General features: G+C 44.8%; 5 protein-coding genes and 2 non-coding genes across 10 annotated transcripts; 2 read left to right on the top strand and 5 right to left on the bottom strand.

Moving 5' to 3' along the window:
* Positions 1 to 11,211: 11,211 nt before the first annotated feature.
* LOC123143199 (uncharacterized) lies at positions 11,212 to 13,243 on the top strand. The gene is made up of 2 exons (XM_044562047.1): positions 11,212 to 11,482; positions 12,189 to 13,243. Exon 2 carries the CDS (start codon positions 12,232 to 12,234, stop codon positions 13,015 to 13,017), a length of 786 nt encoding a protein of 261 aa, XP_044417982.1. The 5' UTR covers positions 11,212 to 11,482; positions 12,189 to 12,231; the 3' UTR covers positions 13,018 to 13,243.
* Positions 13,244 to 16,947: 3,704 nt separating this feature from the next.
* On the bottom strand, positions 16,948 to 22,969 carry LOC123143198 (uncharacterized). 3 transcript variants are annotated; one of them, XR_006470729.1, is made up of 4 exons: positions 21,707 to 22,969; positions 18,602 to 21,646; positions 18,180 to 18,329; positions 16,948 to 17,962 (listed from the first exon to the last, which is right to left on the bottom strand). XR_006470729.1 is itself a non-coding variant. In XM_044562046.1 (2 exons), the coding sequence occupies exon 2, from the start codon at positions 17,873 to 17,875 to the stop codon at positions 17,381 to 17,383; it is 495 nt and encodes a 164-aa protein (XP_044417981.1). In that variant the 5' UTR covers positions 17,876 to 17,962; positions 18,180 to 18,576; the 3' UTR covers positions 17,115 to 17,380. The 3 variants fall into 3 exon arrangements, 1 of the variants encoding a protein (XP_044417981.1); XR_006470728.1 differs by having other exon boundaries at positions 17,115 to 17,962; positions 18,602 to 22,965; XM_044562046.1 differs by lacking the exons at positions 18,602 to 21,646; positions 21,707 to 22,969 and having other exon boundaries at positions 17,115 to 17,962; positions 18,180 to 18,576.
* A 17,164-nt stretch (positions 22,970 to 40,133) lies between these two features.
* TRNAV-AAC (transfer RNA valine (anticodon AAC)) lies at positions 40,134 to 40,207 on the bottom strand. Its single transcript has one exon. It is a non-coding gene; the product is annotated as a tRNA-Val (tRNA).
* A 2,244-nt stretch (positions 40,208 to 42,451) lies between these two features.
* On the top strand, positions 42,452 to 44,475 carry LOC123143197 (uncharacterized). Of its 2 annotated transcripts, none has more exons than XM_044562044.1 (2): positions 42,452 to 42,801; positions 43,495 to 44,475. In XM_044562044.1, the coding sequence occupies exon 2, from the start codon at positions 43,496 to 43,498 to the stop codon at positions 44,330 to 44,332; it is 837 nt and encodes a 278-aa protein (XP_044417979.1). In that variant the 5' UTR covers positions 42,452 to 42,801; position 43,495; the 3' UTR covers positions 44,333 to 44,475. The 2 variants fall into 2 exon arrangements, with proteins under 2 accessions (XP_044417979.1, XP_044417980.1); XM_044562045.1 differs by having other exon boundaries at positions 42,452 to 42,822.
* Positions 44,476 to 45,736: 1,261 nt separating this feature from the next.
* LOC123142356 (receptor-like protein EIX2) lies at positions 45,737 to 49,718 on the bottom strand. The gene is made up of 2 exons (XM_044561306.1): positions 49,695 to 49,718; positions 45,737 to 48,748 (listed from the first exon to the last, which is right to left on the bottom strand). The coding sequence occupies exons 1-2, from the start codon at positions 49,716 to 49,718 to the stop codon at positions 45,998 to 46,000; spliced, it is 2,775 nt and encodes a 924-aa protein (XP_044417241.1). The 3' UTR covers positions 45,737 to 45,997.
* Positions 49,616 to 49,689, bottom strand: TRNAV-AAC (transfer RNA valine (anticodon AAC)). Its single transcript has one exon. It is a non-coding gene; the product is annotated as a tRNA-Val (tRNA).
* Positions 49,719 to 54,307: 4,589 nt separating the features above from the next.
* On the bottom strand, positions 54,308 to 55,153 carry LOC123140872 (uncharacterized). The gene has a single exon (XM_044560138.1). It carries the CDS (start codon positions 55,023 to 55,025, stop codon positions 54,549 to 54,551), a length of 477 nt encoding a protein of 158 aa, XP_044416073.1. The 5' UTR covers positions 55,026 to 55,153; the 3' UTR covers positions 54,308 to 54,548.
* Between the last annotated feature and the right edge of the window lie 15,844 nt (positions 55,154 to 70,997).

Below are 70,997 nucleotides of genomic sequence, written 5' to 3'. Positions count from 1 at the left end.
CCTTCGCATCCGCCAAACGGGCTCATTTTTTTCCACGTGCTACACTGACCATGCAGGGCACGCACGCCAAATTTTGTCGCGTTTTGAGGATGTATGAAATTTCTATGATTTTTCGGGCCGAAAACCCCTAAAATACTACCCGGACGTGACGCAACGTGCGTTCGTTGTCGGATTTCGTTCATTTTTGGCGTGGGGTGCCTGGGTGGGGCCCCACACGCGCTGCCAAAAGTTGGGTGCATTCCGTGAAACCTCTCTGGTACTTGGTGTGGAAGGGGATGGTTTCGGTATGGGCGGAGGTGACCCCCGGGCGCACGTCTCTCCTTCGCATCAGCCAAACGGGCTCATTTTTTTCACGTGCTACACTGACCATGTTGGGCACGCACGCCAAATTTTGTTGCGTTTCGAGGCTGTATGGAATTTCTACGATTTTCCGGGTCGAAGACCCCTAAAATACTGCCCGGACGTGACGCAACGTGCGTTCGTTGTCGGATTTCGTTCATTTTTGACGTGGGGTGCCCGGGTGGGGCCCCACACGCGCTGGCAAACTTTAAAATTTTCCCAGCAAACTTTAAAACTTTTATATTGTTTTTATTTTTCTTTCAATTTTCCTGGCAAACTTTAAAATTTTAATTTCTTTTGGCTAAGAATGTATTTTGAAACATAGGAAGTAGGTACCTTGCCGTCCAAGGATTGAAATATGCTCATCAAATTCAGATCGAGCTTGCTAGCAGTAACATGATTTGGGTATCGATTCCTTCTCCTTCCAAAGACAGCAGCTATAGCTAGTTTGTAGCACGACCGATCGTAGCCCAAAAAAGCCTTATCGAAATGACTTGAACTAGCATTAGCTATAGCATAGGCCCTAATGATAATGGTGACGAATCGATCGACACCGATCAAAGGTGTGCGTTGCCATAGTATTTTAATGGCGGCCGGAGGAGCCTTCAATAGAATCGGATATATTTTAATTTCTTTTGGCTAACTTTTATTTTACAAAATGATTTAAAATTCAAAAAATATTTCTAGAATATTTCATAATAATTTTCATCTAAAATTCATTCGAACATATGGATAGTTCATTAAACCTTACGACAAACGGTTCATTTTACATTCGAACATAACGAAACTTAATTAAACATTAGAGGGCCTAATCTAAATTAATTAAACATAAGAGGACCTAATCTAAACCTAATCTACTCGTCATCGGAGGCGGCGAGGTCCACGATCTCGCCCGCACCGCTGTCACCGTCGTCATCGTCGCTGCTCTTGGCGGCATCGTCCTCCACCGGATCCGCCTGCGCCGGCGCCTGCACCGCACCCATAGCCACCGCCGCATCCAACGCCGCCTGCACATTAGCGGCCTCTTGTAACGCCCCGGATTCGATGCGCCACGTGTCTTCCGTTTATTCGCCGTCGTTGCCATGTCTTTTGCTTGTGTGTTGCATTTTGCCATGTCATCATCTGCATTTCATCTGCATGTTTTTCAAAGCTTGCATCCGTTCGGGTTCCGCCGGTTCTCTCCGTTGTCCGTTCTGAGCCCAGACACTCTCGCACGCGCCCGTCACCCCTCTCAGACCTTGTTTCGTGAGCGGGAGAAAAACGTTCTCGAAATGTACCGAGATTTGCCGAGTGGCCTTGGTATAGCACCAGCAGACCGCTCGTCAAATTTCGTTCCATTTGGAGGTCGTTTGATGCCCCAACGGTTAACCGCGTAGCCCGAAACCCCTCTCTCTTTGCAGCCCAACACCCCTCCACCACAGCCCACTAACCCAGCAAACCCCCCTCCATGCTCTCCGCCGTTCGATTACGATCGTGTGGGCGAAAACCGTACCTCATTTGGACTCTCCTAACTCCCTCTACCTATAAATATGTGTGCCTCCCCGTTCAAATCGCAGATAAACCCTAGCCCCGTTACTCCGCGCCGCCGGACACGAGCACCGCCACCTCACCTCGGCCAATCGCGGCCCGCCACCTCATCCCCGCCGCCGCTCCTGGTTAACCCGCCGCCGCCACGTGTCCCCCACGCCTCCTCTCTCTCCTCCCAGCCGCCGCCACGTGTCCCCCACGCCTCCTCTCTCTCCTCCCAGCCGCCGCCATGTGTCCCCCACGCCTCCTCTCTCTCCTCCCAGCCGCCGCGCCCCCGCCGCCAGGCCCGCCGGGGCCCGAGGCCGGCCCGCCCCGGGCCGCATCTGGGCCGCGCCCTGGGCGCCTCGCCCGTTTGCCGCCGGCGCGCCTCCCGCGCCCCGCGGCTCGCCTCCTGCCGGCGTGCCCCGCCGCCTCCAGCCGCCCGAGCCTCGCCGCCTCCGCTGCCCGGTGGCCGCGGATCCCGCGCCCGCCGCCGGATCCCGTGCGCCGCCGCCGGTAGCCGCCCTCCGCGCCGGCGCCCCGTCCCCGCTGCCTTCCGGCCACACCGCCGCCGGATCCGGCCTCCCCGGCCCCGTCCCCGACATCTCCGGCCGCCGGCGCCTCAGATCCGGCGAGATCCGCCGCCGCATCGATTCCCGTGCAAACCCTAGGTTGACCTCTGTTTTTCTCCAAGTCCCCGAATCCATACATTTTTATGCCCCATTCATCGCATCATAGCTTCATGCTCAGTGCTCCGATTTGTGCATATAATATGTCAAAATGTTCATCATGAGATGCTCTTCATTTTCTTACATTGTGCCATGCTTGTTTGAGATCATCTTGATGCTCAAATCATTGTTGCAAGAGTGCTATATGATGTTAACTGCTGTCTGGTTACAGAACTTGATGAATTGTCTTTTTGGTTGCATTTTGTGTGTGCATCCTATGAGCTTGATGTCGACATGTGTTTTGAACTACATCATGTCATCTTTACAGGGGTGCTTGTCTTGTATTGTTTTGACATATGTGGTAACTAGCACAAGCATGCAAAATAGCCTCTGTGATGTTGCTGATTTCTGTGACTTAGTCGTTTTTGCTAAGTCTGAGCCTGTTATATTTCGTTGCTATGTAAACCTACTGCTACCATGAGTTCCATGCATAATCTGGAGATGTTCACTAAGTATGTTGTGTTATACATGTTATGGTCTATCCATCCATGCCCTTGTTTGGATTTATAGCCTGCTGTAGCTTGTTGTTATCATGCTCTCAACTTGCTAAATAATGTTGCTGTCAGCCTGTTATCATGAAGCTCAGTTCTGCCATGTGTTTTGTTAGTGATCCATGCACCCTATGACTATTATCTTGCCATGCTTAGATTCATATTTAGGCCATCTTGCTGTTGGTTGACTTCATATGCCATGAAATGCTCTGTGGTGAGTGGTACAAGCTCACCAACATGCCTACTTATCGTTGTTTCTGCCATGTACTGTTATTTTCACTAAGTCTGAATCTGTCATATCATTTGCCATGTTTGCATGGGTGCTACCATGTTTTCTGTTGATCTTTGGAATTAGTTCAGTAAGGAAGTTTTGTTCTTTGTCTTTAGTATTAGCCCGCCAAGCCTAAGTTTGCCATGATAGCTTGCTGTAACTTGTTGTTTGATAGATCTAAACATTGCAACCTGATATTATTTGCAATCTTGCCATGTCCTTTTGAGCATGTTCTAGTGGTTTCTGGAGATAGCTCAATGTTCACGTTTTGTCATTCTTTACCTGTACATCATGTCCATGCCTTTTGTTTTCTTGTTGGGGTGCTATAGCATGTTGTTTTGAGGCTTGCAAGATGCCTAGTTGTTGTTTCAGACAGATTGTTGTTATATCTTGTTTGGAGTGTATGTGTTGCACCGTTGCTCCGTTCTGAGCATGCTCTATATAAAACTTGCTTAGAATTGCATGTAGTTTCATATTATCATGTTGCATCCTTGTTTTGAGGTTTTTGGTTGATGTTTGAATGTATTTTGCATCAATGCCATGTTTAACTTGTTTTGCTCATATCTTCTAGGCCATACCTCCGAACTAAATGATCTTTATATGTAACTTGACTAGAATTTTGTGTAGATCATCTTGGTGCATCTTAACTTGCTGTTTAACAACTTAAACATAATGCTTTTTCAGATCTGGACCAATTACGAAATTTGCAGATCAGGACTTACCGGAATTGTTATATGCTTTTTCCGGCCTCATTTAAACTTGCTTTGATGTGTTATTCTCGTATGCATCATCTCTTGCCATGAGTAGCTTCATGTAGCTGACGGCGGGAGGGGTGGGGGCCCTGCGAGCGTGGGTACCGGACGGCGGGAGGAGCTTGGGGATGGTGTGGCCGCCGGAGGGCGACGGCGGGGCCCGCGCGGGGCAGACGACGAGCCGCCCGTCACCGACTCCCGACGAGCCTGGCCGACGACCTTCCAGAAGTCTTTCCCTCCCCAAAACCTAGTACGGTCGACGATATTCCAGCGGCCGCCCTCGTGCCGGTGGAGCTCATCCGGCGTCGCGCCGGGCCCCCTCGTCGGGTATCCGTCGGCGGTGATGCGGAAGATGTGCGGCAGACGGCAGCCCGGCAGCACCATCAGCCCGAGCTGGATGAGCTCGTCGGCCACGAGCCGCCACGGCCGTCAGTGCCGCCGCTGCCGCCGGACGCCATGGATGCTGCCGAGATGGCAACGCGTCGTCGGTGGAGTGAGGGCGCGTCTGGTGGATGGCATCGGTGGGTGAGGCGAGTGGGGGTGGGGGAGGCAGACGGGAGAGGGGGTGTTTGAAGGACGGGCGGGGCGGCGGTAGGTGACCGACGCACCGGCTTAACGCCGGCCTTAATGGCACATCGGGGGCGGCGGCCGCCTCAGGAACCATCGCGTGACCGACTCCACGACGCCACGCAACCCTCCCTCGACAGGTCGCGTCGTGTTGACCGACGCCACGACACCACACAACCGTCCCTCGACAGGTCGCGTCGTGTTTTATTTCTTTTTTTTCTTTGACCACGACTGGACGTCATCGTACGTAGACGGCCCGACACGTACGCAGACGGGCCGACACGGCACGTAGACGGGCGGGCGCGTGTATGGGCAGTCGCCGTACAGGACCCGACGCGGGTACAGCCCCGTCGCGCGAGCGGCGGCTTTTTTGTGATGAGACGATCCTACCCTTTTTAACGAAGGGGTATGGAGCGATCTGAGCCGTTGTTGTATTTAGGGGGTTGTACCGAAGAAGAAGTGTTTACATATTTGTATTTTAAGGAAACAATAAGGTACCAAAGTGGAAGGGTAGATGTTTTCACATGCCAACATTTGGTAAGCCAATGTTTGGCAAAATCAAAAGTTGACAGGAAAAACTGCTAACCAACTAATAACTAGTCAATATTTGACAAATGCATATGACTATCAAGAAAATCAAGAAGCTTCATCCTTGACTGGGTCAGTAAACACATATAGTCACGACCTGCAGCAAGTCATGTGCGTGCAACCTCATCCAGTGTCCTGCTACCAAAGGAAATGCAACACGGGTCTTGTTTGATATCTTTGACTAGGAGTGGAATGACATGAGTAGATCAGCAATTCTTTTAAGGTAGGCTGTAACACTTGCCAAGCTACTCCATCTCATACATCTTCATTTTCAAGCTCTGCAACTACACGAGTCATTATTCTGACAACTACATGTGAGAAAAAAAAAGTACATTCAAAAAATGCCGCACGGGAATCCTCATTTGCCAAGAGAAAAAGGTCGTCAATCTCACATGGAGTTGCACTGCTGAAGGTGTGCACGGATGCACATGACAATATAGCAGTCCCAAACTTCCCGGGAGAAAGAACAACACAGCAGTGGGTGATTGGTTCAGAAAGTACTTCCAAGCAAATGGTTGTTAGGAAATTAGAATTACCAAGATCATTTGATTGTAGAGCGCAATATGTAAAGGGAGCCCAGGCACGTCTCAATCTGCTGATCCAATCTGTTCTCTCTCGTTTCACATAATGCAATTTTTTCGTCCTCCTCTCGTGTCGCGCTCCAGCTTTCTTCGCCACATCCAGGGGCCTCTACCAAGGTATAAATTCGACAAAACCTTTCCCAATCAATCTTCATTCTCAGCTACGCAGACCTAATTTTGTCCACCGGCTTAAACTCACGTGTTTCCTGGAAATCCAGTTAATTTTAGATTAACTGCATTACTACCACTACAACGTAAAGGGAAATGTTTCTGCAAGTTTACAGTGATTGGTGCGCTTCTTCTAACACTACTGGAATCACCTTATACGCCGAGTGCCACGGATACTCGACAAAGGGCCAAAAACCGCCGGCAAAGCCTTTGTCGAGAGTTGCACTCGGCAAAAGCCACACGGCGTACACCTCTCAGGCAAACAGGAATTTGTCGAGAGCCAGGACACGGGCACTCGACAAAGAATTTGCTGAGAGCCAAACAGTACAGCTTGGGACGGCGGTTGCCACGTGGCGCAGCTTTGCCGAGAGCCACTCTCGGCAAACAATGCCAATAGAAAAGCGCCACATGTGGGTCCACAATAACAGGTCGAGGGCCATCTTTGCCGAGAGCCACTCTCGGCAAACAAAGCCAATAGAAAAGCGCCACATGTCAGCTCCTGACATGTGGGTCCACAATAACAGGTCGAGGGCCATCTTTGCCGAGAGCCACTCTCGGCAAACAAAGCCAATAGAAAAGCGCCACATGTCAGGTGTGGGTCCACAATAACAGGCCGAGTGCCATCTTTGCCGAGAGCCACTCTCGACAAATAAAGCCAATAGCAAAGCGCCACGTGTCAGCTCCTGACATGTGGGTCCACAATAACAAGCCGAGGGCCATCTTTGCCAAGAGCCACTCTCGGCAAACATAGCCAATAACAAAGCGCCATGTGTCAGCTCCTGACATGTGGATCCACAATAACATGCCGAGGGCCATCTTTGCCGAGAGCCACTCTCGGCAAACAGAGCCAATAGCAAAGCGCCACGTGTCAGCTCCTGAAAGCCGGGTCCTTACTTTGCCGAGAGCCACTATCGGCAAACCTTGTACCTTTGTAACCAAAAAAGTCTTACATTAAGTTACAGAGGTTGTAACAAAAAATGTCCAATTAATGGTTCATATATCAGTTTTCTGCCACATATTTGTCTCTGTTCCTTACGTAATTTCTATATTGTACTCTGTTTAATCTTTGTTCTTAGTGGAAGTTAAATGCAGCGTCTGTTCTTTACTCTATGAACAAAATGTGTAGAGTAGCTACAACGATGTAAAATCTGGCTGTGAGATCCATATATTTGATGACCAAAAACTAGTTTCAGGGACGAAGAGAGAAGGTTTTTGGTCTCGAGAAAATTGTCTCTTTTCCACCAAACCAAAAACTAATGACCAATTTTTTTGAAGCAAATGAAACATGAAAATAACACATAGTTCATTGCATAAATTTAAACTCTAGTACGAATTGTCTTACATTAAATATTAAAAAACATAAATTAAACACTAGTTCTAGCCAAAGTTTTAAATAGCCGGTTATAGCCCCACTATAGCGGTTTGAGTAGGATGCCGTTAAATGGTGATCATATACAATTGTCCTGTAAAGTTATGAAATAGCCGGCTATAGCCTCGTTATAGCTGATTTGAAGGACCATCCCTATTTGGCATAGCCCGCTATGTAATGCTCTAGCACTATATATCCTCTATAACACTAAGCTCCCTAGTTTTGGAGAGCCCACATTCAATTGAGGTCTCTAATTGAAATTTGGTCACCTGATTTTGACCAGATTAACAATTTCTCAAAATTTTCTCATTTAATTCTTTGGGTCTGTCTAGGACATATCTAGATGTGACATAATTATGTCACATCTAAGCTGATTTTCACTCTGTTTGTGGTCTATTTTTTTGTCCTAGTTTTTTTTTTTTTTTGTTGCTGCATTATATATTTGTGGGAGGTTAGATGTGACATCATTAAAAAATATCTAGATGTGAATTAGACAAACTGTAATTCTTTTACACTATACCCTATGCTTCATAATTTTTAAAGCCTCACAATTAATTTAGGTCTTCAATTTAGAATTGAGTCACCCGATTTTGACCAGGTTAACAATTTATCAAAGTTCTCTCATTCAGTTCTTTTATACTACTCCGTCCGTTCCTAAATATAAGTCTTTTTAGACATTTCAAATGGATTACAACATACGGATGTATGTAGACATATTTTAGAGTATATATTCATTTATTTTGCTCCATATATAGTCACTTGTTGAAATCTAAAAAGACTTATATTTTGGAACGGAGGGAGTATACATTATGATTCATAATTTTAAGCTCACAACTAATTTGAGTCTTCAATTTAGAATTGGGGTCACCCGATTTTGACTGGGTCAACAATTTTTTAAGAAGCTCTCCCATCCAATTTTTTAAATCCTGTATATTCTGTAATTTTGAATTTTTTTTATTTAGTCAAGGTATTCAATTTTGGATTTGGTTTACGATTTGATCGGCCGATGATTTTTCAAATCGATCAGCAGCAAACAACATATAAAAACATATTAATACTATGCACCCTCCCATCACCTAGAAAAAAGAAAGCCATCATGTGATAATGTAGAACAATTATAGTACATGCAGCCATCAATGTGGAATTTCCCCACATAAATATATGTTGGTTAGCAGATAACATAGACCACACTACGAAAGTCCCATCAAATCGCTGCATTATAAATAAAAATAAACACACTCCACCATCTCCCCAACCCGTGAAACAAAATATACTAAAGTTGCAAAATATAAGGGGTATTATTTTTTTTGGAAAATAACACTTCTTTAACTTTTACCAAGTTCCAAGCAAAAATATCAACATCCACAATATTAAACAAAAAGTATGGAAACCCATTTCATGATGAATCTATCATACCAACTTGATCGAATTTTAAAAAGATTGACTTATCAAAAAAATTATACACCATATGATTTAAAATAGAGTGAGTTTTTTTTTTGAAGAAGTCTAACAACACCAACGACGCAGCAAAGCGCGCCCAGCCCTTCTAGTTGTGATAAATTAAGAACTAGCTCTAGTCCGAGTAGGGATGCCAGAGGTAGCCGCCGAAGTTCTCATTAGAGGAGATGTCCATCACCCCTGCGTTGGAAGTACCGGGCTCGTGTGGTCATTGCTGCTACACCTACCACAGAATCTCCTCCTCCTCGTTGGAGAGCTTGGCCTCGAGCTCGTCGAACATCTCGTCGATCTTGGCGTCCCCGGGCAGTCTGCTCACGCTCATACTCCTTGCACATGTTCTCCTCCCAGAAAATGAGGTTCTCGCCGAGCAGCCACACATCGTTGTAGACTAACAGGCCCAAAAAGCCGAAACAAGGCTGAAAAGCAACGCCTGCAGAGAGCCAGGCATAACGGGCCAATCCTCGAAGCCACGCCTTCCTGGACCTCCTATATGCCACTCGTTGCAGCAAAGTGCCGACATTTCGCACTGGGCGCCGCTAACCTGGGCCGGCCCATTTCCGACGGCACGATCGCGAGATCAAAAAACGCTAAAAAAAGGGAGCGTCCTTGAGCTGTGAATCGATCCTTCAACTTCATAATCGATGGAGCATTGTGCTAGCCACTGCGGCGATCAACTTCTCGTGTTAGGATAGCAGCGCCATACTTAAAGGGCCTGTTTGGAGTCCCTCCGCTCCCGGAGCCGCAGTGCAGTTCAAAATTATGGAACCGGGAAACAGGTACTCCGCAGATCCTTGGATTTGGCGGAGCCGGTGGTTTCCCGAACAACTCCAAAGAAACATACCACAGTGGCAGCGATTGTACAGATGACCTGCTGCAAGTGAACAACACTAATAGCCGCCTTAATTCCTGGGATTTCGTACATAAAATGGCAGTCCGCCTTATATGAACAAAAGCTGAACAAAATTAAAATTATTTTCAAAATTTGAACGTGATTTTCTTTTCGAAAAAAGGTAATATGTTTTGAAACGCAGACATTTTCATATTTCATAGATAAAAAAGTAAAATTTCAATCATTTTTGGGAATCTAAAAAAATTCAGAAAAAGGAAAAAATTAAAACGAGACATTTTTCGAAACTAAGAAGAATTTCTTGAAAATGCAAAACATTTTCTGAAAAAGAGGAACAAAAAACTGAAAGCGCGAACATTTTTAAAAATTACGAACAAAATTTTCAAGACGTGAACAATTTTTGAATTCCCACGAGCATTTTTGGAATTCGGGGTCAAATTTTGAAAAACATAAAAAAAAATATGATGTGAACAAATTTGGAAAGCGAGAACATTTTTTGGAAATTACCAATTTTTTATTTGGTGAAGAAATGTTAATAAATGTGAACATTTTTTCGGATTCCCCAAACTTTTTTGAATTTCGACCAAAAGTTGAAAACATGAGTATTTCTTGAATTTGTGAACAAACTTGGATAGCTGGAACATTTTCTGGAATTCCCATTTGTTTGAAATTGTGAATAGTTTTGGAAAGCGGAAATATTTTCTTAATTTGTGAATAAAAAAATGTACATTTGTGAAATAACGAACATATTTTAAATAAATAACATATTTTGAATTTTCGAACAAATTTTAAAATAGAGAACAGTTCTGAAAATCAGAAACAAATTTGAAACATGAACATTTTATGAATACGTGAAGAAAAATTTGCAAACAATAACACTTTTTGAATTTGTGAATAAGTTTTGTAAACAGGAACATTTTTTGAAATTCCGGTCATTATTTGAAAATATTATGATTAATTTGAATAAAAATATTCTGAACTATTTTTGAAAAACATTCCTTTTTTTAAAACAGGGACATTTTCCGAAATTACTGATTTTTTTTTATAAAAATGCATATATTTTTTGAATTTATGAACAATTTTTGAAAACACGACCATTTTAAAAAAAATTGAACGTTTTTTTGGAAGCACAAACTTTTTTTAAGTTTCCAGACAATTTTCAAAAACATGAACTCTTAAAAAAAGAAAAGTAAACTTGAAAAATGAAAAAACGTAAAAAGAAAAAAAAAAGAAACAGCAAAAGAAAAGAGGGAAAACCAAAAACCAAAAAGAAAGAGAAAAACCAAAAACCAAAACCAGAAAACCGGCTGGGAAACTCTAGAAGGTTCCCAAAACCGGAAAAGCAGCAACGTTAAATGGGCTGGCCCTGGTGATCGCTCGATCCCCAAGGTCTGTGCGAAGTGTCGACATTTTGACGCGTTGTGCGTCCAATAGGATATTCCACGCCTTCCGGCCGGCACGGCACGGTCCTTTTATAAAAAGGACGGACACAGGCCGTTTAGTGGCAGGCCCTTTTAAAGCCAGGCCGGCCCATGTGGACAGGGTGTCAGACGCTGGCATCCCCCCACTCGACTCCTTTCTCTTGCTTGCGCGTGCTAGGGGTTCCCACATCCCACCAGCTCCGTCACAAGCCGCCGGTCGCCGCCGCCCACTCGCTTCCCCCGTAGTGCGCGCATATTCCGCCGGAAGTTGTCGCCCTCCCTCTGCCGCCGGACGCCGCCCCCTCCCCCGTTGTGCAGAGCATCCAGGCAAGACGCGGACGCCCTCCCTCTTCAACGCCGGCCGCTGCAGACCTGCCTCTGCCTCGTCACCGGAGGGTGAGCTCCCCTTGTACTCTCGCGCGTGTGCTAGCTGCTGCCGTTGTACTACTCTTCTTTTGGATGGGTGGTTGTGCTAATGCTAGAGGCTGCTGTTCTAAAACAGTTTTTCAATTGAAACATGCGTACACAGTGGTCGTTGCTATGCGAATTTTTCAATTGAAGCATGTGTACACAATGGGCATTGCTATGCGAAATTGTCAACTGAAGCATGTGTGCACGGTGGGCATTTCACCTGCCAATTGGTATGCGTGGAGGTAGTGTGCATTGCTATGTTGTCTGTCGATAGTACGCGATGCAACTTTTATCTTTTGATTGACACACTAGTGCTCATGATTTGATATGAAATGAGTGCAATGAGTAAATTGAACACATCACATGAGTGATACAGGTATCATGCCTCAATACAGCAATCTGGCACACAGGTGAAGTACAGATGCAAGAACGGAAATGCATCTGTAGCTTGTTAGTATCCCAAGTGTTTACTAAATGCAAGTAGCAGCACTGATGCGAATGCGATGTGCCGTGCTTCCTAAATCCCGGAGTGCTGGTTGCTATCTCTTATGTTTCGACATGCCTGACTCATCAAAGTATGCATTGTAGCTGTAAAAGTGCTTGGTTTATGGTTACTTCTCACTTGGTTCTTTGGTTTTTCTTGCTTATGATGACTTACTTTATGGATGAAGCTATTTTCTTTCTCCCCCAGGCTGTTTGTGGTTAAATCCAAGGAATTGGTGCAATACCAGGTCATGGAGGGGAGCAAGGACATGCAAGAGTCAGACACTGAACCTGTTGTTCAAGTACCCAGAGAGCCTGCCATCATTATCAATGGTCTCCCAGACTTGCCTCCTGAATTCGCATCTGGTTCGCAACTTGCAGTAAGAGATGCTCCGCGATCTCGAGTCGATCATCGCTTTGGGGAATGGCTAGAAGAGCGGAAAGTGAGAAAGCGGTTTGGAGACATATACTATGTAGGGAAAGTTGTCAAGTATGACAGTCAAAGAAATTGGTACACCGTTGTCTATCAAGATGGAGACCAGGAAGATCTTGAGTGGCACGAACTGGAGGAGATCCTGCTACCGTTGGACATAACCATTCCGCTCAAAACACTTGTGATGGACAAATTCAAACATCAGAATGGTGTTCCCAACTACAGAACTAAGGTGGCTAGACCAAGAAGTAATGTTGCTAGCAATCAGATGGTGGTTAGAGCAGTAAATGGCCAACAGTCAAACAACCTACCACTCCCAGGGTTGGTTCAGGCGTCAACATCAGCAGGAGAAAATGCTCTAGTATGTCTGAAACCTAGTGATCAACCTAAGAAAAGGGGCAGGCCTCGAAAGGATGGAACTGCATCAGGTGAGCTTTCAAAACAAAGAAGTACATCAGGTGATATTCAACCTAAAAAAAGAGGCAGACCTCCAAAAGAACCTGGAGAGAAGAGTATTGATAGGCGCAAGTTAGAGACTGTCAGGGCAGAAAAACTGAAGAGAGAAAGCATGCTTCTGCGAGGGCCACCACCTGGAAGTCAGTAATTCTAATAATCAATATCGCTGTTCCAATATAGTAGTACTGTACTTCCTAGATACATCCGTTTGAGCGTCAATTAATTCCGGACGGAGATAGTAGTAGATATCTCTAAATATTCCAGTCTATTTATGCTTGCGACACTAGCTTTTCAATGTATTTTGTACAAACTACACTTGTAAAGCTAGATTCCAGATTTACTATGTGTGCGCTATCGTATTAATTTCTTTTCGTGTGCATACAAGTATATCTGCAAACTGTCTAAAAAGTTTCTGGTATGGAAGTGTTAGAAGTTACCTTTGGTTGTCTAGCTGAATGAATTATTTTGAAAGATCCTTGAGCTAGTTGTTTCGTGAGTGCTGGAGATCCTCAATGGAAAACACATTAATGTATATACTAACCATTGCACTGCGCAATATAAATCGGTCAAGACAAGATGTTTAGCGAATTTAGTCACCTATACTGAGTGTTCTTGTGAAGTGAGAGAACACTTTTCTCCAGTTAGATCTTGCAAAATGTCTCTGAATCTACAAGACAACCCTTCCATATTTACCTGACAAAGGAAACAGAACACCATGGCATGCAGTTTCTCTATTGTCTGAATGATTCCTTTTTCAACCCTTCCATACGTACCTGACAGGAAAACACTGTTCCTGGTACGAGTTCAGAGAACTAAACTACAGGAAAACAATACTGAAGGAGCTCGGCTGACATGAGTTCAGAGAAGAAGACAAAAAAATATAGGAAAAAACAATGTTTGGTTCAAGCTATTCAAGAGGATGTGCAGCCAAAATGACTTCTCTCTTCATATTATAGATGAGTTATGTACATGCTTGTGAGTGCAATACTGCCCTCCAATTCTGGGTCATGGCATAATTGTACAAATAAAGATGGCAAGACATAATACACAGGTTACATAGCTCCCACCGGCACTGAACAGCAGCTTTGTTGCCCAGAGATTTTGATAACCGATTCTGCAAACCGGGCTCCTAGAGGTAGAGTAAAAATGAAGACCATTTTATAATACCAGAAATTCCCCAGTGTACAAAACAAAAGGTTCAGAGCATGAGTCTCCATTCAATAGGGTAACATACCTATAGTTTACATACAGTCTCTAGGACAATTACGAGAAGGATTACCAAACTAGCAAAATTCAGAAAGAGAAAAGCAGGAGCTTCTCTGAGTAAAACCCCCGCACACGTCAGGTCAGGGCGTCATAAACTAACAGAGCATTCAGAAACACGTGTAGTATGCATATATATCCAGTTTCATCACATCTTCTCCAGGAAGAAAGAAAGCACCATCGATCTACAAAATTCAGTAAATCAGTCAGTATGCTCCTCTTTATTGCCCAACCAATTCTTACTTGCGGAAAGTACTTATTTTTCAAATTCATATTCACCTGGCAAGTCACCTCGTTCCTTAACGAGTAAATAGCATAAAACTACTAGTTTACAGGCTAGGGTTCCAGAAAACTACCACTTTTTAATTTTTCTTAGAAAGCTACCAGTCGAGCGGTCGGCTGTTTCAAAAAACCCAAAACGCCCGTGACTAGCGATTTAACCGTTTTCCTGACGTGCTGGGCCCACCTGTCAGCCCACGTGGCCTCGCGCGCTCACGGCGCGGCTGTTGACGGCCGTTAGGCAGGCCGGTCCGGTCGGAACGAAAGGAGCCGGTCGGGCCGCACTCTCTCTCTGTCTCCCCCTCATCTCCCCCGCAGTGACCTAGGTGGGCGATGGCGGCGACGCAGCCAAATGCCGTCGGCGGCGAGCTATTGAGCCAAGGCGTCACCGGCCAGGAGGGCGGTGGACATCCAGAGGTGGACCCAGGGCTAGGCAGCTCGAGCTTCCCGGCGCAGCGGTTGCGGCAGCCATCACCGCCCGCGGCTGAGGTCGATCCGGCGAGCTCAGATCCGGCAGTCCGCGCGGCTAGGGCAGTGGCGAAGTGCATCCACGCGGATCCAGATGGCGGCCACAATTGGGCGTCGTCCTTTGGTGGAGTGAGGTAAGAAATTTCTGGGCCCTTCATACGTTTAGTTCAAATTACAAATTTCTGGGTCCTTTAGTTCAATTTAGAACTAGGGTTAGTACTTGTTTGTTCTTGGCATGGTACTTTATTTTATTGGTTAAGTCACTGTAGATGAAAGTGCATTTGGTCAGTGCATTTGATTAGTGCATTCACTGTAATTAGAAGAAAGTTCAGTAATGTGCAATGCATTTGGTCATTGTTTTAAGTTTGAGTGACTTAAAAATTAATTGTTTGTCAATTTAATCCTACAGCTTAGATGATGACATTTGGGACATGAGGCTACATTTTCAAGGAACAGATAACATGGAGAGAAAGTATTCAGTTTCTTCAGATATTAGTTATCTGACCATATTAGCATTAGCTGAGTTGGAGGGTTATGGAATGGAGGCTTGTCTGACTTATGTAAAGGAAGAGGAAAGGGCTTGGAGGGGGTGGAGGTCCTGGATAGTGAGGAGGCATTAGAGGAAATGCTTGACTTGTTTGTTGATAAGAAGGTCCTGAACATCACTGTCAGAAAGCCTACTGATCCAAGCCCAGCAGATGTTAACATGGATCACATCATGCTTGAGGAACAGATCCCCATTGATCATGTTGGTGAACCTGTTGTTTATAGTGTTTCCCAACAAGGTGTCCTGTATCCACTCCATGATGCAACTTTGGCACCAGCAATCCCTGAGGAACCCTATCTTAACACACAACATAGTTGTAATTTGAACAAGGGGGAAAATGTTGTGGAAGAAGAAGATGTAGAAGTAGAAGATGAGGAAGATGAAGATGAAGATGAGATGGACAAATCCTCTTCAGATTTTGAGTTTTTTAGGGGTGATTACAAAGGGCAGAAAATATCATACAAGGCTTGGTGTAGGGGTGAAGATGAGGCTGCCACAGGGACAAGCCATAAGCCTAGGGAGAGGAAGAACCTGCAGAGCACTATTGTGGAGCAAACTCAGAACCATCTGAGTTTTGGGAGGAAGACCAAATCCTTTCTGAACATGAAGAACCCTCAGTTGTACCAGAGAAAGGAGCAAAGAAGCTTAATCCTGTCAGAAAACCAGGCCCAACTAGTAAGTCACACAGTGAGCCTGAACACATCAAGTTTGAAGATTTTGTGCCTGGACCTGATGAATACTGCTTTCCAGGTGATTTTGGCCTTAGTGATGAAGAAGAAGTTCCAAGGTTGCCTTCTGGTAGGAAGAGAAGGTTGAAGAAGAGGAAGGAGAGTAGGTGGTATGATCCATCAGTCCCTGATGCACATGAGCAGTTTGCATTGCATTTGTGCTTCCTAAATGTTGTGGAGTTCAGAGAAGCTCCAAGAAATTTCCATGTCAGGACACTTAGGAATTCTGAGTATCACAAAAATGAACCAACTAGGGTTATTGCTTGGTGCTCTGATAGAAAGCAAGGTTGTCAGTTTTACATAGTGGCCTCTAGAATAGCTAATGAGTCAACTTTCAGCATCAAGAAGATGAATTTGGATCACACTTGTGGAGCAAGTGGAGAGAGCACCAAAGTTACAGTTAATTGGGTTGCCAAGGTTTGTGAGGATACCATTAGATCAAACCCTAGAGCTGGTGTTGAGACAATTATGTCATACACAAACCTTCCCCTGCCCAGCTAATGATCTTCATGAATGTCCTTCCCCTGCCACCAGTGAAAACCAGCTCCAATTCTTCATCATTACACTTCTCCAGTACCTTGTCGGAGAGTCGGCGGTTGAACTCCTGTTGCTGCTCATCCTGGGCCGCCTCTAGTGCCCTCTGCCTGCGCCGCTGCTGCCCTAACCTCCACAGCCTCCCCCTCCTCCTCCGTGACATCTCCCATGTCAGGATCCATCTGTAGGTTTTCTTTTGGGTGGCGACTGGTGGAGTCACTGGGAAAGGGTGGGGGTGGGGAGGGGTTTATATTGACAGATGGATGGGGTTGGGTTTAGTAGGCCTAGTGTTGCATTTGGTCAGAGACTAGTGGGCCACTAAGCCCAATTACCCATAGAAATAATATATGTAGGCTAACAAATAACATATAAAAGATAGAAGATAAATTTGAACACTTAATAGCATACAAGATCCATTTCCACTACTTAGTAGCATAAGAGATCCATTTCCACTACTTAATAGCATAGGAGATCCATTACAACTTACTTAACAACATAGGTGATCCATTACAACTTACTTAACAACATAGGAAATAAGGTTCTTACGTAAGAAACTAAAGTTCAAATGCATGACCAAACACTAGGTTAAACTTCACATTCCCCCAAAATGTACACCCCACTTCAGACTGTTAGGCCACATCCTTATATAAAGGCCTTGGATGTACTTACTTCACCAACATATCACAGCAACTTCAAGACTCAAGGATGGCCTTGATTTGCTCTAACTTCTCCTTGCTGCCATACCCATCTTTCAGCAGCTCAGCAACAACAAGCTCAAGCTTTTCCTTCTCCTTCTTAAGAACATCTCTGTCAACTTCAACATCCTTCATAGCCTTCCTGGTGTTCTTGATGATATCAGCTTGGCTCTGCAAAATGCACCTCTGCTCTTTTGCAAGTTTGAGCTTTTCCATCTGCACCTCCAACATAGCTTTCTCCTCTAGCTCCATCTTCTTCTTCTCAAGTTCTTCCTCCTCCACTTGTTTCTGGTACACCTTGTCCACCCTACCATCCTGCCAATCAAACATCTTGGATACATCATCAACAAGCTTGGTGTACTCAATGCAAAGCTTGTCATTTTTCATCTTAAGCTTGACCAACTCCCTTTCATGTTCACACTTCAGCTTGGCCAACTCCTTCTCAAACTTCTCCTTGTCAAGTACCCTTCCACAGTTCTGCTCATGGAACATTTCTCATAGCTTGGAAAGACATCTCTGAAGAACAGGAGGCCAAGGCCCATCAACCCACTCTACAACACCACAATTCACACCATTTTCCTGCATTTGTAATTGTGATAAGTTATTAGAAGTGGACTAGTAGCTTATTTCAATTCCATGATTAACTTGATAAACTTGAAATTTCTAACAATGAATAAAATAAATGAGATATGATAAGTTATTACAATGCCATGATTGAGTTTCCAAAGTAACAAACTGCTGCATCATATCAAACATCAGTGAACATCCATAGCAGAAAACTTAATTGGCATCTAACCTGGACTGGGCCACCATAGAAACGCCTTCCTGTCACAATGCCTTCAAAAGCAACACGCTTAATAGGCCTCATTTGGTGCAGAATGCACTTGGGTTGAGCAAGCTCAAGTTGGCCACAGAAAAGGGGCTCCACAATGGTGTTTGGTTCCTCCTGCAACCAAAATGACCAACAGAACACTGCACTCAATACCACAATCAACTTGCACTGTTCATTAACCCTGAACACTGTAAAATCCCCAAATTAGCATGAACCCTAACACTGTACAGAGATGAACCCTAGGTGTTACCTCAATCCTACAATCAAACCCCACCCTCAGCAAGATCAATATCACAGAGACAACAACACTACACTCAGCAACATCCATGGCTGCTCTACTAGCACCTAACCCTAACCCTAACCCTAGGTGGCAAAGAAAAACTTACCATAAGTCCCATGTCCATGCTGACGACCTCGCACTCCTCCTCGGAGCTCGTTTCCTCGTCGTTCCAGGAAGGCATTGCGGCAAGGAGGTCGACGGCGACCGGCGGCGAGCTCGTACTGGAGCAGGGGAGTGGGAGTAGGGGAGTGAGAGCGAGCAGGAGAGAGTGAGCGAGCAGGGTGCGCCCGACCGACCGAGGGGGTATTTACCCAGTTCCGACTGAACCGGCCTGCCTGACGGCCGTCAACGGCCGCGTCGTGAGCACGCGTGGCCACGTGGGCTAACAGGTGGGTCCAGGCGGTCAGGAAAACGGTTAAATCGCTAGTCACCGCGGGTTTGGGTTTTTTAAAACAGCAGACCGCGCGACTAGTAGCTTTTTGAGAAAAATTAAAAAGTGGTAGTTTTTTGGAACCCTAGCCTGTAAAGTAGTAGTTTTATGCTATTTACTCTTCCTTAACAGACCCCTTTCCCTCGCCTTCATTGCATTAATCTTATTTCTATAATTCCCACAAGCTAAACTAGGCATGAGAGAAGAGACACACAACTGATCTTCATTTCAGATCAGAGCTCTCCGTTTTGTTAATGGATGCACACAGCTGAGATCTCATTTCTTCCGATTTCTACAACCTAACACCAGGAATAAACAAATGTGTACCACCATCCTCGCCTCATACAACTTGATTCTTAATTTCAGGACCACCAGCAAGTCTACAATTTCTGTGTTTGAAATTCTGTAAGATTTTATAACTACACTATATCTGACAAATAGTACTTGCATGCCTAGACTGAGATTTAATTGAGAAGTGTATACGAAAGAGATGACATTCGTATAACTGAGAAAAAAAATATTGCATTACCTTAAATGTTAAGACCAAGCTTTGGTTAAGATATCATCTCTGGGACCATCTCTTGGGTAAGGTAATATAGTCTTCAACATTTTCATTCTCTTTTCTCTAATTCCAGTCTACATGTCTTCAGAGGAGTTTGTAAACAATACAACTAAAGCAAATTTAAAAGAGCATCTAAAATGGCAAAGTATAAAACAGAGGATGGTACATAAGATTCACCTTACTATGGTAAATGCATGAATGTGATGGACTAAAAAATCTGCGGTTCCTAATGGTTCCGAAAAATATTCCAAGAGAAAAAGATGTCCCGAGAATCTATACAAATAGTGCTAATATTGAATAAAATTAGCTAACAGTATGGCAGAGATTAACATGGTAGTGCCATAACCCTTTTTAAGATTACCTTAACATAAGTTGCTTCATATTGTATGAAATGCCCTCTGTTTTTCAGCACCGTATCATAGAAGCATCAAGTTGTGTCTCCGGTACAAATACAAGGGCCTTTGAAATATCTGTTACGTAGTGCTACATGGGTAGGCTGTCAACAAAATGCTACTGGCCAACTACTGAAGTATTCAGTTTTTACGTCAGATGCTCCTAGAAAAAGTATCAGCCAGTAGCCCATCCAAGAATATAAGAGAAAAATAAAAAAAAAACGTGATATAAACTACTAGTAAACAATGACCTGCTTTCACAACAGTTAATGTCTTACAAACAAAGCTACTGCAGGAAGAATGAAGAGTTTCAGCTTAGAAGAACTAGAGGAAGCAACCAACAGACTAGTTCAAAACTGCAACCTGAGCAGTGACCAAGGATTACGAGTCGACGAGTCGTTCCGAGGTTGAGACTCATAGACTAATCGGACTAGTCTTAGACTAGTGCTAGACTAGTCGACATAGTACTGTAGTACTCAACTACTAATACCTAGTAGTAGTACGTAGTAGTATGTAGTAAACTGTACAGCACATTACAGTATATACATAATAAAACCAGCAGTGCTAGTCAACACTTGTCAGGCCCAGCCCAGCTCAGCACCGTGCAGCACGCCCCCCACCCACCAGCTGGCCCATTTGGCCCAAGTGGCCAGCCTACTTAGTCCCCCAACCACTGGAACCCTAGCTCTCGATCTACCCAATCGCCGCCGCCAGCGCCATCACGCACAGAGCACGCGCGCACGCGACCCGCGCCTCCTGCCGCCTTCCGCCGGCCTCAGCCGCTCCCGCCGGCGAGCCCGCCGACCACCGCCATGCCTCCTCCTTTCCTCTCCCCTCTCTCTCTCTTCCTCCTCTCTCGTCTCAAGGCCGCGCGCGCCTACGGGTCACGGCCATGGCCGCCGCCTGAGCACGAGCTCCGCCCGGCTGCCGCACTTGGCTGCGCCATCCGCCGTCCCAGCGGTGGGTGGCGGCGGCAGTGGCAGGCCAGTGGGTGCTGGCGGCGCCTCGTCCCAGCTGAGGCTGCTCTCTCTGGAGCAAGCCTGGATTTTTTTTTAGTCGAACGACTCAAGATGCACGACTAGTCCAGACTAGTCGTCGATTAGTCCTTCGACGGCTCGACTCGTATTTGTAGTCTACACGAGAAAAGGAGTCGACAGCTGGAGTGCGACTCGTAGACTAGTCGAGCGACTAGTCTAGACTAGTCGTTCGACTCGTAATCCATGGCAGTGACTAACACGTTAATTCCAGATTTGTTCTCACGAAAAAAGATGTTCAACCAATTTTGGGACTTCACATCATCTTTCATGGCAAAAAATGATAACCTTTTTTCATTGAAAGATAGTTTGACTCAGGATTGCATTGAAAGCTGCAACGGCAATTGAGAACATAAACATATAGGTCCTGCAGATATACTCTTAATTAATATATTTGAAAGCATTTGCAGAATGCCCTGATGTCACACTCTTAGTTCTCAGTATGCATGACAATATGATATCAGGATGGACAGGTTAATTGCAGTGTATCTTTCTTCTCTACTGAATGATGTAATGGACATACAATACGAGAAGGATTACCAAACTAGCAAAATTCAGATAGAGAAAAGTAGGAGCTTCTCTGAGTAAAACCCCCGCACACATCAGGTCATAAAAGTAGGAGTACTTGTTACTGAAGGAAGCTTCAGAGCGTCATCAACTAACAGAGCCTTGAGAATCACGTGTGGTATAGCAAGGCCCCAGCCACCAAGATTGGTTGATCGACATACAAGGACTAACAATAAAATTATCAGTTTTATTCAGGACTAGCGATGCCAAATTAGCATGTACGTACCTGACATACTATAGCAGACAACCAACATCCACTCAGGCAATGAACACAGACAGAGATTACCAGCTCACTACACATAGTGTAAACATTTTTGCGCCATATGCAGTTCTCATCGCCCATTCTTGGTCATGTAATTCTGAAATTAGAAGGCACTTCCCTACAAGTGGCAGCATAGTCTTCGGCGAGGTGGGGGCAGCTTCCTTGTGAGGACATACGAACTTTCCCATGAAAATTTTCTGCCACCAAGGCTGCTGAATAGTAGTTCCACTCGCGCTCTAGCAATCCATTTTCCTGCTTCCTGGTTCATGTAAATCTGAATGTAGCAGGCACCTGTCCTGTGCAAGCAGCTGCATAGTCTTCAGCAAGGTGTGGTGCAGCTTGCTTGTGAGGGCATATGAACTTCTCCACAAATACCTTCTCGCTGACCACCACCATAGTATAGTAGTCTCTGTCATGATTTATCAATCCATTTTCCTTAAGAAACCTCATAACATGGTACCGGGGCCTGAGCCGGCCCTCGAGGCTACGAGTGAGCATAGCGGGGCGATGAGCAATGTACGCCGGTTCCAACCCCACCTCACAGATCAGGAACTCTGACATACGCTGCAGCACGTCATTTGACCTCCTCAGCAAGAACGGACCCTTGGACACAGCAATGCCAACCTCGGTATCTGACCACCTAAACGCCTTCTTCAAGTAGTCCACTTTGGCAGCGATCTTGTCATCGCTGATGTATGAGGCCGGTGAGCCCGACGGCGACAGGGGCCAGAGTTTTGTCCACTTTGGCGCAGAGGAACTGCGGATCCTTGGCGACGACGGCCGCGACATCGGCGCCGGAGAGGCGAGGCCGGCGAGGAATGACGGCGACGGGCTTGGCGGGGGACTTGAGGTGGGAGAGCTTGGTGGAGGCCTTGAGTGCCTGGGCACGGGTGAGGCCGCAGGTGCCGACGAGGTAGTCCTCGACGACGAATCTAGGGTTCGGGGAAATGGCGGCCGCGGCCGCGGAGAGTAGGCGGTGGAGAGAGAGGAGAGGGGATGTGGAAGGAGCTGGTGCGGCGGAGAGGAGATGGGAGAGGGCGCGCTGCCGGAGGTGGAGCATGGCGCCGCGACGGCGGAGCAGCGGCGGCGGCCGCGGCCGCGGGCGATGGGGAATTCGAGTGGCGTTGGGTGCGGCGTGTCTGTCTCCGGTGGTGTGGTGGACGGACAGGGATTGTCAAATGAACTCAACTTGGCTGGTGCGCTGGTCTAGTTACCATCCAATCCCTGCATGGATCCATCCGGTGTAAGGCCAACTCCACCGCACGACTCCAAACGAACGTCCGTTTTTGTCTGGATTCTGTTTGTTTGGGGTGGCAATTAGTGGCAAAACGAGCATGCATGTCCGAGTTAAGTTGGAGGCGCCCAGCACACCGATCGACCCCAAAATGTCCGCCTCAACCGCACGCGAGCTTGCACTCTAGCTCCGTCCTGCACCTATTCGTGCCCCCGTCGTGCCCCGCCGCGGCTTGCCAACCGCCGCGCGCCGCGCCCGCTCGCGGCCGCCCGCACCCGCTGCTCCGCGCCCCGCACCAGCCCGTGCCCGTGCCCTCGCCGCGGCCTACAGGCCGGCGCGCGCCACGCCGCGTTGCTCTGCGCCCGCCCCGCGCCAAGCGCCACGCCCTCCCGCCGGCGCCCCGCGCTGACCCGCGCCCACGCCCCCGCCGCGCCCACGCCCCCGCCGTGCCCGCCCGCCACGCGCCACGCCCCTCCCCCGCGCCCCGTGCGGCCCCGCTCCTCGCCCGCCTGCGCCACGCCCGCGCCTTGCCGCCCCGCGCCACGCCCGCCCGCGCCGCGCGCCCGCCCGCCTGCGCCGCGCGCCCGCCCGCGCCGCGCGCCCGCCCGCGCCCTGCTGCCCCGCGCCGCGCCCTGTTCCCCGCGCTGCGCCCCGCTCCGCCGGCAGGACCACCTCGGGGAAGAGAAAAGGAGGAGAGAGAGAGAAAAGAAGGAGAGAGAGGGGATGGGTGGGTGGGTGGGCCCTTTGTTTCAATGACTAGCGGGCCAGGTCTCACATGCAAAGGGACAGGGGCGGACGAGGACCACGCAAAAAAGTCCGGGCGTGTTCGTCTTAGACCCCAAACCAGACCAAGTTTGCGCCCGGGATGGGGCGAGCCGGACCAGAAACAGGCGTTTTTTGCAGATGGGGTGGCGCGTTGGGACGTCTTGTATGTCCGTTTAACCCCAAACGGACAGCCCCGGACAATTTGGGGTCATGGTGGAGTTGGCCTAACCGATGCTTCCGCTCGGGACACCGTGCACGGGATGGGTGCAAGCCTGCATCCCCGCCACATGCTCCATGTTCTGCTCGGCCCCACTGGCTCATTCTTCACTAGTGCAGAATCGGGCTTTAGCGCCGGTTCGTAAGGGCCTTTAGTGCCGGTTCTGCAACGGGCACTAAAGAGTGGAGACTAAAGCCCCCCCCCTTACTACCGGTTCGGCACGAACCGGCGCTAAAGTGCCACCACGTGGCACGAGCCAGGCCCGGGTGCTGGTAGACCATTAGTACCGGTTGGTAGCACCAACTGGTACTAAATGTTTGGGGGGGGTGGTTTTAATTTTTATTTTTCCATTAATTTTGTGTTTTCCATTAATTTTGTGTTTTCCATTTGATTCTTTTTTGTTTGCTGGTATTTTACGATACTACATATTGTACACGTTATGCATATATATAAATATATTTTCTCGTAGAACCGATCATATATATATATATATATATTTATTATTCACACATACACATGTATATATATACAATTTCTCCTACATGTTGCCTTGGTGCCTTCGGAGCATGATGACAAGTGGTTCATGGGGGTGGTAGCGGGTAATAGTATTCTCCTTTGGGATCTATGACCTGGTCGAGCAAAAATCCCGCTATTTCCTCTTGAAGTGCTCGTATGCGCTCCTCTGGTAGGAGCTGGTCCCGCACCTCTTTGAACTGTTAAGAAGGAGATCAATATGCATGTGTATTAGTTGTGTGACTAGATATCGACAATCATGTAAGATTTGTGAATAGTGTTCTGGCAAATGTACCCAGTCCTGTCTATCAGATCTGCTCTTTTCGGACGCCATCATGCGAATGTTCTCGCAAACGTAGTATGCACATACTTCAGTCCCCGGCGCCTGCTTCAGGGCCTTTACGACAATAGAATTTAATCAGATAATAATTAATCAAGCATGTTAATTAATTAATGGTATTGAAACAAGAATTAAAGAGATGGTAGCTAGCTAGTACTACTTAATTACTTACCTTGGGTCGATACCAACATAGCTTTTGTTCCATTTTCCTGGAGTCACCTTGATGTACTTTGCCCAAGCCCTGCCCGCCGGCAAAGAAAATTAATAAAGGGGTTATTAAAAATAGTTTATATCAGGAAATGACGAACTAAATAGGCCGAGATATAGTTAATAATGATTGAAATAACCTGTCGACTATCCCCTTCACGATGCTGTAGTCACTATCTTTTTTAAGTAGTGAGTCCAGTACTTCAACTTTTCCTTTGTCAACTTTAATCTCTAATAAGATCCAGTGGAAGCTGCATGCGCATACGTTTGCATGTATAAATTAAGCGGGCATGTGCATAACACTAATCAACTATAATCCTAAACCCTATACACTTATTAACATCTAGCTAGTAAGCAAAAACAGAATTTGTAGTACAAGACAGTGTGACTCACTCGAAGTTGTAAGGAAGTAGTATATCTTCATTGCTATTGAGGCGCTTCAAGAACTCTACCATGTTTTTCTCTACATCTTGGCTACACCATTCCAATTTCCATGTGTATTCATTAACGGTATTTGGGTCAATGAACCCAATGCCATAGCGTCCAGCTTTTTTCATTTCATACATCTTCATCCTGCATAATACCACAGAAAAGAATATATAGTGAGGATATATAATTATAGGTAATTAATGATCAATCAATGAGCACTAGAGCTAGCTTGAGACCTAAATTACAGAAAGAAATCACATACAGACAATAGCAACTGACGATAGATTTGTCGAGTGCATCTTGATTGAATAACTCAAATAGTTCTGAATATTCAACGGATAGAGCTTTCTTATTGAAGTAATGATCTTCCTCGACTTGCACCATGAGGGACTCTCGATTGGAAATCTTGGTAATTTTCATGTACCAATCATGCAATTCATACATTCTCGTTGGGAGGTTCTTGACCTCCTCGAGCTCGACCAAAGGTTGGCCCCGGACATATTTCCGTTTTATTTCCTTCTCTCTAAGCGGAGACATGGGCTCGATATCGAGGAGTTGTCCAACAGTGATCTTGAGCATTTCAGCCTGCATTATATGCTCCTCGGTTATTACCACATCGCCCAGCTCGGGAACGTAAACGGTTTGCCCACAATAATATTGGGGGCGCGTACTCTCATGTGTTGTTGGCACAACAAGCGGGGGGGTCGATTGCGCCGCCTGTTCTCCCAGCTGGGGAACGGTTTTCCCGCATTTTTTGACAGCTGCTTGTTGGCTCGAGCTCGAGCTCGCTTCTTTCTGTAGTCGTGCTCGATGTGCCTTCCTAATTTGGCGCTCATAGTCTGAGTCAACAGGCTTGGGAGCTGGTGGTCTAGCCATACGAATGAAGTGGCCAATCTTTTCCTCAGGCACTTCCTCTCTCGGCGGCGTTGCCGGTTTCGGTCCAAAATGAGCGTCCACTTCGGCCCGCACTATTGCATCGTTTTGCTCCTCGGTCATGTCGTAAGGCCTCTGAGGAAGAGGAGCGAGGCTGCTTGGACCATATTTATATCGCTTGTCTCCGCCTGTACTTCCTGTACTACCTCGACTCGTACCGCTACCCACCATAGTTGCGGCGTGTCTCTTCTGCGATTGCTTAGGCGGCGGAGACGGCTGACATGGCTTAGTTGGAGCAGGAGGAGTGGCCTGACGCTGTGTCGGACTTGAAGCAGGAGGTGTGGCCTGACACGGTGTCGGACTTGAAGCAGGAGGTGTGGCCTGACGCTGTGCCGGACTTGAAGCAGGAGGTGTGGCCTGACACAGTGTCGGACTTTAAACAGGAGGAGTGGCCTGACGCTGTGCCGGACTTGAAGCAGGAGTCTGCTCACGCGTTCGTGGACTTGGAGGAGCGGGAGTCTGCTGACATGGTGGCGGATTTCGAGGAGGAGTCGGCAGACGCGGTGTCGGTGGACTTCGAAAGATGATGCGATCCTTTCTCCATAGGATGATACGATGTATGGCCTCTCCTAGTGTGTGCTCGTCGTCACCTCCAGGAATGTCAAGCTCTAGCCCCGAATATGGGTCCACCACCTCATCAACCAAGACACGAGCATAGCCCGCTGGAATCGGGGCGCAATGGAAGGTTGCTTCGGGGGTAATTGTAAAAGCAACGACGTCCACCACCTTCATGGATATGTTCTTCATTTTGAAGTGTAGCTCACAGTTAGTGTTCTCTATGATGTCATCCACAGGGTATGTATCTAGCAGTGCGTCGCCCGTGACGGAACCAACGCTGCTTCTCGGCATGGATGGGACGGTGCTATCCAATGCTGGATGATCATCCGCTTGCTGCTGCCGCTGCTGAGACCCCCTTTCCTGGCTAAGTGAGTCAATCTGATGCTGCTGCTGCTGGAATTTGAGTGCCAAGTCCGCGTGCCTTGCTTCTAGGCCTTGAAGGCGTTCCGTGTCCTGCTTCCTTTGCTCCTCCTCCAGCTTCCTCTTCTTCTCCTCCTCCATCTTCTTTCTTGCACGGGTCCTGTAGTCGTCGTTCCATTCCGAAAAGCCCTCATACCAGGGAATAACGCCCTTGCCTCGTGTTCTTCCTGGGTGTTCAGGATTTCCCAGGGCGCGCGTAAGCTCGTCGTTCTCTCTGTTGGGCGTGAACACCCCCTTTCGAGCATCTTCTATTGCGTCAAGTAACTTCTGTTCTGCTCCTTTTAGACTTGCCTTCTCCGAAACCAGGCCTGTCTTCGGGTCCAACGCCCCCCATGCGCATAGAACCAAGTTCTGCACCTGGGGGGCCAGCTCCTTGTAACCGGAGTGACCCCTGCATCCTCCATCTCTTGCTCAGACTTATCCCACTTAGGCATTGCCACCGCGTAGCCACCTGGACCCAGCCGATGGAACTGCATCTTTTTTGCGGCATTGGCCTTGTTTTTTCTCGACCGTTCCTTAGATAATTCTGATTCCTTGAATTTCATGAAAGCGGGCCAGTGTTCTCTTTGCTTCTCCAGTGTTCCCTTAAGTTCTGGAGTCTTCCTTTCTGCAGCGAGGTAGTTGGCCCATACAGTTTTCTTGTGGGTGTTGAATGCAATTGCCATCTTCTTAAGAGCAGCGTCCTTGACTTTCTGCACATCTGCATCAGTGAAATAATCTGGTAGGGTGAAATGTTCCATTAGAGATTCCCAAAGCTTTTGTTTTGCTCTGTTGTCGACCCAAGTAACATCTGGGCGTTTAGTTTTTGGCTCTTTCCATTCTTGAATGGAGCTCGGGAGTTGGTTCTTCACAAGAACTCCGCACTGACGAACGAACTTGTTCGCAATGTTCTTAGGCGTGAGGGGTTCGCCACTAGCTTTGATGGAATCGATGTTGTACTTTACACCCTCCTTCAACTTTTTGCCCGGGCCGCGCTTTGTCCTGCTGTCTGTAGAAGCAAATTTGCTCGATCCGGAGGGCTGAAAGAAGAAAGATCGATTCGTTAATATATCTTCAAATAAAAAAAACATGTGATGATCACTAGATGCCTGCTTATATAAATATACCTCGCCGGTAGTCTTTGTTATTTCAAGATCAACATTGTATTCGTCATCATAATCGTTGTCTGCATCATCATAATCATAATCATAGTTCATGACTTCATCAGCTCGGTCGTCGAGATCAAATATCTTATCATCACCCTCCCCGGTATTGTTCAGTATTGGGAGCCGTCATTTGCTTCATTCAGATCATCTGGCCTGTTAGGGCTGCGTATGATCTCGAACAGGGCCTCTTCTCCCTCTCTGCCGGTATTGTCCGCCATAGCTTTTATTTAACTAATACAGAAGAAATATAAAACAATTTAGTATTCAAATTACATTGCATGGATGCAATCAATAAGGAAAAACTGAATCATATAGTACATAATTCTATAACTAATGCCCGCAAAAATACTATATGCCCGCAAAAAGTAACATTTTTTAAATGATTGGATTGTGATAACTAAAATTCTATATGCAAATTCTAACAATTTGACATTAATCTAATTCATCTAACTAAAACTAGTTCTAAAATTTCTAACATTTCTATATATATAACTAACATTTCTAATATTTCTATAACTAAAAAACAAAAAAATTGCTAACATTTCTATAACTTAAAAACAGAAAAATTTATAACATTTCTATAACATTTCTAATATTTCTATAACTAAAAAACAGAAAAATTTCTATAACTAAAAAACTAAAAAACAATGTGTGTGTGTGTGTGGACATGGCGGCCGGGGTAGGAGCTCACCGGCGAGGCGAGGCGACGGGGGGCGGCGACGGGCGGCGACGACGGGGATGGGGACGGCGACGACGGGGATGGGGACGGGGCGGTGACAACGGGGACGGGGACGGGCCGGGCGGGGGCGACGGGACGACGGGGCGGGGCGCGGCGACGACGGGGACGGGGACGGGGCGGCGACGACGGGGACGGGGCGGCGACGGGGGCATCAATGAGGGGTGGCGACGGGGGGCAGCGGGCGACCGGGCAGACGAGAAGAAGCAGATGAGAAACTGAATTTTTTAAAGTGTTTTCTTATATAGGATGGGCCTTTAGTACCGGTTGGAGCGACCAACCGGTACTAAAGGACAATTTTGGTCAGGCCAAGTGGCGAGAAGCGCCCACCTTTAGTACCGGGTGGTGGCTCCAACCGGTACTAAAGACCCTCCCTTTAATACCGGTTTGAGCCATCACCCGGTACTAAAGGTGGTGCGCTGGCGCAGGTGCGGTGCGTCATGTTTAGTCCCACCTCGCTAGCCGAGGGGCGTCCGCACTGGTTTATAAGCCCCAGTGCGGTAGCTCTCTCGAGCTCCTCTCGAAAGCAGGCCTACTGGGCCTAAATGTTCTGTGCTGCCCTGTGGGCCTACTGGGCCTTTGCGGGCCTGCACCCTGGCCCAACAACAGGTTGGGTTTCTAGTCGTATGCAGGCCGCTGTGGCGCAGTAGGCGGTCTTTTTTATTTTCTTTATTTATTTTTGTTTATTTATTTTTGAGTTGTTTTTTTGCTGTATTTAGAGTTTCTTTGTGAATATTTTTGCTTTAGGTACAAAAAATTACAAACTTTCTATTAGTGTCGATAGTTTACAAATTTGAATAGTTTACATTTTGAATTATTTGAAATTTGTGTGAATCACTAGTTTGTGAATAACTTAACTTTGAAAATAGATTTTTCAGTGATTCTTTTTTTTATGTTTAATATTAGTGTGTTTTATCATTATATTCAATTTGGTAATGCTTAGGTTATTTAAAAAATGAAATGCCTTTGTAACGGATGAGTTTTCGTCCGAAACCCTGATACTTCGAAAGAGATTGTCCATTTTGTACACGAAGTGCATCCAGTTTTCGCGGCAACCCTCTCTACTTTTTTGCACATGCTATGTGGGTGAAATTATGATACCATGCCAACTTTCAACCTTTTCTGAGTTCATTTGAAATGCTTTTCAATTTCAGGGTCATTTAGCTGAAAAAATCAGTAAATGCATGAAAGAATTTGTTTGCACATAAAATTTCTTCGCGTTTCAAATGCCAAAATACATAACTCCCCTAACTATTACAGAGATTCCCTCCTGGGTGTGAAACACAGAAGAAAGTGATGATAGTGAAGCCGATCACATCCCAGATCTTTGGGTGTGAAACTTTTTCTTCGCGTGTGTCCCTTTGCGCCGTAGCCATGGAAAATCTTCATCATTTAACTGGATGCTCGGGTCAATATTCACTGTGAATGGAGCAATTTCATCAAACTTTTCATAATCTTCTGACATGTCTGTCTTGTCATCCACTCCCACGATGTTTCTCTTTCCAAAAAGAACTATGTGTCGCTTTGGCTCATCGTATGATGCATTCGCTTCCTTATCTTTTCTTTTTCTCGGCTTGGTAGACATATCCTTCACATAGAAAACATGTGCCACATCATTAGCTAGGACAAATGGTTCGTCTGCATACGCAAGATTGTTGAGATCCACTGTTGTCATTTCATACTGCGGGTCTTCCGTTACCCCGCCTCGTGTCATATTGACCCATTTGCACCGAAACAAAGGGACCTTCAAACCACGTCCATAGTCAAGTTCCCATATCTCCTCTATGTAACCATAATATGTTTCCTTTCCCGTCTTGGTTGTTGCATCAAAGCGGACACCACTGTTTTGGTTGGTGCTCTTCTTATCTTGGGCGATCGTGTAAAATGTATTACCATTTATCTCGTACCCTTTGAAAGTCATTATATTCGAAGATGGTAACTGGGATAGCGAGTACATGTCATCTTCAATAGAGGCGTCATGCATGGTACGTGTCTACAACCAGCCGGCGAAACTCCTGGTTTGTTCACGTGTAATCCAGTCATCAGACTGCTCCGGGTGTTTGGAGCGTAGAAAATTCTTGTATTCGTCCATATACGGAGCCACCAAGGCAGAATTCTGTAGAACTATGTAGTGTGCTTCAGTGAGAGAATGTCCGTCCATACAAATTTTTGGATTCCCTCCTAGCGTGCCTTTTCCATCCAGTCTGCCCTTATGCCGCGATTCAGGAACACCAATCAGCTTAAGGTCGGGAATAAAGTCAATACAAAACTCAATGACCTCCTCATTTTCATGGCCCTTGGAGATGCTTCCTTCTGGCCTAGCACGGTTATGAACATATTTCTTTAAGACTCCCATGAACCTCTCAAAGGGGAACATATTGTGTAGAAATACAGGACCCAAAATGTTAATCTCTTCGCATAGGTGAACTAGGACGTGCGTCATGATGTTGAAGAAGGATGGTGGGAACACCAACTCGAAACTGACAAGACATTGCACCAAATCATTCTCTAACCTTGGTATGATTTCTGGATCGATTACCTTCTGAGATATTGCATTGAGGAATGCACATAGCTTCACAATGGCTAATCGAACGTTATCCGGTAGAAGCCCCCTCAATGCAACCGGAAGCAGTTGCGTCATAATCACGTGGCAGTCATGAGACTTTAGGTTCTGGAACTTTTTCTCTGCCATGTTTATTATTCCCTTTATATTCGACGAGAAGCCAGACGGTACCTTAATACTGAGCAGGCATTCAAAGAAGATTTCCTTCTCTTATTTGGTAAGAGCGTAGCTGGCATGACCCTGATGTATGCCGTCTTTTCCATGCATACGTTGCTGGTCCTCCCGTTCCTCGGGTGTATCTTTTGTCTTCCCATACACGCCCAAGAAGCCAAGCAGGGTCACGCAAAGATTCTTCGTCACGTGCATCACGTCGATTGCAGAGCGGACCTCTAGGTCTTTCCAATAGGGCAGGTCCCAAAATATAGATTTCTTCTTCCACATGGGTGCGCGTCCGTCAGCGTCATTCGGAACAGGTTGTCCGCCAGGACCCTTTCCAAAGACTACCTTCAAATCCTTGACCATATCATGTACATCAGCACCAGTACGGTGGCGAGGCTTCGTCCGATGATCCGCCTCACCTTTGAAATGCTTGTCTTTCTTTCTTACGGGATGCCTGCTCGGAAGAAATCGACGATGTCCCAGGTACACATTCTTCCTACAATTGTCCAAATACATACTGTCGGTATCATCCAAACAGTGCGTGCATGCGCGGTATCCCTTGTTTGTCTGTCCTGAAAGGTTACTGAGAGCAGGCCAATCATTGATGGTCACGAACAGCAAGGCCTTTAGGTCAAAATCTTCCCCCATGTGCTCATCCCACGCACGTACACCTGTTCCATTCCGCAGCTGTAAGAGTTCTTCAACTAATGGCCTTAGGTACACATCAATGTCTTTGCCGGGTTGCTTAGGGCCTTGGATGAGCACTGGCATCATAATGAACTTCCGCTTCATGCACAACCAAGGAGGAAGGTTATACAAACATAGAGTCACAGGCCAGGTGCTATGGTTGCTGCTCTGCTCCCCAAAAGGATTAATGCCATCTGTGCTTGGACCAAACCATACGTTCCTTGCGTCATCTGCAAACTCCTTCCCGTACTTTCTCTCGATTTTTCTCCACTGCGACCCGTCAGCGGGTACTCTCAACTTTCCGTCTTTCTTACGGTCTTCTCTGTGCCATCGCATCGCCTTGGCATGCTCTTTGTTTTGGAACAAACGTTTCAACTATGGTATTATAGGAGCATACCACATCACCTTGGCAGGAATCCTAGGGCGCTCGCCCTCGACATCACCAGGGTCATCGCGCCTGATCTTATAGCGCAATGCACCGCATACCGGGCAAGCGTTCAAATCCTCGTACTCACCGCGGTAGAGGATGCAGTCATTAGGGCATGCATGTATCTTCTGCACCTTAACCCTAGACGGAAGACAACCTTCTTTGCTTCATACGTACTCTAGGGCAATTCGTTGTCCTTTGGAAGCATATTCTTTATCATTACCAGCAACCTTCCAAATCCCTTGTCAGATACACCATTCTCTGCCTTCCATTTCAGCAATTCCAGTGTGGTGCCCAACTTTTTCTTGTCAGCTTCGCAATTCGGGTACAACAATTTCTTGTGATCCTCTAACATGCGTTGCAACTTCTTCTTCTCCAAATCACTTGCGCAGTTTCTCTTTGCATCGGCAATGGCCCGACCTAGATCATCAGCGGGCTCATCTGATGCCTCTTCTTCAGCTTCTTCCCGCATTGCCGGCTCAACTTCTTCCCCCATTGTTGTATCATCGTATTCAGGGAACCCATGGCCAAGATAGTTGTCGTCGTCCTCTTCTTCTTCATTGTCTTTCATCATAGCCCCTCTTTCTCCGTGCTTGGTCCAAACATTATAGTGGGGCATGAAACCGGACTTATACAGGTGGACGTGAATGGTTCTTGACGTAGAGTAATTGTGATCATCCTTACAGACTAAACATGGACAAGGCATAAAACCATCCGCCCGCTTGTTTGCCTCAGCCGCAAGCAGAAAAGTTTGCATGCCATTAATGAACTCGGGAGAGCATCGGTCATCGTACATCCATTGTCGGCTCATCTTCATTACACAACACCGAAAAGACCAAATTAATACAAGTTCATACATAAAGTTCATACAAGACTTAAATGCAACAAACAAATAACTCTCCAACTAAAGAATTTAAATGCAACAACAAATGCGATCAAGATCGCAACTAAGGTAAGCATAATGATACCAAGCCTCACTATCAATGGCATATTTTCTAATCTTTCTAATCTTCAAGCGCATTTTCTCCATCTTGATCTTGTGATCATCAACGACATCGGCAACATGCAACTCCAATTCCATCTTCTCCCCCTCAATTATTTTCAATTTTTCTTTCAAATACTCGTTTTCTCTTTCAACTAAATTTAACCTCTCGACAATAGGGTCGGTTGGAATTTCTGGTTCACAAACCTCCTAGACAAAAATATCTATGTCAACTTGATGGGCATAATTTGTCATAAACACGAAATGCAACAACTAGTTTTAAAAGAGAATATACCACATCCGAATCATAACAAGGACGAGGGCCGACGGGGATGTATATCAAAACCATGGCACTATGTATAACAAACAACGTAAGGGTAAGATAATTATACGAGTAACTATATATCCAAATCACACAAACATCAATTTGGTAATGTAAAACATTCATGAACAAGAGGCTCACCACAAGGTGGTGCCGGCGACGGAACGGTGCGGGCGATCGACTGTGGTTACGACGGAGATTTAGAAGGCACCAAGTAAACCACACCTACATATGCAAACTAAGTGTTATTTTTTGACCTCAAATTGCATATAAATCAAATACTAGCACATATATTTCCTCCCAAATTACTAAACTCATAAATTAATCACTATACAAAGCATTGCAAGAGCTAATCTAGCAATGAGAGATGAAAGGACAAAGTTGCTAACCTTTGTGATCATTTGAATGGATGGGGGCCTTCAAATCTTGACAAATTTTGGGCAAAATGTGTAATGAGCTCGAGAGAAAGAGGGGAAGAACAGAGAGGAGAGGGGAAAGGGGAAGAACAGAGCGAGCTCGGGTGGACGAAGGGTTTATGTAGGATGACCTTTAGCACCGGTTCATGCCACGAACCGGTACTAAAGGTGCTGGAGGGGCCCCGGACTGACAACATCCTGCCACCACTCACTTTAGTACCGGTCCGTGGCACGAACCGGTGCTAAAGGTCGGCCACGAACCAGTACTAATGAAAGCGGCCGGCTAGCCGTTGTAACCGGCACTAATGCACACATTAGTGCCGGCTCAAAAGCAAACCGGCACTAATGTGCTTGACATTTGACCCTTTTTCTACTAGTGCTTAGGCTTCGATTGTTGTGCCACCATCAACATCTGAGATCCGTGAGGCACTGTCCAACATAAAGACTCTTCTTCAGGATTCATTGCCTTCCTTGTTGATTGCTTTGGCTACCATCCTGAAGGATGTGATGCTCCAGTCCGCTCTTGCAGTGCGTGTGGAGTTGCTGGGCTCTGATCTTTGCTGCACGACTTCCTCCCAAATGGGTCGCGCTGGAGCGATGGATACTAGTCATTAAGAAATAACCGGAACAACCGCTAGGCCACCTCCCGAGCACCGCTGCCAAAATCGAGGGAGAATCACCCCTCGAGCGGTAGTTGGACCGGTACTTGGTCCCGTAGTACCGCTCAATGAGGGAACTGGAGAACTGCCAAAGTACAATGTACAATCGCCTGGCCAGGTAAACGGGTAGGACCAAAACAGCCGTTACTTTTGCAAACGAACTCTGATTTCGACGAACTGAAGCTTGATAGAAAGCTAACGACATGAGCTATCAAGGCCGATGCTAGAGTCATGCTTGTGTCGTATGGACAATCCACCGTATGTCTATGGGTCCTCATCCCCACAGGCCCTTCACCGATTCTGTCTTCCACCTGGCCGCTCATCTTTAGGAGGAGAAGGCCAAGTTCACGCAACTGCTGGTACCGACTGGCCATGTCAAACTATCTCCAAGTGGATGCTTATGTGGGTCGCAAAGCCCTATCCCCCTAACTGGCGCGCCAGATACTGGAGCGTGTACTCAAGACACCAGGGATCAAGGATACCCCGTATTTGTGAGTTCGACCAGGGGCTAAAACACTTCCTCAAATCACGAGCGAGAGAACATACAAAGACACATGGATTTTATATAGGTTTAGGTCGCCATGTCGGCATAAAATCCTACTTCTTGTATTGATATGGAATGGAGGAGTACAAGTGCTTGTGGTGTTATAATATGGTGGTCGGGGTGCGATGAGTGATGGTCGGGGTCCTTGCTAGAGTGCCCGAGCACTCTTAATTCTACTCTTCTTGCCTTCCTCGGGGGAATGCTACTACTGTGTGTTTTCCTTGGGATTGGTAGTGTATGCTGATGAGCTTGGCACTGGTTGGGATATGTGTTTTTCCTTGTCCTCTAGGCGACCTTGGTCCTCCCCTTTATATAGGCCCGGGGGTACCACAGTGGTCATCTAACCATGTGTGAACGAGTATCCAGAGTTGTAGGCGTTGTGTGCAACTTGTCATCATCGTTAGTGGATGACCTGACACTGTTGAGAGTGTTAGGTGCTCGAATACTTATGCTTGATGTGATGTGTCGCACCGGCCTCCTTTGGTTCAAAGTATGAGCCAAGGTCGGGTCACATCAATCTGACCGGTGAAACACTACCCTTAATGGCTCAGGATGCTTGCCTTGGTCTTTGTCATGATGGCCTATCTTCATAGGCCTGTGGTGGGCTACGGGGGATAGCTTGGGCAGACATTTAATGCCCGTCAGTGGAGTGTTTCACAAGGTCCCCCAGCCATTGGGATACATGCCCTGGATGCTCGGGGCTCTAGCCCCCGATTCCTTCACTGCTGGTGTCATCAGCTACCCCACGATCCTTTCTGGCAACTATGGCCGTAATACTCATGTACCTGTGTATGTCTTCGGGTGATCGGCATATGCATCACACTTACCTGACCTACTGCTCTTCGAGTTTGCACAACCCTTGAATTTCTTTTGGGCTCATTCTTTTGGGCATAAAGTCACCATCGTTGCCCTTCACTTGCTTAGAGCTAGCGTCACCTTCGCAAATGCAACATGACACTTGGACCTGTTTTGAGCTCGTTTGGTCGGCATAAAGTCATCAATGTTCTTGTTCATGTTATTTGAGCTCGCGCCACCCCTCACTGATGCAAAACTTTGCCATGGTATTGTCCCCTTAGGTATAGGGCCCCAAATGACCTTCATCCACCCAAAGTTGAAGATCTCCTTGTTAAAAAATTCCGTGTCTTTAGGGTATCTCTACAAATTATAAATAACAATAATACAAAATTAGAACGAGGAACATATGGTCTAACTGGGTGCATTATGAAATGGCAATTACCTTAATGTGGTCCTCATATTGCTTCTGCCGAAAAGTTATTTTTTGATGGCCGGGAAGAAAAGGTAACCCAGTAATACGCGCATGCATATATTTGAGTTCAACAATTCTGTCCCACCTTCCAGGCAACTGCAAAAGTTCTTGTCGAGTTTCCTCTGGGTTCCTTTCCGGAGCTTCTCCGGGAGACTAGTCTTGGAAAAACACTTACCCAACCACGTCAGGTGGCTATCACTACTAACTAATCCTATATACATAAGAAGTTCATCCCCACTATCTTGTTTATCTTAACGAGCAGCCTATACACCTAATCACATATACCATCTTCCATTTAAATATACATGCAAGTCATCCACATCATCAAGCACATGCAACCAATAAAGCTTTAACTTTCCACTTGCTACAACACACACACCCTTCACATCATCAAGCACCATGCAACCATTCAACTTACCATTTCTCACTTTCCACCACATGCAAACCCTCCACATCATCAAGCACATGAAAATGATCCACATTATTGATTTGTTATTTTTGTTTCTCAATAATAAATAATTAAATTTGAATGCATGTATCTGCCCTTGATTTACCTCTAGGATCGATGAACGTGGTATGGTAATACTTTCATATATTCTAATATTTAGCAACACGCGAGGTGTTATCCAGTCCTCCAAAACGCACACTTCCCCTACTAGCACGCTGCATTCTTTCCGCACCTGGCAAAAGCAAATGAGACATAGTTGGAGCAAAACGATATGAAGGGTCACCAGACATGAATGGAGAAATGGCTAAGGAAGGTTGCTCGATGGAGGACGAAGAGAGGTTCGATGGCTTATTTTATAGGCTCGGATAATGAGTGCTATGGCGAAAAAATAAGCGGGAATGATGAAGAGAGATTCGATGTGCGTGGGAATCAACATCGCTTGGGAACCAATCCCTGTCGTCGGCTGGAGCACATTCGGCACAAAAGGCGATGCCAACCATGCCAACAACCGACAGGAGTGTAGCGCGTTGTCTAGTCCTGAGCAGCAGCAACAATATTGCCGCCATGGTGCATGGCGGCAGGATCCACGTCATAGGGTGCCACCACAGCTTGTGGTGGTGGGGCCTACCTCTTCCGTTTTCTGTTCCCATCAGACTTGGGAGTCGTTCTGCTCAACATGCTGTCACGGGCTACGGCGGAAGGCCCTGCCACCTCCAGCTATGGCGGCAGGTGCTATGTGTCGGCTGTAGGGCCTAATGCCTTGGTAGTTTTGTCAATTATGTTCAGGGGTGGTCTTTTTTGTTAATATGGTCGCACATGTGGTCCAATATGCCAAAAGTTCTTAATAAGACAAGTAGATGAGAATTTTATGCCTACAATATGATTAGCTATTTTTTATTGGCTAATGTCCCAAAAATTAGAACGTACCCAACTAATGTTTGAATAAATTTGTACTAGTCTTTTTTTAGCAAGGAGATAAGCATATGATCCTTTATTTGATCACCTATCTACCTATGATGACATATACATGTGCCATACATTGCTTTCCATCCGAGTGCTAGTTGGCGCATGAACTATGGAAGCATCACCATATAGTTGCCCCATGAGAAAAAGTAGGTTCAGACACCTTCATTTGTTTTCCCTCTACAATGAAAACATCAGCCGGTGGGCCTCATCAAGCAAATGAAAAAAAAATAGGGTACAGATGCATCTACTCTAGTTTTTATACCTTTTATCTTAGGACCACTCTCTTTTCCTCCCAAGCACGTGCCTCCTCCTGAAAATCCCATAGTACCATCCGAACCAAATCTTTCTGACATCCGAGCCTACATGGTCTGCGGGGCATCAGTTTGAGGCTATGCATTGGCCATGCCCTTAGTTCTTCTTTGGGAATAGTGCTAGTTATTTAATTTATTACAGTATGGACATGAAAAATAATGAGTTGAGCTGGCTCACCAAATTTTAAAATGACCGTTAAAGGACTGCGCAAAAGCATCGCATATGAATGAGAAGGCCTCTATGTGGACAATCATTTATCTGTGAATATCTTCTAGAAAATAATATGTCCTAGAACGGTTTCAATGTAGATAAAGGCTCTCGACCAACCACAATGTATAGGACACGCTAATCAATTTTTGGATCTTTGCGATTGATGGAGAAAGCTCGCTCTTTGCTTCAAGTGTTTCACTAGTCTTCTCTCCTATAAAACCGTGTGCCTTGTTAGCAGAAACAAGCTAGAGAAATGGAAGGTAGTGCAGGTTAGCTAGGAAGTAGCAACATACATGCATATGCATGCATATGTAGAAATGTAGTGAACTTGAGAATAGGAGACATCAGGATGCCAAAGCGTAGCTCAAAAGGAATATCCAGTAAGGCGCGGTGTGCTGCTCTGGCGTGTCACCGCTAACTAACGGCCATGATAGGCATTTGGTATTTTGTGTTCTAGCCGCCATCAACGTGTTTGACTAATGGATCTACGAAGACGTGCAGTGATCCTGTATTTGGGAACAAAATTTCTACCGCTGACGACAGTCACCGCTGACCCGTCGTCGGCTTCTTCATTCATACATGCTGCAAGGTAGGCCGTGTCGGAGCGAGCAGAGGCGGCTAATTGCCACGAGGAAAGGGAGGAGGAGCAAAGCAATCTGCGTGGTACAGGTGGAGATGGAGATCTACTTGCTCCAGCGCGCTGGCTGTACCCGGTCGGCGTCTCTCTTCTCTGAACGATTCCTTCTCAACCCTTCCATATTTACCTGACAAGGAAAACAGAACACCATGACACACAGTTTTGGTTGAAAAAGAAGATGAAAGAAGGGGAGCGAAAAGAACAGACCGGCCGGTGATCCTTCTAGTGCGACTTCAGAGAATAATTAAACTAGAAGAAAACACTACTGAAGGAGCTGTTGGCTGACATAAAAAGATGGCTTCGCCCGGGTTCGAACCGGAGACCTTCAGTGTGTTAGACTGACGTGATAACCAACTACACCACGAAACCTTTTCTGATCTAATATCGATTTATAATCCTTTTGTTCGGAGCATTCACGCTGGAGCTTCCCCACCACAAGTAATCAGGCACTTGATCAGTTTATTTACAGTATCAGTATTCTCCAGGTCAGACAGTGGCTGATGGTCACAAGTGTCACAATCTTTCTTGAAACCGTCTGTTATGGAGGTGTGCTCATCCTTCTCCCTACGGCCTTGTCTCCCGAGGTAAACCTCAAACTCTTGGGTCGGGTGATGGAGGCGTCTTCGTGTCTTTCTCCTCCTTTGAGGGCATCGTTTCGGAGCTGACTACGACTGGGAAACCGGTGGTTGGGGGAGTTGTACTAGGGGCGCCGACATCTGTTTGGCACAAATGATGGCGTCAAGATGAGTTTAGGCCGCGGCTCGAACTCTGGTAGCCGACTCTTTTCGATGGGTCCGGTGAGTTCTTTTGTGGTTCACTGGGTTGTTGTGGAGTCGAAGCCGCTGTGGAATGAGTCCAACTGGTGATGATGGTGGGCACTTGATGGCCGCTTGCGGTGGGCCCAGTTGGTGAAAGTCATGCATATTTCCCTTGCGATGGTTGTAGACAAAGTTGAAGCTGTCGGTCGCTAGCGCGTGTGGCCTGTTGTTGGCATGGGCCATCATGGGTTGTGTACAACTATTTGCGGGTTGGGTTCGTTGGTGGGGCTCTACTATGAAGTCTGGGTTCGTTTGTTCGCGGGCAAACAATGACGATGATGTGCTTGCGGCCTCTTCGATGGTTGCCTTTTTTTGCTACTCTACACGTCAAGTGACGTGTTGGTCGATGTTGGGCACTGTGTGTGGGTTGAATTGTGTTGGTTTTAGCCCAATTTTCTGCTAATTAACCTAATAATTTCTTATTTATTTATTGATTATTAATGAAAATGGCAAAATAAATACCCTGCCCGCCCTTGACCCCCGCATCGCCGAGTCGGGCGACTCAGGGGAACCCTAGACGCCGGCGGCCGGCACCCATCCTCCACCTACCCCGCGTCGCTGCTGGTGGAGGGCTGGCCGACGAAACCACGGCGGGCCTTGGGATGGTGCGGTGGGGCTATCTTTCCTTCTTCCCCCGCCAGATCTGGTTTGGCAGCGGCGAAGGCTGCCTCCCCCGGCTTCCCCTGCTTGCTGGCGGAGTGGGTGGCCTGCCTCGGCCGAACTTCCCCTGTGGTGGCTCACTGTCCGCCCCGGATGCGATTTGGACGCCCTTTCCAGCTGATTGCAATGCTCCGTCCGGCCAGCCATGGCGGCCGGTTGAGCCCTGCTAGCTGCGGCTCCACCCCCTCCCGACCCCCACCCACCCCTCTGCTCGAGCTTCAGGGTCGCCTCTTCGCGAGGCGGCCATGGAGGCTGTTGGATGCGGTTGTTCCCGTCGGTGGTTGCCTTTTGGACCGGTTGGGAGTTTGGCTGCGTGCGAGACCACTTCGACGACCACCACCACCACCACCATCCCCTCCAGAGGCGTCTTCAGCCCGGTGGGCATGGACCTGCGTCCATTTCCTGCGTTCACGGCCGGCCGGTGCGGCTTCGGACTGGACGAGCCTCGGGAGATGCGCTCTTTTCGGCCCGTTGGCTCATTTGGCTCTTTGGCTCCTCGGCGTCTCTGCACCACCACCACCCAGCGGGTGCCTTGGTTGGCCGTTCATCCCGGCGCATCTCTACGTCTCTGGCACGTTCCGGAGCTGCGTCCCCTTCCATCTCCTTTAGCCCATCGGCACTCATGCTCCGGCCTATGCCCGACGACCTCCTCTTCGACAGTGTTGCGATGGCTTGGAATTGGCCAGGGCTAAACCCTACATCTTATGCTGGCAGCGGCGACACCCGTGGGTGTCGTCCCCTTCTTGAAGACGCTGCCATGGCCGTTTTATGTGCCCTCTTCGAGCATTGGGGGAAACTCTAGGTCCGGGTTTTCGGATTAGATGACGATGGTGTCTAGGTGTCACTATTCTCCTTTATGAAGGCGTTATCTTGGTTGCTCGCGGCATCCTCGGTGCTGGCTTCGGAGTTTTGGTCGGCTAGTTGTTGGTTGGATTGCTTCTCCAGTTGGTGAGTTTAGCCGTGTTCTTCGTTGTTTGGGTCGAGCATGTTATGTCTCTCCGCTTCGAGCATCATGTTCACGCTTCTTATTTCCATGTCATGTGTTTTACAAGCTCATATACTCATTCTAACTTCTTCTATCAAATGCGATGATTGTGTATTGGCGAAAAATAAATAAACGCATCCCCAGTTCCCCACCCGACTCCTTTCTTCTTCAAGAAAAAAGAACTCATTTCCCTCTTGCTTGCGCGTGCTAGCGGTTCCCAAATCCCACCAGCGCCGCCACAAGCCGCCGGTCGCCGCTCCCCCAGATCCCGCCGTCGCTGCCCCCTCGCTTACTCCGTAGTGCACGCATCTTCCGCCGGAGGCCGCCCCACCTCCCCCGTGGTGCAGAGCATCCAGGCGGGACGCCGACGCCCTCCCTCTTCCTCGCCACCGCCCTCCTCGCCACCGCCCTCCTAGACATCCCCTCCTCGGCAACGACCCGAATCTGCCTCCTCTCCAACGCCGGCCGCCGCGGATCTGCATCTGCCTCGTCGCCGGACAGTGAGCTCCTCTTCCACTCTCGTGCGTGCGCTAGCTGCTGCCGCTTGAGCTACTGATGTTGTGCTGCTGCTTGTGCTACTGCTCTGTTGTGCCATGGATGGGTGGTTCTGCACTTGTGCTGCTGCTAGTGGCTGCTGTTCTCGGAAATTTGTCAATTTTTCAATTGAAGCATGTGTACACAGTGGGGGCATTTTTCCCCCTAATACACAGCGGGCATTTTACTTGGCAACTGATATTTGTGGAGATTGTGTGCATTGCTCTGTTGTTTGTAGATAGTGCTTAATGGATTTTTATTTTTATTTTTGATACACTAGTACATTTTACACATCGCACTAATACAGCACTCTGGCGCATAGGTGAAGTACAGATGCAAAAACAGAAATGCATCTGTAGCTGGTTAATATCCCAAGTGTTCCCTAGATGAAAGTAGAGATGCAGGTATCAGTACTGATGCGAATGTGATGTGCAGTGCTTCCTAAATACTCCCTCTGTCTCAAAATATAAGACGTTTTTTGACACTGAGACAGAGGGAGTACAAGTGTTGCTTGCTATCTCTTATTTTTCGACATGCCTGACTCGTCAAAATACTGCATTGTAGCTGTGAAAGTGTTTGACTTATGCTTGCTTGTTCTTTGAGTTTTCTTGCTTACGATGACCCATTTTGTGGATGAAACTATTTTCTTTCTCCTCCAGGATGTTTCTAGCCAAATCCAAGGAATCGATGCAGTATCAGGTCATGGAGGGGAGGAAGGACATGCAAGAGTCAGACACTGCACCTGTTGTTCAAGTACCCAGAGAGCCTGCCATCGTTATCAATGGTGTCCCAGACTTTCCTCCTGATTTCGCATCTGGTTCACAACTTGCAGTAAGAGATGCCCCGCGATCTCGAGCTGATCATCGCTTTGGTGAATGGCTAGTAGAGCGGAAAGTGAGGAAGTGGTTTGGAGACAAGTACTATGCAGGGATAGTTGTCAGGTACGACAGTGGAAACAATTGGTACACCGTTGTCTATGAAGATGGTGACCAGGAAGATCTTGAGTGGCACGAACTGGAGGAGATCCTGCTACCGTTGGACATAACCATTCCGCTCAACACACTTGTGATGGACAAATTCAAACATCAGAATGTTGTTCCTGACTACAGAACTAATGTTGCTAGCAATCAGATGGTGGTCAGAGCGGTAAATGGCCAACAGTCAAACAACCTACCACTACCAGGGTGGCTTCAGGCGTCAGCATCAGCAGGAGAAAATGCTCTAGTATGTCTGAAACCTAGTGATCAACCTAAGAAAAGGGGCAGGCCTCGAAAGGATAGAAGTGCATCAGGTGATATTCAACCTAAAAAGAGGGGCAGGCCTCGAAAGGATATAAGCACATCAGGTGATATTCAACCTAAAAAAAGAGGCAGACCTCCAAAAGAACCTGGAGAGAAGAGTATTGATAGGAGCAAATTAGAGACAGTCAGGGCAGAAAAACTGAAGAGAGAAAGCATGCTTCTGCGAGGGCCACCACCTGGAAGCCAGTCATTCTAATAATCAATATCACCGTTCCAATATCTAGTAGATATCTCTAAATATTCCAGTCTATGTATGCTTGCGACGCTAGCTTTCAATGTACGTTGTACAACCCAACCCAGCGTACTTTTAAATCTATATTTACTATGCGACTGCTGTCATATCAAATTCTTCTCCTAGACAAGTATATCTGCATGCTGTTTAAAATTCTTCTGGTACAGTCTTTAGGAGTTCTCCTTGTGGAAAGGGAACCTAGTTGTGGTTAATTTCTTTTCCTGTGCAAGTGCATCTGCAAGCTGTTTAAAATTTCTTCTGGAACAGTCTTACAACTTCTCCTTGTGGAAATGGAACCTAGCTGTGTTCGTCTGGCTGAATTCTTTTGAAAGATCCTTGAGTTGTTTCACGAGTGCTGGAGATCCACAATAGATGGAAAACACCTGTAGATTCATGTACATGTTAACTATTGCTTGCACTACAGAGTGTTCTTGTGAGTTCTGATGTTTGAATTTGTCCATCAGCGAATTTATCTCACCTATGCGGGAGTTCTTGTGAGTTCAGAGAACAATTCGCTCCAGTTAGGTCTTAAAAGTGTGTACGAATCTACAAGAGATGTATCAGCAGATACCTTGCTTCCTGAGACGGCATCAACACCATTTTTTGGCATTTGGAGTGACTGAACCATGGCAATCAGCGCGGTGAATCGCCTGCGTGCGTGCTACTGGTGGAGACGGAGATCTACTCTGTTCGCGCACCTCTTCTCTGAATGATGATTCCTTCTCAGCTCTTCCATGCTTACCTGACAGACAGGAAAACAGAACACCATGACAGACAGTTTATCTGCAGCTATCTATGCAGTTCCAAACTGCCTTGAGTTGCTCTTAAGAAGATGATACGATACAACGGTGACGAACTGATAGAATTAAACTTCAGGAAAAAAAAAAAACTACTTAAGGAGCTTGGCTGACATGTGTTCAGAGAAGAACACACACACAAAAAAAATGATTAAATGGCTTCGCCCGGGGTTCGAACCGGAGATTCCTAGTGGGGTTAGCGATCAGGCAATCAGTTTATTCTTCAGGTGAGATAGTGGCTGGTGGTCAATTTGTACTATGAGATACCCACGGTAGATTCTGAACAGTCTTCTAATTTCAGATCATGATTTGGATTATATCAATTAGTACTTTCTATGTCCAGAGCATATCAAATTATATGCCCAGAGCAACCAAGAACCACCAGTGCTGGTTCTAGCACAATATGAAAAACATCATTATATACCAATCTCTGTAATATAACATGCTTGTCGCAGCAACAACTTCGCAACAGGTTAAACATACAAAACACATCATATCATATATACCAACCTCAGTCGATGGCGTCACCATGAATACATACATATCTGTGACTAGTTCCGGCACAACACAATTGAACATTCATGATAAATCTCCAGGGTATTAAATTACATGTCCACAGCAAACCAAGAACCGACATATGCTGGTTCTAATACAGTACAAAAAACAGCATACCAATCTCGGACGATGGCATGCACCTTGAATGCATACATATCCTGACTAGTTCTAGCACAATACACTTGAACATCGATTGATGCATGATAAATCTCCAGAGTATTTATCAAATTACATGAGAGCAAAGAAAGAACCGGTGCTGTTGATCTCTTCCCAGCTTCTACCCATTAAGTTTACCTCGCAAGGAAGCCCAGGTAACAACCACTTGCACATAGACCCGATTGTACAGGTTGTCGCAGAGCGAGTACCATGAGACTCTCCATCTTCTCTTGAACAAGAAGGTGCAGAAGACCACCCACAGACCCATCACATATCCGGAACCAGTGGCGACGAAAAACGAAACCACGTCACCATCACTTGCATCTCGACGGCTTTCTCCTGGAATTGGCTCCGGCTGTGAACATTTCCGCGAGAGAGGGGGGCCACAAAGGCCCGCGTTGCCAATATAAATAGATGCCTGGTCTTCAAGTGTTTGCAGTTGATTTCCAGTCGGTATCTTTCCTCCCAGATTGTTGAAGGACAGGTTCAGGCGACTCAATGATGTGAGAGCCGACAAGCTTGAAGGGATCTCACCAGACAACTCATTTTGTGATAGGTCAAGTGACTCCACTTGCATTAAAGCGCCAATATTCTCAGGAATTTTGCCGTTGAAGTTGTTCGATGATAGGTTCAGGTTCTTCAGTTGTACAAGAGTGCTGATCTCTGCAGGGATCTCTCCGGTAATACTATTACAGGATAAATCAAGATTCACCATGTATATGATTTCTCCTGTATATAATCTCTCTTGACCTTTTGTGAGTACCGTGAAATTCACAGTGTAGTCAACTAGTTGATTTTGACCAACACCAAATTCAGAACTAGAGGCATACTGAAGATAATCAGTTTTGTCTCTTGTTTGTGCCATGCCCGTGGGACTAAAAATGGATCTCGGTATGCTCCCCGATATATTGTTGTAGGCAAGGTCCAAATATTGAAGATTGACAAGTTTTGAAAGCTCGACTGGAATGGGACCATAAAACATATTGGATCTCAGTCTTAAGAATGATAGAGACAATAGCTTCTCCCCAATCCATGCTGGTAAAGTCCCAGAGAAGTGATTATGTCCGAGATCAAGAAAGATGAGTCTTGGGCATTTCTGGAGTAGTGAAGGAAATTCACCCGAGAGGTTGTTGTTTCTTAAGCTTAGATTGGCAATACCCAGGCCTGTCATGTTTGTGCTGGATTCGTTGACTAGGCAATCGGTAATTGACCCATTGAGACCATTTCTTGATAGATCTAACAACCTCAATGCTCGCAAACTGCACAAAGAAGATGGAATGGCGCCAGAGATCATGTTGTTATATAGAAGAAGTGTCCTAAGCCCCGGCGCTCCAAAGTCTAATGGAAGTGGCCCGATTACTCTGTTCCCACTGAGATCAAAGCTAGTTAGATTGATGGGAAGCTTCGGTATTGGACCACCAAGCTGGTTAGAACTGAAATCCATTTTGACTGCTCTCATAAATTCCATTGTTGATGGGAGGACCCCTGAAATCTGATTATTTCGGATATTGAGAAACTCTGCTGAGGAAGCTGCCATCCAAAACCAACTTGGTACCATGTCATTTATGCTTGTGTTTGATATATCAAGATTGGATAAGTGTGTTTGCCATCTAAGCCACATTGGAAATTTAGGCCCTAGCCGGCAAGACCGAAGGTGAAGCATTCTTAGACTAAAAGGAGGAACCCATGTTGGACTCACTGTGATGGTTATGGAGTTGTGTGACAAGATCAAACTGTCCAACATATCTAGACGCGATAAATGGCCTTCATGTATGACCCCATCTAGGTTATTGGAGTTAAGGTCCAATATTGTCAGCGTCGTGAGCTCTCCTATCCACAGTGGCAGAGGACCAGTGAGTTTGTTATCATCGAGAGCCAGCCAGCTCAGGTTGCTTAATGCTTGTACTGGTGCAGTTGGCAGGCTTCCAGTCAGATTGTTGCCCGATAGATATAACTGCTGTAGTTTATTCCTTGAACAATTGGGTAATCGATGGAGTAATTCTGTTATACTCCCACTGATATTGCTCTTATAAGAATATAATGCCTCCAGATTACATAGATTCTTCATAGTGGATGGTATCATGCCCACAAGGTTGTTTTCTGATAAATGAAGTTCCACCATGGAGGTCATATTACCTATCTCGTCTGGAAACGGGCCATAGAAACCACAGCCCGTGATATATAGATACTTGAGGCTAGTTAAATCCCAAAACCAGTTGGGTGTGCTACGCTGACTGAACTGGTTGCTCGCAAGCAAGAGTGTTTCAAGAGATGTCAGATTTGAGAGCTGAAGAGAATCAGGGCTAGTTCTAAGCTGGCAAGAGTTAAGACGAAGAAATTTCAGAGTTGGAAGCATGTTGACCACCGGAAGCCAGTGGACAATTGTACTGAGGTTCACCCAGGTCATGTCCAGGTGCTCAACGGAAGTTAACCGTGACAACCAGGTGATATCAGTGGAGTATATGCCATCTGAGTTGTACGCAAGATTTAAGTAGTGTAAGTTGGAGAGATTACCCAGTTGCGGCGGTACCCTTCCGGTGAACATTGACATTGATAGGTCAAGATATCTCAACTTATGGAGAGAACCAATGAACTCCGGTATTTGCATCTTGTCGAATTCATTGGAGCTGAGGTCGAGATACCGCAGATGCTGTAAACCAAGCAACGAGGAGCTTATGTTGCCTGCTAGCACCTTCCTACTGTCACTGTCGATTGTGTAACCGCTGCCTTGGAGATCGAGCTTGACAACATGGCTGGTTCTGTTGCTGCAATAGACGCCCTTCCACCGGCAGCAGTCGTCGCCCTTCCATGACGAAAGGAGGTTGGCCGGGTCTGAGAGACCTGCCCTGAAGGCGAGAAGGGCAGACCTCACCTATGGTGGTTATTCAATGATATGCATGCTCATGAAGTTTCCTGCCGTGTTCATTTTGGCATCTTAGGTAGCACACCAAGGAGGACTCTCGGTCTTGGAATTGAATACAAGCAACTGGAGAGTGTAGTTGCATATTATGTTTAATTAAAGCAAATGAAATATGTAATCCAAACTCTTGGTGAACCTATGTATGGTGGTTACTCAATCTCATGCATGCTCCTAAAGTTTACTGCCTTGTCCTTGTCGATCTCATTGCCATTCAATCAATCATATAACCTATGGTGGTGGTTATTCAATCATATACACCGACTGATTGCTATTCAATCGTCATATATATATAACCTGTGGGCTGTCAGGCTTGGGATTTGATTAAAGCAACTGGAGAGTGGAGTTGCATATAATCAATCAGAGCAGTTGTTGGCAACAGGGAAAAGGACATGTATGATCTGGTATTCTGGTTACGAGTGATCCTGAATGTAAATATTCTAGGAATTCTCTGTAAACAGAAGTATTGCTGTGTTAAGCCGTAATGAACGAAGCTCACCGGCTGTCTTCTCTTTATATACTGAACATCCAGGTTGAGTTACAGCAGCAGTTACACGCACTTGATCATGGATAATCAAGAGAGAAGTCTAGACCTTCTATGTTCTAGCACTAAGCTCTAATTGCTCAACGCTACAATAACTCATAGTTATTCTAACATTCTCCACTGCTGTATATGTAGGATGTTGATGTGTGTTCTTATAGAGTAGCACATGAATTCCATGCTTAATTACCTGACAGGAAAACAGAACAACATCGGTTGACATGAAAGAGTTCAGAGAAGAACACAAAAAAGAAAATAGCAACATAAAAATACAGCTATTTTGGCTTCGCCCGGGTTCGAACCGGAGACCTTCAGTGTGTTAGACTGACGTGATAACCAACTACACCACGAAACCTTTACTGTTCGCTTTTCAATATCAGACATATTCGTTGCTTTTGTTCTGACAGAAAAGGTGATGTGGCACCGTAGTTCAGTTTTTACCGCTCGGCAACCATAACGAAAACATCAAAGCTACTGGAGATCCATCCCATCAAACGTGAGTCATTAGCAATAGAACTATGGGTTTTCATTTAACTAACATTGTGCAATTCAAGGCGATTGAGATCGACTTCAATCCTAGATATCGCGAATAACTTCTAAATCGAGGACAGCCCAAGAATGCTTAGTTCTGCAAGCAACCAGGCACTTCAACCAAGCACTATACACCACAGATGCTCTCGAGAAGGATCATACCACTTTTCTGCCAGAAAACTATACATTGCATGTTTTTTTTCAACTTGGAGGCAATACATGGAACCCCACATAGAGGCAATGCTGCCCATATACATCCAAAGGTTATTTTTATTTGTAAATGTAGAGAGAGAGAGAGAGTTGCTAATTATGGCATACTGACATTGCTTGTATAATTCCTGTAGGTATGAATTTTTAATGTTTATCTAGACGTCCAATGCACTTTCAGTACCTGTGCATTGTGGACTTTAAAACTAGATCCTTAACTGTAACTGCTTTGCACTTTGTTCAGTTTATTTTCAAAAGGGATTTGAGATGGTGCCCTACATTTATAGTAAGTTAAAGACCTTTAGTAACTCAGCTTCTTATTATCTACTCCCTCCATAAGATACATCCATTTCGGACACTTCTGCTTCGGTAGACCCCCCTAAACACAAGGATGGCTCAAATTATCCCATACCTCTTCATAATAAAGGACATGATGGTCATATTTTGTTGTGTATGTTTTTCTTTTTAGAATATCGATTCGATGTATACTTATAGGCCGTACACTTGCGCGCTGGGCCGTCCCAACAATCTCTTTAAATCGCAAAAAAAATATGAGTCTACCAAGATTCGAGACAGGAACTTCCGGTTCAAAATGCGACGCCATGACCAACTTGCCAGCATCACTTAACGTGGTTGTAGTTGTCTTTCTTACTCTTTTTTTCTATCCGCTTTTCTTTTTCCAATTTTCTTCTATACTTCTTTCCTTCTTTCTTTTTTCTTGCTCTTTTTTTTCTCATTTTTAACGGTTTTGTCACAGATTTATTTTCCTTCTCTATTTCTTATTTTTTCGTTTTCCTTTCTTTTTGTTCATTTTTTATTTTCCCTTTTCTCTTGCAATGTGCAAACTTTTTCCAATTTCATTTTTATGAAAGAATGGACTTTAAAAAAAAATTCCGAACAGTTTTTCAAACTTGGTGAACGTTTTCCTAAATCTATAACTTTTTTAAAAATTCATAAAAAATATTGATGAACGTTTTTTCAAAATAGATGATTTTTTTTCAAAATTGATGGAGTTTTTTTCAAAATGAATGCATATTTCAAAGTAGATGAATTTGTTTTGCCAAAATTGATGGACTTTTTTCAAAATTGATGAACTTTCTCAAATCCTTAAAAAAAATCTACAAACATGAAATTTTTCTCAATTCATGTTCCAAAAAATGCAAAACTTGTTGAAACCCCAAAGCACTTGACATGGTGCCTTAAATTGATCCTACAAGGACATGAAAAAAAACTGAGACCATTTAAGAGATATTGAGAAATGGGCTACTCCCAAACGGACTCTTCTGGCCTAACCGAATAGTCTCCGTCGAACATGGTATTTTTGGAAATCTCAAGACTGACCCAAACTTTCGTAAGCAGGTAGGCGTGCCCATGGTAGTCATTTACGCTAGGTTTGAATGATTTCCTACACCATATGCAAGTTGCGACACGTCCCGCCATTTATCGACCATTTTTTACCGAGAAAACTCCAGAAAATACAAAATTTGTCGAAAAGCAAAGCAACTTGGCATGGTGCCATAACTTGGTCATACAAGCCACTGGAAAAAATAGGGTCATTTCAAGGATGTTGAAAAACAACATGCTATGAGATGAAGCCTTGTATTTTATGAATATTTGTATTTCAATGTTTGTACTTTTTTTTTACAATTGTGTCTGTTCAATGTTTGTACAATTTTTTAGAATGCGAATGTTATAATTTATGAACAAAATTTGAAAAGGCAAACTTTTTTGAAATTTTGGAAAAAATAAAATGGAAAAGAAACAAAAACTATCAGCAAAAAAGAGAAAGAAATAGTGGAAAAAGTCTGTTTTGCTACAGTAAGCTGGTTGGTAAAGGATAGTTCTAGTAGTTTGCGTTTTTGTAGTTAGACATTTGAGTTTATCAGTTTGTGTACCTAGCGGCGAGCGGTCGGCAGTGAGAGTTACAGGGTTTGATCCGCACATTGCCATTTCCTTTTTAATGTATTTTCCCTGTTTTCACGTGCGATAATGAACGCGGCTAGTCGAGGCAGCATATTGTGTGTGGCACCTTCTATTTGACTCTACTTCCCGAAGGCGAACCCTATTTGCTGCCCGAGGGTGTCAAACCGTCATGGCTTTGCTGAAGCGAAGCGACCGACACAATATGCGTCGGCCCACTTTGAACGAGATACCGGTAATGGGAACCTTCTAGAAGGTTCCCTGAGCTCATCGTATTGAAGAAAAGTATTCACCGTATATTAGGAGAAATTTCACTGTGTATAAAAAGTGTTCATCGTGTCTACTAATTTTATTCAACGCGCATTTCAAAAATATTCAGCATATTTTTTAAAGAAAGTTTAGTTTGTATTTGAAAAAAAACACCATATACTAGGAAAATGTTAAGTGCGTATTTTAAATTCACTTTTTAGAAAACTGTTCATATTTAAGAAAAGAATATCTATTTTTTATGATTTTGAAACATTGTTGGCATTTTCAAGAAATTTTGTTGGCATTGTTTTGCAAAAGTATTGAAAAAGAAAAAACAAGTCGGATCTGCAGCTCTAAATAGTACTTTAAACATTAGCGCTGCCTTTAAACCGTACTTAGTTACTAGGCCCTCTGGTTAGCACCGTTTCCATTCATGGCCAGGTTGTGAGTTCGATACCCGGTGCAAGTGCTTTTATTACGGATACGTGTCTCAAATTTTTTTTATTAATACGTGTGCGACAGACTACCGTATACTTTGTGAAATGTCTATATTGCCCTTTTATACGCTTTGTGAGGGGGTCTACCGAAGCATTGCTCTTCTCCGAAAAGTATTTCCGGACGGAGGGAGTAGATAATAAGAAGCTAAGTTTATGGCATTAGAGCATTTACCTAGGGGAATGATTTGCCTGCTCCCGTGGAAGAATAAAGAATCAAATTTCAGAATCTCTGATTTATGTGTTAAAAAAAGTTTTCAACAAGAAAGTCTTAAATGAACTAGTTGGATGATGTTCTGCTTGCTCGAACTTGAGAGGTGCATCACAAGGGTCTTGGGTTCGGGTACATCTATGTCGATCGGCTGGACATATCCCATGGCTACTCGTTCTGTCATTTCTGACCGGTTCTGCTACTTTTTTTTTTTTGAGAATAGGTTGTGCTCCATTTTCACCCTACTTGTTTCATGGCATGCCTACTTGTTTCATGTTTAATTAAATTTTTGCTTACATCCTGATGAGTTAGCTTTTCGACTCTTTTTTCCACGGGTGTGGCGTTGTATTGACTCTCTGAAGTGCTTTTATTTCACTATTTCTGAATGTCGACGACCAGCACGTTTACAGAGCCAAAACTGATAAGAGTAATCCTAGCTTGTTGTAGTATAAACAGTTGAGTGTGCAAATGTGTTCTGCACAGTGGGGTGGGTTGATGGTGGGCTGCGCCTGTTGCAGCCATCAGTTCATGCAGTGTGTGTACTGAAGATGAAAAGAGAGGAGCCGGCGTGTGTTGCTGGTTCAGTTTTGAGTGAAAAAAAAGGACAGCATCTGTTGCCTGGATCACAACTGAGTCACATTGCCCTGTTTTATCCTCTGTTCTTGTTGGCCTGTGTGTATGAGTGCATTTCATCGAGCTCGTGTTGAATCCACCCAAACCGGTGAAGACAACAAAAGAGGTGGCCAACAGAAACAAATTACTTCACTAAATCCAACAAAAATTAGTGGCAGCATGGCAGTGCTAATAGTAGTTCACCGAGGGAAAATGATTTTGTTGACATGAGAATATAAATACTGAAGAACTTTTTTCCCTCTCAAATTTGACAGCAGGGCTACTTGGCGACTGCCACTACTCTGCCTGATGACTGGCTATGGTCGATCGGCGGCACAGGTGAGGGGACCCTAGCAAGGTTACTTCCCTGTAAAAAAACTGATGTTGTGGGAGCGTTGCTTCGGCGGAGGCTGTCCTCCAAGGAGATCACACAAGAGCCTTTATGCACTTAAGTCTGGCAATGCATATTACTTGATAAATCTTAGGAAAGAATTCGGTGATCAAGAATTCGCGATTTCCTTCAAGTAGGTCCAGAATTCATTGACCGAATCTTCTGCTTGCTTAATTATGGCAGGCAGAGATGTCTTGCAGAGTCATTTTTCATCTTTGAAGCCAAGCCAGAGCCAAAATCGTATAGTATCTTGAGCAGCGGAGTCATTTGATCCAATTAATATCTGGTGTGTTACTATGGTGTAGTTGAGAGCTTGTGAAATAATGAAAAAAAAGTAAGCTTAGTAACAACGAGTATATGCCATCAATAATTAGGTTTATATTGTCCCGTTTGATTTCCAGGACTATCTTTAACTTGTCTTACATGGTATGCACCCACCAAACAAGACAACCTGAAGATAACCCCTATCTCAAAACTACTAGCAGATCTACCCAACTATGATCTCTATTTTCTACGTATGTGAATATAAATACATACATATACACATGCATATTTTCTTATGCTTAGTATCCATATATGTATTTTCTTCCAGCTAATTTCTATGCTAACATGGAATATAGATCACCGCTGCCTTCAGGTATGCTATGCAAGGCAGGCCGCCACCCTCGGTAGCAACCGACGTCCTCCTGCTTCTGATGCTCCGGCCCTCCTCGCAGGAGAGCCACCATGTCGTCCAGGGAGACGGCCTCGTCGTCCTTGCCCAGCATCCTCCTGAGCTCCTGCTTGCTGATGACCAGCTTCACCCTCACGACGGCGCCCTCCGGGTCAGCCGCCGCGGCAGAAGGCGCGTTAGCATCGGAGGGGAACAGGAGGTGCAGCTGCCCCATGCCGCCCGCCCGGCCGTCGAGGCCTTGCTTCTGCGGCCGGAGCGCGTCTTCGGCGTCGGAGGAGTCGGAGACGGGTGCGAGGGCGCCCTTGGAGGGGGATGGCACCGGGAGCGCCTTGAGGATTTCGCCGTCGACGACGCTCATCACCTTGATCTCCCTTCTGTCCTGGATCACCAGGCAGTTCCCCATGGCCGGCGGTGAGCTGAGCTGCGGGCAGATTGGTGGTGAGCTAGGAGGGAAGCACGCGCAATGGAAAGATTACAATTCGCAAGTGCTCGTTGTGCCCGTGTCTGTGTCTGTGTGAGTGGGGGGTTGGACGGACGGACCAGTGGGGTGGTCTATTTAAAGAACTGAGGGTAGGGAATGTCCAGATATTTAAGGGCCTATTTCACTACTGCCATTGCCCTATTTACTTTCATTTTTGTGACACAAATTATCTTTTTTCCCTTCTTGAAAGCGACATTGGATCTTGGCCTACCTAAGTGAAGTGAAGTTGTTTTTTGTTCCTTACTGTCTTTGATCGTGGTTGACGATCCGGATGTCCTTTGGGTTAGTAATTAGGAACCATCACTCTTATTTATAAATAAAGTCTGGGTTGATGTACCAAACTCTTTAGTAGTTGTTCTCTCGCCTTGCATCTTATATATGTTCTACATGAAACTGATTAACAAATAAATAGGCAGCCAAACACTATTTTTCATAAAACGGTTAAACTTTCTTTGTGATACATAGTCAATCGCAATTTTGAATCCAGTTCAAACCTTTATGCTCGCTAATTTTATGCGCCGCCCCCTTTCCCTTCCCCTCATGGATAGATAGAGGGATTGCACACTGGACATGATGGGGCATTAGTGACAATACTAGTACCGTTCACACGTTTTAGTTAATTTTATCGAAGTCTGAATTTAATACCATATAATCATAGAATCTCAACTTGATTGATCGGTATCATCATGAAGGCCGACTATCGACTGTTAACACCAAACTTTCGCAAAATCACAGAACAAGTTATTGGGAAAACCATATTTTTTGGACAAATGGAGTTAAATTGGTTGTTGGAAGGGAACTGGAGTTGGAAATGGCAACAGCCTACCATATGTGCATGTAAGTATGAGGTCAGGAAACATTAGCATGTATGTGGGGCCCAACATCTTGGGGCAGGCCTAATCCATGTTGTGCTTTTGCTAGCTTTTATAGAATATAGTGGAGCTATGAATCATTTGCATGTTGCCAACGTTGTAGTTGAAACATGAAACAACCAAAAATAATGTGCGCGTGTAGTGGTGATAAGTATGGGGAATTGGTTGAAAACAACCCCCGCACCTTCCATTAGCACTAACAAGTAATAACAACCCACCCATGAAATCAGCCATTGCACCATATCATTTTATATTTAATAGATCATTAATTGTTCTATAGGCCCCAAACATACACATTTCTTGTGTTATGCGTGTTGGTTTACATGGCCTTTATGCACGATATGGAAACTATTGAATTGCAGCATGATTATCTCAACATGAGTACAAAACACGGTTTGGTTAATCTTTTGAATGTATTTGACCTCTAACTCATCTTAAGACGATTATAATTATCATGAAATCAAGCTTTATGTTTAGTGTGATTAGTTGGCCAAATTTTAGCCCATTTTTTGGTGGATATAGTTTGTTCGTGTGGGAACTTAATTTTGTTTTTTCTAGCAACATGATATGGTAAACGGTTTTTCTAGCAACATGATTTTTATATGCACACAAGCAAAAGTACGAATTTTGTTTGCACAAAGTCATGTTTATTTTCATAAAATAGTAAGTCTTTTCATTTATTGTTTTTCCATTTGATTGTATGGTTAGAATATAAACCCAGATGAGCGAGACTAGTAATAATGTGCCATAGCCTTTGGTTTGTCCATCATTTTTTATGTGAAACTTTTGACATACGCATTTCTCAAAATTGGCATACAATTTAGCATTGAAAATATGTTTCTAAATATTTCTATGATATATCATCCTACTCATACTTTATTTGGTTGGTTTTCTGTATATATTCTGTTTGTAAATACACGATGTACTAAATGCAAAACTCACTCCTTGCCAAATTTGGTGCATATAAAAGCACAGAAAAATTATCAATATTTACAATGACAAATCAACACCTTTCAATTCAACAAAAATATTTTCGTAAGGTGTGTATTTGATATTGTAGATGTTCATATTTTTTCCCTATAAACTTAGTCTAAGTTTACAAAGTTTGACTTTGACAAAACTTATATGCACTATAATTTGTCAAGGAGAGAGTACTTGCAATCGTTCTTTCCCAACTTTGCCTCATGTTGTGGAAGTTAATTTATAATTTCCTCATGCAAACCAACATTATTAGATTTACCATGAAAACTATCATAGTGTCAAAACGTGTCTTATATTTTGATAGAGGGAGTATTTTCTTAATGCGACAAGTGTAAATTTGCAAGATGAAATGCATCCACAGCACATTATCACAGGGCCGGCTAGAGTGTTTGAGCCGGCATGAGCCTTTTTTTCTCGTTTGCACGGCGTCAGCAGGAGACCGAATCTAGCGTAATAAGACAACAAAAGCGCGTGTCATGGTCGATCTCTCCATCACATCAAGTAGCCATCAGCACATTCCCGAGTCCCACTACGATCCTACTTTCTGTCATCTTTTCCCTGCACTTTTCTTTGTCTGCACATTTTATCTCTCTAGTGCGGCACTATGAGGATTTTGTTATCATCACGTACGGGCGACACAATAAAGTGATGTGCACTAACTTGCTCAGTCAAAACCTCTAGAGAGTGGGTACTTTCTTTTATGTTTTTTAGCTGAGAGAGTGGGTAATTAAGCACGTCCACTATGACCCCTTAATTTATGCAACATGCATGGCACATTTCATTCAACCACCACGAATATCATTTTCGGAATTGTGGTCGCAACATTTTCTGTCCCTTTTTGTTTTGTTTTTGCAACATATGTGTTGCTGATAGCGAGATATTTTTGGTACAATGGAAATTCGGGAAACCAACGGAACCAAAGCAATTACTGTAGGAGTACTGCAAATGCATATCATTTTCCTTTTGCTAGGAGAGACTAGTTTTTTTTTTTTGCGGTACTAGCGGTACCTATTTAACCCATGCCTTATTTTTGTTTATATTTTTGAACACGGTACAGACGCAAGTGCTCATATATACGCGCATACACTTACCCTTTACAAAGTCATCATAGGCGCCTCGTAGTCGACGGGAACGTCTCGTCCCACTGAACGTGTGTCGCAGGAAATCCTGAAATAAACCCAGGATAAATGGGAGCACCAGGATTTGAACCCTGTTGTGTTGGGGACACCACTGTCCACCTAACCATCCAACCACAGGGGTTTACAAAACCCTACATACTCATATGCCTGTATACTCCCTCCGTTTCTTTTACTCACATATAAGTGTTATATAAAGTCAAATTTCATAAACTGTGATGAAGTTTATAAAAATATATTAACATATACAATACCAAATTAGTATCATAGATTCATCATTGAATATATATTTTGACACCATATAGATTTGTTATTGTAAATGTTTATTGTTTTCTATAAACTTCATAAAACTTTACAAAAAATGACTCAAGTCAAAGCTAATATGCATAGCAAATAAAAACGGAGAGGTACTATAATCTAGTGAGAATGGTGTTTTGGCTCCTGGGAGTGCGCGCTCCCGCGTGGATAGTAAACAAAAAATATAGTAAATGTTTTCAAAAAAATCTGAAACTTTTAGTAGAAGTTCGTGTTAGTGTCGTAAGCATCCTTGAAAATTTTCATGCGAAACGGAGCAGCGATGCTTCACTGGTGAAAATAAATAAATTTAGGGTGACATTTTGGGTAACATTTGGAGTGTTTTTTTTTTGCACAGGCCAAAATGGTTAATTGTTTTGCCTACAAATTTGTATGTGGCATTTGGATGTGACAAAGAACAAATAGAATTTTGTGTTGGATTTTTTTGACATTTCAAAAATATTTTCACATGCAGGAGGGCGTGCTCCCCGGAGCACCAACGGATTTCCGGTAATCTGGGGCATTATATTGTCTGGCGAATGGATCATGTGTAGAGTTTTCATTATATTATCTGACTCCTGCTCCACGTCGATCTTATTAAGTCGAGATTTGGCACTCATGTGTGCGTCAAAAGGAATTACAGGTCATGTGCTGCCATCGAAAACTCGGCGTTCTCCATATCTAGGATTCACTAACTATAAATCTTGTTGGAGAAAAATAAGCCTAGCATATGCTTAGCTCCTACTACTAGCTTGCTAGTACTCACACTGTAAACTAATATAAGATCTTTTAGATCACTTATTAATACTCCCTCCGTTTTTATTTAGTCCACGTATTAGCTTTAGTCAAAGTCAAGCTTTATAAATTTTGACAAAATTTATAAACAAAACGTTAACATATACAATAACAAATCAATATCATTAGATTTATTATTGAATGCTTTCACATTATATACATTTGTTAAATGTTTGTACTTTTTTTATATATTTGGTCAAACTTTATGAAGTTTGACTTCAGTCAATCTAATATGAAGAGTAAATAAAAACGAATGGAGTACTTGTGGACTGGTAGCAGATTGGTTAACGAGCAGGCTTAATTTCGTAGTAAAAATGACTCCTACTTTAGTGGTAGTAGTAGACGACCGGTGGCCATAGCCTGTGGCCGGTGCATGCATCCGGCCGTCCTTTTGGCCTGCCCGTTGAAGGTTGAACGCTTTTAGCCGCGCGCGGATGCGGACCTGACCTTTATTCCTTGCCGGGAAAGAGACAGCCGGCCGGCGGGCCGTGACGCAGCGGCTCACGAATGCACTGTGCATAGCCAAGCCGCCGATCTGGTGGGGCGGCACCGCCGCAAAGACTACATAGATCGATGCACCACCACCACTCGCACACGCACACGTCGCCGTCGTCGAGAGCGACGGCGGAGGGCGGACCACGACGACGACGACGTCCGCGCACGCTCGATGGATCCAGACGGGTGGAAGGAACGACGTATGCGTGCATATACTCGCCCGCGTGCTTGGAACGAGAAACCAGCGGAAACTTGAACGGCAAGGCGTATGCTAGCTTGGGGACAAGGGCACGGACAGGAAGGACCAGTCCATGAACATTGATGGCGGAGGCCGCCATCCAACTCTACATCATACATTTCAACCATATTTTAAATCATGCAAATACGATGGATTTCATATAAACCAGACTATATTCATTACACTTGAATATTTTTTGAACTAAAAACTATAGTGGACTAAGGTAAAACTAGTCTACGACCGGCGCCGGCAGATATCTATTCCCATGACACGAACACCATTGACTGATCTATGGCCGCCCATGGCGGATATTCATTGTCTTCCTTATGTCTCTCCTAACCCGCTCATCGAACCATCATGAGCCCCGGAGGTATATGCTTCAGCGCAAAGGGCAACTCGCTTCTCCATCTCTGGCTGCGCAACTCATCAGAGTGGAACCACCTAGATGTGCTTTAGCCGGAGGGGAAGGGGACGACGATGGCCTTCATGGGACCCAAGCGACGGCAGTCTCTCATGTTCTACTTCTCCTCGATGATGATGGTTGGCGTGGACGTGCTGGCCACCGTTTCGTTGATCTTCGTGAAGCCGGCTTCTTTCTCCACCGGCAGGGCGCGGTTACGCGTTCATTGATGGCGGATGGCGCAGTCGCAGGCATGGGAGGAGCGTATGATGTGGTGTCGTCCACGGCAGCCACAATGCTCGTGCCGCCGTGCTCCCCTACGTGCCGTCCTAGAGCAACTCGCCGCTCCTCGGCGAGCTGGCTTGGAGCACGAGTTGCTGAACGAGGGGCCGACTTGGAGCTTCGGCCTCCGCGAGCTGGCCTCCGAGGACAGTGAGGTTCATGGCTTGTATTCGGCAGGCTCGATAGGCCACCCAACCGGCTTTTATGCCGGAGAATCCTCATCCTGCTCGTCGGATGCCATGTAGATTGTGGAGAAAATGGTGCAAGGAGGAGATGCGAGCGGGAAGTGGTATGCTTTTTGCCCGGCACCTGACACCCTTTAAATAGCGTGCAGACGACCGGAGCCAGCCGACGTTGGGTTTAATGACGGACGGCTCACGAGCGGACGTGTGGTCGGGGTAGATTTCTTGACACACGCGCAACTTTAGTGGAGGAAGGCGTGCAGTCTGCGATAATTTGAATGCGGTGAGGAGGCGTGTTCAACCAGGCGTGCAGCATGCGGCGCCCTCTCGGTCATCGTGCCGCTTCAATGCCAATAGTGAGAGGTCGCGTCCGTCCTGCGCCGGCGTCAATGCGGAGTTGCCGCGACATGAATGCGGGTAGCTAACGCCGGGCGACAACACGCTCGGGCGTGGGTGGGTGTTTCGGGTGGGCCAGGACAGTCAAGAGCGGGGTGGCAGCGATCCGGACGCCTGCAAAGCGCCCTCACTTTTTCTCCGGTTTGCGGGAAAAAGCATGTACGAACCGTTCGACGGACCGATACAGACCCGCGTTGGATGGCACAACACATCCGGACCGCGGGATCTATATGCGAGAGGTTTGACGGTCCATGTTGGAGATGCCCTAAGAGCAACTCGCCGCTCCTCGGCGAGCTGGCTTGGAGCGCGAGTTGCTGAACGAGGGGCCGACTTGGAGCTTCGACCTCCGCGAGCTAGCCTCAGAGGACAGTGAGGTTCATGGCTTGTATTCGGCAGGCTCGATAGGCCACCCAGCCGGCTTTTATGCCAGAGAATCCTCATCCTGCTCGTCGGATGCCATGGAGATTGTGGAGAAAATGGTGCAAAGAGGAGATGGGAGCCGGACATGGTATGATTTTTGCCCGGCACCTGACACCCTTTAAATAGCATGCAGACGACCGGAGCCAACTGACGTTGGGTTTAATGACAGGCGGCTCACGAGCGGACGTGTGGTCGAGGTAGTTTTCTTGACACACGCGCAGCTTTAGTGGAGGAAGGTGTGCAGTCTGTGACAATTTGAATGCGGTGAGGAGGCGTGTTCAGCCAGACGTGCAGCGTGTGGCGCCCTCTCGGTCATCGTGCCGCTTCAATGCTAACAGTGAGAGGTCGCGTCCGTCCTGCGCCGGCGTCAATGCGGAGTGGCCGCTCTGCAGCGGCATGAATGCGGGTAGCTAGCGCCGGGCGAGAACACGCTCGGGCGCGGGTGGGTGTTTCAGGTGGGCCTGGGCAGTCAAGAGCGGGTGTGGTAGCGATCCGGACGCCTGCAAAGCCCCCTCACTCTGTCTCCGGTTTATGGGAAAAATCATGTTCGAACCGTCCGACGGACCGATACAGACCCGCGTTGGATGGCACAACACATCCGAACCGCGGGAGCTATATGCGGGAGGTTTGATGGTCCGGGTTGGAGATGCCCTAAGAGCATTTACAACAGCATTTGCCTAAGTTGATCCTCTATATATGTCCACGGATGCGTCCGTCGACAACATCAGCTCACCCTTCATATGTCCTGCCAGCAGCCGCCCCCCTCATTTTCTACTCACAAATTTATACAAGTCAATCATGTATAACCAAATCCATACAAAACATACATATAAAGTTCAATATATTGCACCGGACAACCAAAAGGTACAACAGTTCATCACAAAATACATCATCGGAACCTACTAAACTATCCTACAAATTTAACTTGGAAAGGAGAGGATTCACTGCTTGGCTTTGCCCTTCCTCTGTCATCACCCGGGCGGCGGTAGTACATGGCGAAGATAATGCAAGGGTTGTTGTCCGAGGGGCGAATGAGTCGGAGCAGGTGTTAGAGGAGGAGGACGAGAAGCAGGGGAGCCCGGTGAGGCATCTAGCAGTGAGGGCCCTACTCCGCACTGTGGCGCCATGCTTTGACCCGCGGCAGCATTCACCCTAGCCAGCCGCCAAGGACGGTGGAGCTCGAAGAGCTGCCTTTGTCCACCCACGAGCGGCGGAGGGCGACGCAACTGCTCGCCGGACGACGCAGAGGTCGAATCCTCAACGGCTGATGCATCCCAGCCGATTGGGTCGGATACGTTGACGCGTTGCTGCTGCTGGAGCCGGCCATTGTGGAGTGGAGGAGAGGGAAGAGGTTAGGAGGGGAGTGGATGGGACTGGAGTGTGAGCGGAGCGGAACGGTCGAGAGTGATGAGGGCAAGGGTTTGGTCTAGGTGGGGAGGCTATCTTTTTTTTTTCACCGGTGTTCTGTCGACTTAACCTGTCCCGTTTTTCATATCCATGCATGTACTCCGGTCATTTTTACTCTCCATATAAGATTTCTATGCTGAACATCATAATGTTTGACCAATTTTATATGAAGAAATATCAACATCTACAATATGAAAGTAATATAAGATGAAAACTAAATTCATGACCTGTCTGATGATATTTAGTTTGTATTGTAAATATTAATTTTTTCTCTCTATAAAATTGGTCAAACGTTACAAGCCTTGACTTCAGACAAATCTTACGTGCGGAGTAAAATGAACCGGAGAAAGTACATACGCATGCGCTGTGTGTTGATCGTCCAGCTCTCGCAGCTCACTCCGGATATATCCACAGTGTAGAAAGCCCTGGTCTTGTACAAAAAGGTGATGCACATTTGGTCCGCGAACGCACGCGATGCTCAACGCGTGAAGATCAACCTCAACGTACCTCTCCGGCTGGCTTTCTTCTTTCAGCACGCGTGGGACCTCGTTTTTCCTCTTTCGGAGACTGTTGACCATAGAGAGAGCAAGGCTCCTTCTGTTTGGATTTTGTGTCCATCTGAGTTCGCGTGTTTGCTTGCTAGGTAGGGTTTGGTAGACGTGATAGCACGAGTGGCCGAGTGGACTGGCACTGGATAGCAACGACCACCAAAAAATTACGTCGAAACACGGGAAAGGTGTGCTTTTTATGGGCATGCCAAAAAAGTTACGTCCTGTTGCAACCTGCAACCCAGAAAACAAATGGTATATCCAACGTTCATCTCTTCCCACTCCAAAGAGAAAACATTATGGATCTCTTTGTATTCATAAACATTGCACATTTTTGTATAAACCTAAAACAGTTTTATACACGTTAAACCTTTTGCAAATACATGATTAGCATTTTTTGAATGGTATGAACATTTTTCAAATACACGATTTACATTATTCAAAAATACATGTTTTGAACACATTTTCCCATAAAATGTTCAAAAGATTCCAAATACATCTTGAACATTTTCTTGAACGACAATAACCAGGCTTTTAAACTACAAAACATTATTTTTGAAATTGTATAAACATTTTTCAAAAATATCATGCACATTGATTAGAAACACGTGAATATTTCTTTAAAATCTGACTTACATCTGATGAATGACAATACACCTTTTTCTAACCTACATGAACTTTTTTTTTACATTGTGTAAACCTGTTTTAAAATGTCACAATTTTTTTTGTAATGGTATGAAATATTTTTTATATTATGCATAATTTTTTTACACTGTATAACAATTTTTGAAAAAACGCAGGAACATTTTTTCAGTGTCACTGACATTTTCTTTTAAAGCTATCAACATTTCCTTAAACTGCACTCTACATTTTAAAAATTGTAGTTTTAAAATTGCAAGTAAATTTATTATTTAAAATATATGTATTTACAACGTTCTAAAAAATATGAACGAAAAAGGAATGAAAAAACTACCGAGTCGCAATTTACTTATGTATCATCTGGTATCATCACTGGAGGGCGAGCCATGAGTTACCGAGGAATGGACGTATTTAGGGCCCAACGTATGTACTGTGCGCTTGAATCGAACGCTTCTTCTAATGCTGAATCGTAACGTGCATTTCGTTAAGGCGACTGCTAGGCGCCGGCGTGCCGGCCGAAATTTTTGGCCGGTTAGCGCCCTAGCATTCGATACATGCACATTTAATAGTCAGATCCAAAGAGAGAAAAAAAATCCCCTCCTCTCTGGTGTACACCTCCATGACTCTTTCAACGCTTCCCGCTAGCAGCTCGTCGGCGCGCTCGCCGGAGCCGCTTGCCGGTTGTAGCACCGGTGCTCACTGGTCCACCCCGACACATCAATATGTAGTGTCGATTCCAGCAAAAAGTTGGCCTTCGATTTGCAGCTTTTTCGCTAGAAGTCATTGCTGTAGCCGTTTGCACACGAGGCGGTAGCAACAAAATCGCTGGTTCCAGCAAAAAAAAAGGGGATGGTAGCAAAAATTAAATACGCTAAAAAAAGACGGTGGTAGCATATTTGGAGTGGTTCCGAGCAAAAAAAATGGATCCAGCAAAAAATCAAAGACGGAGTGGTAGCAAAAATCGAAGACGGTGGTAACAAAAAAATTGAAGTGGTTCGAGATGCATGCAGCAAAAGAAAATCAAAAGACGGGGTGGTAGCAAAAATTGAAGACGGTGATAGCACAAATAAGAGACGGTGGTAACAGAAAATTTGAAGTGGTCCAGATGCATCCAGCAAAAAAAAAAAGACATGGTGGTAGCAGAAAATGAAGACGGTGGTAGCACAAATCGAAGAAGGTGCTAAAGAAAATAGTGAAGTGGTTCGAGATGCATCCAGCAAAAATAATCAAAATACAGGGTGGTAGCAAAAATAGAACACGATGGTAGCACAAATCAAAGACGGTGGTAACAAAATTTTGGACCAGTTGCAGCAAAAACAGTCACTCCCAAAAGATGGCAGCCATCCGACGCAACACCGGTGTACGCCGTCTTGCTGGTTGCAGCTTTCCCCCCACTAGATGCAGCGCCGAGAGTCACCGTTGCCAACACTTGCGGCAGCAGGTTCCAGCATCTGCGGCGTCTGATTGCAACTCGACAACTCTTTTTCGGATGGGATGTAGGGGCTGATGCTGCGGCCGGGACAACTTGTGGCGGTAACGCGTGGGCATGAGTAGGCGGTGGCAGAAGGAGTTGTGGCTCGCTGCGCTCAGAGAAGAAAAAGGAGAAAAGGATAAGGATAAGGTCGGGGGAACGAGTGGAGGAGAGCCACCCGTGTGAACAGATAAGGGAGTCGCGTGGGCCCAGCAGGCCGCGTGGCGCACAGGTTTGAAGACGCGCGCGGGATTCGAAGGGCAGGCATCGCTGGATCGGTGCGCCCGGCGGAAAGACTCGCCCGGCATGTAGTAGGCAAACATTTCCCTTTCGTTAACCGGCGCCAGAAAGCTTTCTGAATTGGACGGCCCATCTAAAGGTGCAGTGGGAGAGAGCTTCCCAACCTATAGTTTTTTTGATAAGGTTTTGCTTGTTTTTATTTATTTTTATGCTTCTTTCCTTATTTCCTTTTCCCTTATTGCTTTTATCAAATGAGTGAACCTTTTTTCAATTTGAATTTTTATTATAATTCTCAAACTTTTTTCCAATTTGGTTTTCAAATTCTTGAAATTTCTTTTCTCAAATCTTTTTCCATATATTCAAATTTTCCGGTTTTTGGGTACTTTTTTGAATGCATGATTTCTTTTCAAATTGTATGAACTTTTGTTTCAAAATCTGTGAACATTTTCTTCAAAGTTGATGAACTTTAAAAAATATGTGAATTGTTTTGCTAAAACAATGAACTTGTTTTTCAAACATCATGAAGTAATAGTAATTTGGTTGTTGAAAAGCCGAATCAAATCTATGAGCCATTTTATTAGTCATATTTTTTTATGAACTTTTTTCGAATTTGTGATCTTTTGTCAAATCAAAATTTTGAGATTTCATGAAATATTTTAATTTTTTTGAAATAGGTTCCGATTCATAAACCTTTTTTTAATGCGCACTTTTTTGAGTTGCAATTTGTTTCTTCAGATTCTCATTTTTTTGTGAACTTTAAAAAATTATTATTTTTAAATCCATAGTCAATGGTCCACCGGACAAACAAATCAACCAGTCAAATTGGTCCGCCGATGGAGAAAGAGGGGGGTAGGCGACCAAAATCGCATTGCTGGGCCTCGGCATGCTTGGGCGCGTGTGAGTGTCATCTCTCCTTTCTGGCGCTGAAGGCGCGGAATAGGAGCTGCCTCTTCCAAGTCACGTCGAGCGAAGCATACCATTGCTCGGAGGGCACCCCTATGTCTTGCTTATAGCTAGATGTAGGGAAGCCTCGCGGGCGAGATAGGCCAGCCCAGGCGCGCACGAGGCCATATGCCACACGTAGTTTTTTCACTTTCCTTCCATGTTTTTGTTCTTGTATTTTTCGTTTTTTTGCTTTTGTTTATACTTGCAAATATTCTAAAGATGTATGTTACAAAAAACCTTACATAAAACATTTGAAAAATGTTAAATATATATGTATAAACTGTTTCTCTTGTATATGAAAAAATTTGATCATATATTTGAAAAATATAAATCAAGCATTGGAAAAATCATAATGGAGTTCTTGAAAAAGTTAATCAAGCATATGAAAAATGTTAACCACCGTGTATAGAAAATAAAATGTCATGTATATGGAAAATATATTAAAAAATACACAATGTGTGAGAAAAAATGTTGATCATGTATTTTAAAAAATATTCCTAGTGTATACAACATATATTAAATAAAAGTAGACATCAAAAACCATGTACTTTAAAAAAGTTCATTTTGTATTGAAAAATGTTGAACAGATATAAAAAAAATGTTCCTGATGTATCAAACAAATGTAAATATGTGTGAAAAATGTTAATTTCCATCAAAAAATGTTTGCCATGTATTAAAAAATGTTGATTATCTGTTCAAAATTGCTAATATTTTATTGTTAAAATGTTAATCATGTATTGAACAAATGTATTAGATATATACAAAGAATATTACAATATGTATGGAACAAATTAGACATTAACATATATGAATATTCAAAAAAATTATCATGTATTTCAAAGTGTTAGACATGTATATAAAGTATATATCCGATGTATACGAAAAATGTTGAATGTGTACCAAAATAGTTGACATGTGTTGAACAAAAAGATAGCCGATGATAATTGAGAACTAAACAGACAAAATCACGAAACCCAATAAAAGCCAAAAAAAAGGAAAACAAAGGAAACCAATGCAAAAGAATGGAAATGGTAAGAACCGGGAAAGAATCAATGAAAACAAATAAACCAATGAAAAACAAGGAAAATAATGAAGGAAGAAATAAAAGCAAAAGGCAGAGAAATCGAGAAAGAAACAAAGAAACACAAAGGGAAAAAAGAAAAGAAAAAGCCAATAAAACCATGAAAGAAACAAAGAAAACTGGTAAAAAAAAAGAAAAACATAGAAAATTAAAGAAAACTGGTCTAGAAATAAAAAAAAAGAGAACGAAAAAGAAAAAATATGTAAAAATGGGAGATGCTACCAAGCGAACGCAAGGAACCTCCGAGCAAGCGACCGCGGACTAAAAAACGCAAATAATGAGCCGGCCTGGTACTGTACACCTAATGGACCAATCATTCAGGATGGACTTCTCCTAGTTCGTGTCAGTTTTTTTTAGGATCCCTAGTTTGTGTCAGCTAGGCTACGGGTAAATATACTTGGGCCGCATGGGCTGCTGCGCTGCGCACGCGCGAGCGACGTTTTTTTTAACGTCAGTAAGACCTTATTCTCAAATGATTAGATATCGTTTATAAGTAAATGAGAAATAAAATCAGGGATCGAGGTATCCCAAAAGCTACAATATTTAGTATAATATTTAGCAGTTGCTTCATGTTAACAATGAGTGTACTTGACTTTTGGGAAATTCATCGCAAGCAGGTTACATTCCATAATGGTTGCTACCTCCGGACCTTGATATTCGTGCAGATGCTTTATAGACTCAACAGTGAAGCTGCAGTCTGATTCAATATTCAAACCGTTGCATCCAATCTGAGCTGCCAAAAACATACCATTTTTAATAGCAATCATCTCAGCTAAATCACGACTGCTCAAATGAGGTAAGAACCATGTCGTCACTGCTATGAACCTCGCCCGATCATCGCGAGCAACTGCACTGTGGTACCATCAAGTGTCTCTGAAAACAATGAGGCTTCCACATTTATTTTGACAGTACCTTGTATTGGTGGTTTCCACATACGATCACTCTTACGACCAGAAACTTTAGGTGTTAAAGGTCGGATAAAATTTGTCACCATGACCTTTATAGAAAGTGTCGTTCTCTCAAGCATTTGGACCCCCCCCTCCCCCCCCAACAATTTACCGACGGTGCCACCAAATATACCTGTCTGCAACAATTGTCAAATCAGGTACTAGTAACTCTAACTCTCATGAGCCCAGATCTAGCTTTTATGGGACATCCATTGTAATAGAACATGATCTATCCTCCAACATAGCGTGGCGAATAACATCCAACAAGCCTAGCTCAGTCTATATTTCCTTCGCACTATGACAAGTAAAGAGGCAGTTGCTAGGCTGGATAGATTTAGGAATAGAATAGATTTCTACTTTATTTATTTTCTACTTTTCAAAATGATTTTGACTTTAAAACAAAAGGATCTCACTTTCGAAAATTCAAGAAAATTTCAGATAAATCTAAAATAATATTTAGAGCTCAGGAACAAAATTGTCAGACGTACATGAAATAAAATAAATGCAATATTTTGTCAAATTTATGCTGGGTTTTAAAATATTCCCTCAAACCAATTTAGGGTTCTGAATAATTTCCAAAAATATTTCCGAACTTCATATGAAAAGCCAAATAAAATCTAAATCATTTCCCAACTCTTTTTATGTTGAAGGTGTAATATTACCTTGTCTCATTTGATTTTATTTTTGAGTTGGATTTGTTTCAAATTTTAATATCAAAAAATAAATTTGGGAAACTCCTTTTATTCTGTCTGCTTAGAATATTCCATAGACTCCAATACTTTGAAATCCTAGTCAAAATAGCTAAAAGCAAGCACTACAAGCAAGTTTTATTTAATCCAGTTTAAATATTTAACATACCAAAATTTAGAAATTTGGGATGCTACAAATTATCTGCAAAAGCCGGTGCAAAATAATTTACATGCTTCAACATCTTATGTATTTAGCTATGCTGATGAACACCATGATGAGTTTGGTCAATTATTTTCAAACATCCAATGTTAAAGTTTTCAATAGGATGCAGAAAAGTGTTTGACCTTTTTATTCATCAACAACTAACTTGCAATATGTAAATCCAAACATGCCAGTGGATAGGGAAATTGGTTGTGCTACTACTAGCTATTCGGCCAATTACCCTCAACCATCATTTGCCACACCTCACGTTAGTAATTTTTTAGCACCACATGCAACTGTGGATATTCATAATTCGGTCACCCACACAATAGTCATAGCCCAATAAGTGAAAATTCTACACATGTGCCTTCACCTAATTGAAGGAAATATGCCCTAGAGGCAATAATAAAGTTGTTATTTATATTTCCTTATATCATGATAAATGTTTATTATTCATGCTAGAATTGTATTAACCGGAAACTTAGTACATGTGTGAATACATAGACAAAAGAGAGTATCCCTAGTATGCCTCTACTTGACTAGCTTGTTAATCAAAGATGGTTAAGTTTTCTAACCATAGACATGTGTTCTCATTTAATGAACGGGATTACATCATTAGAGAATGATGTGATGGACAAGACCCATCCGTTAGCTTAGCATAATGATCGTTAAGCTTTATTGCTATTGCTTTCTTCATGACTTATACATATTCCTCTGACTATGAGATTATGCAACTCCCGAATACCGGAGGAACACCTTGTGTGCTATCAAACATCACAACGTAAATGGGTGATTATAAAGATGCTCTACAGGTGTCTCCGAAGGTGTTTGTTGGGTTGGCATAGATCAAGATTAGGATTTGTCACTCCGAGTATCGGAGAGGTATCTCTGGGCCCTCTCGGTAATGCACATCACTATAAGCCTTGCAAGAAATGTGACTAATGAGTTAGTTACGGGATGATGCATTACGGAACGAGTAAAGGGAATTGCCGGTAACGAGATTGAACTAGGTATGATGATACCGACGATCCATTCTCGGGCAAGTAGCATACCGATGATAAAGGGAATAACGTATGTTGTTATTGCAGTTTGACCGATGAAGATCTTCGTAGAATATGTAGGAACCAATATGAGCATCCAGGTTCCGCTATTGGTTATTGACCGGAGATGTGTCTCAATCATGTCTGCGTAGTTCTCGAATCCATAGGGTCCGCACGCTTAACGTTCGATGACG

The sequence above is a fragment of the Triticum aestivum genome, chromosome 6D (assembly GCF_018294505.1).
Source record: "Triticum aestivum cultivar Chinese Spring chromosome 6D, IWGSC CS RefSeq v2.1, whole genome shotgun sequence".
In the NCBI taxonomy this organism is placed as follows: domain Eukaryota; kingdom Viridiplantae; phylum Streptophyta; class Magnoliopsida; order Poales; family Poaceae; genus Triticum; species Triticum aestivum.
This window is presented reverse-complemented; position numbering and strand designations above follow the sequence as displayed.

What these genes read in the sequence shown, in the direction of transcription:
- LOC123143198 (XM_044562046.1), bottom strand. Translation starts at nt 17,875, where the DNA reads ATGTTCCATGAGCAGAACTGTGGAAGGGTACTTGACAAGGAGAAGTTT.
- LOC123140872 (XM_044560138.1), bottom strand. Translation starts at nt 55,025, where the DNA reads ATGGGGAACTGCCTGGTGATCCAGGACAGAAGGGAGATCAAGGTGATG.
- LOC123142356 (XM_044561306.1), bottom strand. Translation starts at nt 49,718, where the DNA reads ATGTCTGATATTGAAAAGCGAACA. An exon ending in CTGATATTGAAAAGCGAACA is followed by an intron (nt 48,749 to 49,694) that starts GTAAAGGTTTCG and finishes TAACCACCATAG; the next exon opens with GTGAGGTCTGCCCTTCTCGC.
- LOC123143197 (XM_044562044.1), top strand. Translation starts at nt 43,496, where the DNA reads ATGTTTCTAGCCAAATCCAAGGAATCGATGCAGTATCAGGTCATGGAG.
- LOC123143199 (XM_044562047.1), top strand. Translation starts at nt 12,232, where the DNA reads ATGGAGGGGAGCAAGGACATGCAAGAGTCAGACACTGAACCTGTTGTT.